Source organism: Vombatus ursinus, unplaced genomic scaffold (genome assembly GCF_900497805.2).
Source record: "Vombatus ursinus unplaced genomic scaffold, bare-nosed wombat genome assembly UNPS02014935.1, whole genome shotgun sequence".
In the NCBI taxonomy this organism is placed as follows: Eukaryota; Metazoa; Chordata; class Mammalia; order Diprotodontia; family Vombatidae; genus Vombatus; species Vombatus ursinus.
This window is the reverse complement of record NW_020954713.1, coordinates 1859683-1929806: the sequence shown is the minus strand read 5'-3', so window position 1 is coordinate 1929806 and position 70124 is coordinate 1859683. Positions and strand designations below refer to the sequence as shown.

General features: G+C 44.1%; 3 protein-coding genes and 1 pseudogene across 7 annotated transcripts; 3 read left to right on the top strand and 1 right to left on the bottom strand.

Moving 5' to 3' along the window:
- Positions 1 to 6833: 6833 nt before the first annotated feature.
- LOC114029646 (mast cell-expressed membrane protein 1-like) lies at positions 6834 to 14945 on the top strand. 2 transcript variants are annotated; one of them, XM_027844228.1, is made up of 7 exons: positions 6834 to 6966; positions 7915 to 8022; positions 12249 to 12380; positions 13028 to 13078; positions 13730 to 13843; positions 14116 to 14190; positions 14300 to 14945. In XM_027844228.1, exons 1-7 carry the CDS (start codon positions 6888 to 6890, stop codon positions 14326 to 14328), a joined length of 588 nt encoding a protein of 195 aa, XP_027700029.1. In that variant the 5' UTR covers positions 6834 to 6887; the 3' UTR covers positions 14329 to 14945. The 2 variants fall into 2 exon arrangements, with proteins under 2 accessions (XP_027700029.1, XP_027700031.1); XM_027844230.1 differs by having other exon boundaries at positions 13730 to 13824; positions 14300 to 14312.
- A 15285-nt stretch (positions 14946 to 30230) lies between these two features.
- Positions 30231 to 31028, top strand: LOC114029630 (annotated as a pseudogene).
- Positions 31029 to 32569: 1541 nt separating this feature from the next.
- Positions 32570 to 37053, top strand: TRAPPC5 (trafficking protein particle complex 5). 2 transcript variants are annotated; one of them, XM_027844114.1, is made up of 2 exons: positions 32570 to 32658; positions 35448 to 37053. In XM_027844114.1, the coding sequence occupies exon 2, from the start codon at positions 35471 to 35473 to the stop codon at positions 36035 to 36037; it is 567 nt and encodes a 188-aa protein (XP_027699915.1). In that variant the 5' UTR covers positions 32570 to 32658; positions 35448 to 35470; the 3' UTR covers positions 36038 to 37053. The 2 variants fall into 2 exon arrangements, with proteins under 2 accessions (XP_027699915.1, XP_027699914.1); XM_027844113.1 differs by lacking the exon at positions 32570 to 32658 and having other exon boundaries at positions 34116 to 37053.
- On the bottom strand, positions 36436 to 62120 carry FCER2 (Fc fragment of IgE receptor II). 3 transcript variants are annotated; one of them, XM_027844110.1, is made up of 12 exons: positions 61871 to 62120; positions 50616 to 50826; positions 47624 to 47740; positions 47350 to 47406; positions 46762 to 46824; positions 45659 to 45721; positions 44873 to 44935; positions 44605 to 44694; positions 44016 to 44120; positions 42848 to 42999; positions 42383 to 42489; positions 36436 to 36664 (listed from the first exon to the last, which is right to left on the bottom strand). In XM_027844110.1, the coding sequence occupies exons 1-12, from the start codon at positions 61889 to 61891 to the stop codon at positions 36619 to 36621; spliced, it is 1095 nt and encodes a 364-aa protein (XP_027699911.1). In that variant the 5' UTR covers positions 61892 to 62120; the 3' UTR covers positions 36436 to 36618. The 3 variants fall into 3 exon arrangements, with proteins under 3 accessions (XP_027699911.1, XP_027699910.1, XP_027699913.1); XM_027844109.1 differs by lacking the exon at positions 36436 to 36664 and adding an exon at positions 41337 to 42247 and having other exon boundaries at positions 61871 to 62114; XM_027844112.1 differs by lacking the exons at positions 36436 to 36664; positions 44016 to 44120 and adding an exon at positions 41337 to 42247 and having other exon boundaries at positions 61871 to 62108.
- Between the last annotated feature and the right edge of the window lie 8004 nt (positions 62121 to 70124).

The window sequence follows — 70124 nt, the reverse complement described above, 5'->3', positions numbered from 1 at the left end:
TTTCAGAGTCCTTGCAAGGAAGCTCAGGGAAACTCAGATTAGGGTCAGCTAAGGACAAGATGGGGGACAGAATGCCAAACTTTCCAATGATTGACCCTGTTCCTTCTCCTTTCTTTCTCCCAAGATTCTCTGTGAACATTCCCAGATAATCCATTCCTGTAATGTCAATAGCTAGTGGATTCTGGCAAAGCAGCCTCATCTCTCTGGCAATTCTGATATAAGTTTGCTTTGATATGTTGTTGCCCAATTAGAAGGTAAGCTTCTTGGGGCAGCTAGGTGGCGCAGTGCATAAAGCACGGGCCCTGGAGTCAGGAGGAACTGAGTTCAAATCCAGACACTTGACACTTACTAGCTGTGTGACCCTGGGCAAGTCACTTAACCCCATTGCCTAGCCAAAAAAAAAAAAACCCAAAAACAAAACGTAAGCTCCTTGGTAGTAGGGATTGTGGTTTTGCCCTTTTTTTTGTATCCCTAACACTTAGCACAGTGGCACAGTGCCTGGTACACAGCACAGTATCTGGCACATAGTAAGCACTTAATAAATGCTTGTTGTTTGATTGATTGAAATGCATGTCTCATTGTCCATCACTTTCTGCCAAGAGGTAGTAGGCATATTTCACCATCAGTATTCTAGAATCATGATTGGTCATTTCATTGACCAGAGTTCTTAGCTTTTCACACTTGTTTTCCTTTACATAATTGTTGTCATTGTATAAATTGTTCTCTTGTTTCTGTAAACATTTATTGTTGTTGTTGTTGTTGAGCGTATCCAACTATTTTTGACCCAATTTTGGGGTCTTCTTGACAAAGATACTGGAATGGTTTGCTATTTCCTTCTCCAGCTCATTTTATGGCTGGGGAAACTGAGGCAAACAGGGTGAAGCGGCTTGCCCAGGGTCACACAGTCAGTAATTGTCTGAGGATAGGTTTGAACTCATTAAGATAAGGCTTTCTGATTCCAGACTCAGCACTCTATCCACTGTGCCACCTAGCTGCCCAAACAGTTATTAAGCACCTACTATGTACCAGGAACTGTGCTAAGTGCTTGGGATGCAAAGAAACGCAAAAAACCCAAACCCCTCAAACAAAAAAAAAACCAGCCCCTGCTCTCAAGGAACACACAGTCTAATGCAGGAGATAACTAAGTAAGTAACTATGTACAAACAAGATATAGCAAGGATAAATTGGAAATAATCACCAGAGGGAAGGCATTAGTATTAAGGTGTATTGGGAAAGACTTTTTTTTTTTTTTTTTTTTTGGTGAGGGCAATTGGGGTTAAGTGGCTTGCCCAGAGTCACACAGCTAATGAGTGTTATGTGTCTGAGTGAACTCAGGTCCTCCTGACTTCAGGGCCAGTGCTCTATCCACTGCACCACCTAGATGCCCCAGGAAAGACTTCTTGTAGAAGGTGGGATTTTATCTGGGACTTGGAAGCCAGGAGGCAGAAATAAGGAAGGAGAGTATTTCAAGTATGGGGTGGGGGAGGGAACAGTCAGTGCAAATGCTTGGAGCTTTGAGATGGAGTGTCTTGTATGAGGAAGCAAGGAGGCCAGTGTCACTGGATTAAAGAGCAAGTGAAGGGGAGAAAGTATAAGAAGGCTGGAAAGGGAGGAAGAGGTCAGGTTGTAAAGGTTTAAAAATCAAACAGAGGATTTTATGTTTTATCCTGGAGGTGATAGGGAGACACTGGAGTTTATTGGATAATGAGATCAAATGGTCAGCCCCGTACTTTAGAGAGATCATTTTGGTAGCTGAATGGAGGATGGGCTAGAGTTGGGAGAGACCTGAGGCAAGGACGCCAGCCAGCAGCTGTTGCAAAAGTCAGGTGTTAGGTGATGAGGATCTAAGGGTGGCGGCAGTGTCAGAGGAAAGAAGAGGGGAATGTGTGAGAGATATTAGGAAAGGAATATCAACAGGCTTTGGCAACAGACATGGGAGAGGGGATGAGAATGAGGGGTCAAAGATGATACTAGGTTTACAAGCCTAGGTGCCTGGGAGCATGGTGGTACCCTCCACAGTAATAGGGAAATTAGGGATGGGACAGGGTTCGAGGCAGAACATAGAGTTAAGTTTAGGATATTGTTGCGTTTAAGACGTCTACAGGATATATCCAGTTCTAGATGTACAATTGAATGTTGAAGATGGGGGTATGGAGGTCATCAAAGAGGTCAAGGCTGGAAAAGTAGATATGAGAATTATCAGCATAGAGATGATTGAATCTATGGGAGCTGATGAGATCACCAGCAGTATGGAAGGAGAAGAGAAGATAGAACCCTGTGGGACACCGGCCATTAATGGGCATGACCTGGATGAAGATCCAGTAAAGGAGACTGAGAAGGAGTGGTCAGACAGATAGGCAGAGAACCAGGAGACAGTAATAGCACAAAAACCTGGAGAGAAGAGGATATTAAGGAGAAGAGAGTGATCTATAGTGTCAAAGGCTGCAGAGAGGTCGAGAAGGATGAAGACTGAGAAAAGGCAGCCGTGGCAAGTAAGAGACGATTAGTAATTTGAAATAGAGGAGAATGATAAGGTCAGAAGAAGACTGTAGAGAGTTAAGAAGAGAGTAAGTGTAAATGAAATGGTTGCATTGATTATAGAAGCCCTTCTCCAAGAGTTTAGCAACACAGGGGAGGAGATACGACATGATAGCTATGAGATGGATCAAGTAAGGGTTTTTTGAAGATGGAGGAGACACGTGAAAGTCTGTACCTGGTAGAGAAGCATCTGGTAGAGAGGGAGAGATAAGTGAAAGAGTGGAGATGATCTATGGGACAAGTTTAGGATTACTCGTGTATAGGGAGGGGTCGGCCTTGGCAAGGAAAAGGACTACTTTATTTGTGTGAGGTAAGGGTGAAGGAGGAGACAGTGACAAAAGGCATCTGGGTGATGTGAAATGAGGACAGGGGAGAAGAGGGAGCTCTTGGCAAATGAACTCAATTTTTTCAATAAAATATGAAACAAGGTTCTCAGCTGAGAGGGTTGGGGGAGGGAAGTCATGGGAGACCTAAGGAATGATGAAAAGGTTTGTGAAAGCCACTGTGGTGAGTACGATAATGAGTCAATTAGGGAAGTGTAAAAGGATCGCTGCATTGAGGGCCCAGTTGAGATTACATCTTAATTGAGATTATATAACATATATTTGTGAGGCAGCTAGGTGGCGCCATAGTGTATAGAGCGCTGGGCCTGGAGTCAGAAAGACTTGGTTTCCGAGTTCCAATCTGGCTTCAGGCACTTATTAGCTATGTGACCCTGGACAAGTCACTTAACCCTTTGCCTCAGTGTCCTCATCTATAAAATGAGTTGGAAAAGGAAATGGCAAACCACTCCAGTATCTTTGCCAAGAAAACCCCAAATGGGGACAGGAAGAGTTGAACAAACGCTGAACAATAACAATAAACATACATTTGTAGTGGATCCAGTTAGAATAGATCTGTGATTTTCTCCAGCTTCACTGAGCAGCATATTAGTAGAAGTGAAAGCAATGGATGATGGGAATAATCCTGGGTTGAGGTTTCACAGGGCAAGATCTTCAATAAGCTAAGAAGGCAAGGAACTTGAGAGAAGACAGAGTTGAGTTGAACGGGTTCCACAAGGGGTCAAAATAAGGAAGGGAAGAGGCAGCTAGGTGGCGCAGTGGATAGAGCACCGGCTCTGAAGTCAGGAGGACCTGAGCTGAAATCGGGCCTCAGACCAAACACTTGACACGTAGTAGCTGTGTGACCTTGGGCAAGTCACTTACCCCAATTGCCTCACTAAAAAAAAAAAAAAGGAAGGGAAGACAGTATAGTTAGTGTAGAGATAAAGGCCTTGGAAAGAACTAAGGGGTCAAGAGATTGGAGCTCAGGATGAGGGAAAAGAACAGGGTTTAGGGTTCTAAGGCAGAGGGAGGGGTGGAATGACAACAAATTGTGATCAGATAATGGGAATTTCCAAGTTCATAAACGTGGAAGTGGTGCATTTGTGGGTCATGGCAACATCAAGGCTATGACCATCTTCGTGTAGCCGAGGTGGAGTGGAGGAGTAAGTCAAAGGACTAAGCAAGTCTGTTTGAGGGAGTATTGACGGGGGTTGAAGTCCCCTAGCACAGAGCTTCTTAAACTTTCTACACTAGCAACCCCTTTAGCACTTCTTAAACCGTGGGTTGAGACTGTGTGAGGACAGGAGTTAGGAAGGAGAGAAAGCCTGCCAGGCAGACACTGAATTCACTGAGGAAAGAGGGGGACTGTCCTGAAGCGGGGTAGACAACAGCTACCAGCATTTTGATTGGGTGGTAGATGCGGATCGAGTGAACCTCAAAGAATGAAAGGTTATTCATCGATAGAGGTAGGAGGAGAGCCTGGAAGTGGCAATGGAGAGCAAGAAATATTCTAATGCTTGCAATGCAACCAGGGATGGAAAGGGTGGCTAGGGAGGGTGTGTCACCAAGAGGGAGCCTGGTCTCAGCGAGAGTCAGAAGATGAAAGGAGTGGGAAAGAAAAAGGAAAAGATTGAAGATGAAAGCAAATTTGTTACCAGCGCTCTGAGTATTCCAGAGAGCACAGTGGAAGAGGTGGTAGCTTTAGGGTGTGACATCGGAAGGGCAATCAGGTTGAGGGGGATGGGCATAAAGGAGTGGACAGTAGGGGGTGGAGAATGGGGTTTGTATTACAATGGTTAGGAGTTCATGATCACTGAGATGGGGAGGGTATGACTGGGTAAGAGTTTATTAGTGTTAAAGAGAGCAGGCATGTCAATTGATGTGAAATTTCAAAAATAATTTTACTGTAATTTCTTTAATCTGTGTAAATGCATTTTAAATATAAATAATTAAAACATAATTTTACTTTTAAATAAAATTTATCATCCTCCTATCTCTATTTTCTTTGTGCTATGGATTAAAAAAAGTGTTCTGCATCAATTGCTGCAGCTTGGTCTCTCAAAGTCTTCTTAATTTCTGGTCCTTCTATTAAACATTTCAGAAGGAGTTCAAGAGGGTTAACAACATCACCAGGTGTTTCGTCTCAAGGTTTTGTCTTCTAAGGTTCTGCTTACTTTATTGAGCATCAGTTCATACAAATCTTCTCAGGTTTCTATGAATTTATCCCTTTCCTTATGTCCTATGTCATAAAATTATTCCATTACAGTCATATATCATATACCTTTGTTCTCAAAGGGAAATGCGGAGACAGACCATAAAAAGCCCCTTTCCACAAATGAAGGTTAGAAAGCACATTTGTCCTCAAGATTGAAAGGGAAAGGGGAGTCTTCTCTACCATAATCATTGACTTTCAATGACCAACAAGATCACTGATTAGCTTCTGGCTGCCTACCAGTAGCTTCCATAGAGTCAGGATCCAAAAGATTGGCAGGTTAGGTCAAATCTAAGAAGATTAACTCTGATAGGAGAAAATGTAAAGTTCTGCACTGGGGTTCAAAAAATCAGTTGCACAAACAGAGGATGGGGAAGGTGTGGCTAGATAGATAGCAATTTCTGTGGTGAAAAAGATCTTCAGGTTTTAATGGACTGAAAACATGGTAAGAATCAAGCTCATGACGTGGTATACAAAAAGCTAGTTTGATCTTAGCCTGAGTTATCGTGTGAGAAATGTAGCATGAAGAATGAAGAAAGTGGCGGTCCCACTGTACATTCCCCTTTTGGATCAAGTCTTTGTCACTAGACTCTGGGAATTGACATAGGCCAGTTCTTTATCTGGAGCACTCTCCTTCCTCATCTCTGTCTCCTGGTTTTCTTGGCTCCCTTCAAGTGCTAGATCAAATATCACTTTCTATGGGAACCTTTCCTGATCCTCCTTAATCCCAGTTCCATCCCTCTGTGCATTAACTCCTATTTATCTTGTATGTAGCTTGCTTTGTATATATTTATTTGCACATTGTCTTCCCTATTAGACAGTGAGCTCTCAAAGGGCAGGAATTGTCTTTTCCCTTTCTTTGTATCCTCAATACTTAGCACAGTGCTTGACACTTAGTAGGTGCTTAATAAATGTTTATTGACTGATTGACTATGCTCAGTTTTGAGAGTCACATTTTAGGAAGGACTTTGATGAACTAAAGAATGTCTGGAGGAAAGTGACCAGGATAGTGATGGGCCTGGAGTCCATGCTATCTGTGGATTGCGGGTGTATAGTTAGGCGAAGAAAAGACAGGGGGATATAATAGTTGCCTTCAAGTATTTGAAGGACTTTGTGTTTGTAGGACCTTGAATTAGTTTCTTTCCTTCTGTGGGACTCAATTTTCTCATCTGTGAAATGAGAGAGTTGAGTTGAACTCTCAGACAGTTTTTTGTTTTTTGTTTTTGTTTTTTCATTTTTGGAGAGTCAGGGTTAAGTGACTTGCCCAGGGTCACACAGCTAGTGTCAAGTGTCTGGGGTCAGATTTGAACTCAGGTCCTCCTGACTCCAAGGCCAGAGCTCTATCCACTGCACCACCTAGCTGCCCTCACAGACAGTTTTTAAGGTACCTCCCAGCTCTATATTATATGATTTCTTGGGCCTGTGGGATTTATTCTGCTTGGCCCCTTGGGCAGAACCAGGAACAATGGAGGGAAGTTGTAGAGAGGCAGATTAATCACTTTCTAGCTATTAAAGCCCTCCCAAAGTGAAATGGGTGCTTTGAAAAGTAGTGAGTTCCACAACCCTGTCATTGGAGTCTGCAGATTCAGTTGTCACAGATACTGTAGGAGGTTTCTTGTTTAGGTAGAGAAGTCTCTGAGGCTTCTTTTTGGTCTGGAGAGTCTAGGCTCTTCTTTCTTCTTCTCTTCCTCCCCAGTAGACATCCTGAATGATTGCTTCATCCATCCTCTGACACCATGTCCTGCGGGGTTATGGGCAGGGAGAGGTGGGACAGTGAGTCAGACAGGCAGGGAAGATTAGCCGATGCCAGCACCATGGAAGGGACAGAGGATATTTATGTAAATGACAAGTTGGCCCCCAAGAAGAAAGTCAAGAAGAAAGAGGTCCCAGCAGGTAGCACCAATGGGTGAAAGGGGGGGTGGTGGTGTGGTGGTGGTGGTGAGGACCAGGGGAAGTCTCCTTGGAGGACGTGACCCTGACGAGATGGGGGACGGGGAAACTGGAGGCCAGAAGGCTGGATCCCCACCATGATTGAGGGTGTTTCTCTCTGTCTCTACCTTCTCCATATACCTCTACTGATTACATGCAGATACCCAGAGATCTTCCCTTTAGCCTGCTCTAATCTAAGCCTCGGGTTCATTTCTTCCAGAATCTGGGAGTAAGGTGGGCTCCAGGATGCCAGAGAGAAGGCATGTTAGGTAGAAGGAGAGATTTGAGGCTTGATGGGGAGAGAAAGAGAGGAGGGTTCTGGAAATCATGATGTCTATGTTCCTTTAAAAAAATTTGTATTCTGAATTTTAAAAAGTCCAAATAAAATGAACATTTCTCTATACAAAATAGAACAGAAAAAAGAGGATTGTTCACTCCTATTATGTACTGCTTGCTTTTCCTTTTGAGTATATAATGAAATCAACATGTGACTAAAGCTGTCCTGCTTGTCTGTGTTTTCTTCTGGCCTTCCTTCTGTTCTCTTCTGTGCATTTTAAAAAATGCTTTAATGAACCACTTTTCCTTTTCCTTTTTGATGACTCTGTTGCTAGTCACCCCCCCCATCTCCTCCAAGTCCCCATCTCTAGTTTAAAAAAAGAAAACAAAAACCAAACCCTCGTAACAAATATACACAGTCAAACCAAACTCATTTGTTGGTTGTGTCTGAAAATGTATGTTGTTCTATATAACAAGTCCATCACTTCTGTGTCAGGCAGCATGCTTCATTAGTGAGGCTTCAGAATCTTGGTTGGACGCCTGGGTTCTTCAAGAGGACGACAAGTGGGGCCTGGTGCTGAGAAATAGGATGCCTTGGTTCTTTGAACCTCAAAGGCCTTTGTCTGGTCCCTCCAGGTGCCCAGAGATTTAGAGAGAAGGATGACCCTGACTATGAGAACATCTCTATGACCGTAAGGAACCAGAATGGCGCTCTGGAGCAACAATCAATGCCTGTCCATTGGGGTAAGGACTCTTCCTTGCCCCTTGTCTCACTTCCCCGGCAACTCTGCTGGTCTCAAACACAGGCTCAGCTAAGGAGAGATGGGTCATTGTGGGATGGACAACATTGTTAGGGTTGTAGACAAAAATAAAATAGTCCCTGCCCTCAGGGAGCTTATATTCTATTGGAGAGGGGGGAAAACATAGACATAGACTTCATATATGTTTTCTATTTGTGTGTATGTGTACATGTTTCCCCAATAGAATGTAAGTAATTTGAGGTCAGGGAGTATTTTGTTTTTGTTTTATATCCCCAGGACCAAGCGCAGGTCCTAGCACATAGTAAATAGTTGCTTAATAGATACGTATCAAAAGAATGAAAATAAAACAAAAATAATTTCTGAGAGCAAGGGCACTAGCAGCTGTGGGGGTAGGGATGGGGAGGGGATCAGGAGAGGCCTGATGTAGGAGGAGGTGACATTTGAGTTAAGCTTCGAAGGGAGCTAGGAATTCTGAGAAGTAGAAGGGAGGAGGGGAATGTATTCCTGGCACGGGGGACAGCTATTGCAAAGGTGTGGAGACTGGAGAGGGAATGTCCTGGACAAAGAGCAAGTTTAGCTGGAATGTAGAATGCAGGAAGGGGAGGAATGTATGATGAACTTGGGTAGGCTGGATCCAGATTATAAAGGGATTTAAACGCTAGATAGAGGAGTTTAGATTTGGTCTTGGAGGTAATAGGGAGCCCTTGAAGCTCCTTGAGCAGGGTAGGTAACATGATCAGATCTGTACTTTAGGCAAAACCCCTTGGGTAGTTGTGTGGGGGATGGAACAGAGTAGAGAAAGACGTGAGTCAGGGAAAGCAACTAGTAAGCTAATGCTATAGCCCAGGGAGAGGTGATAAGACCCTGAACTAAAGTGTTAGATGTGTGAGCAGCGAGGAGGTATGTGGCAGATGTGAAGCTATAATGGATAAAACCTAGGAAGATTTGAGTTCAAATCCTGCCTCAGACACTTGTTAGCTCTGTGACTCTGGGCAAGTTACTTAGCTGTTCCAGCCTCCTTAACTGCAAAATGAGGAGTTGCACTCTATGATTTGATGATCGTACGAGGGAGGGAGATGGAAGGGTTGAGGCTGAGCTTTCAAACCTAGATGACTAGAAGAAGGTAGTGTCCAACAGAAATAGGGGCATTGGCAGGAGGGTTGGGTTTAGAAGGAAAGATAGGTAATGCTTTGGACACACAGTTACCCACTATGTAAGAGACCCTGCAAAGGATACCGGGGAGTCCAAAAACACCTGTCTTCCTTTCAAGGAACTCACAACCTAATAGAAGAAGGCACAAACACAAATAAATATGGTTGGTAGGGAAGTGAAATCGGTACAAAGGAAGGAAGAAGTCAAGGAAAGCTTTCTTTTTTTTTTTCATGATCATAAACAAATAAATTTATTTGCAAAACTGTGTAGTAGGTGCTGTGGAGGATACAAATATTAACAAGGGAAGACTTGTGTTTGGGTTTTAATTTAGTACATTTTAATACAAAAAAGATATTTATATAAATAGCTATTCTATAAGGCTAAATGTAATACAAACCATACATAGAACTGAATAGAGAATGGAGAGAGCAATTGGAAACAAACAGGAATCACTTTCAATGAATTCATTCTCCTTCCCCAACAAATTCAATTGGACAAACATTTTCCCAATGTTTCCATGTGACTGCAAGTCAGAGAATGCCACCATCTTGAAAGCATTAAAATTGGAGTCAATTCAAAGGGCAATCAACACAAGACACAAGGAGGGAATGTTAGGCTGTAGTATATGATTAACAATGATCTGCTTGAGAGAACAATTGTAAAACACATTGAACCTTGTATAACTGGAAAAGGAGCTAGACTGTGCAGTACGAGCAAAAGAAACTAGGGCAGCTGGAGTGCTGCAATGGTATCTAAGAAACTTAAAAGAAGCAGAGAAAAATTCCCCATAAATCAAAGACTCTTTTGTCTGGAAAATTTAAGTTACGGACAAATTTTACATAGGAAGAAAAAGCATGAATTTTATGTATTTTATGTTGACTACTTTTTCTATATTTATTTTTTTTAGATTTTTCATTCCTTATTATAAGAGATGACTTTCCGGAAGGGGAAGGTAGAGGGAAAAATAAGGAAATGTGGTTGATGTAAAAGAAACATAACAATAACTGGGTTTCAAATAAACTCATAGGACTTGATAGTGAATTGTTTGGATGCACAGTGTGAGTGAGATGGATGAAGTAAGGAAAGCTTTCTGGAGGGGCCATTGGAACTGGAGTCTAAAGGCTGGCTAGAAATATGAGAGGGCAAGGATGTGTGTGGGTAGTGTGAACAAGGCAGAGAAGTGGAAGCTCGTGGGGGGACAGGGGCTGTGTTCAAGAGAGCAGAGAGTTGTCCATTTTAGCTAAATCACAGAGTACACAGAAGGGATTGGTACAAGACTCATTTCTTCATTTGTGGATTCAGTAAACATGGACCAAATATCTGATTTTCAATTTGGAGATATATTATGTAGGCAGTGCGTGAGGTATTCAGGAGAACTAGTGCCTCTGGAACTGATGGAGAGGTCCAGGGAAAGAGCTCTGGGGAAACTGAGAAGGGAGAGACCCTTTTCAATGGAGTCGGGAGTGTCAGGGAGAGGCTTCCAGGAGGAGGTTACTCCTGAGCTGAGCTTGTTTAGAAGTTAGAGAACTGGTAAGAATCCAATGGACGAAGAGTGAGGAGAGGCCATTTTGGGTCCAGAGACTAGTGTGATGAAAAGCAAGCAGACAGTGCAGATGGTTTGGTCAGGTAAAACCAAGTTTGTTGGAGTGTAGAGTCCATGGATGGAACCATTATGAGATTCATTGATTCATTCAATAAATGTTTATTAAGTGCTCAACATAATACTCTGAGGCAACTCTCCCACCTCCTATTTCCACTGACTAGCTGGGTCTTGTTACATCCCCTCAGAGCTCTTAGGGTTTGCCCTGAGGGGATGGGGATGTATTTTTCTAGTGCTATAGTTCACCAGCCTCTACCAGTCTGTTTCCTGACATGATTATCAGTTAATATCATTTAGTCAATCAGATATGTTTGACTTTTAGAAAGGGATATTTTACTATGAATAGATAGTTTGGTACAGGTAGTTGGTACAAGTATTTCCCTCAAAGGCTGTGACAGACTTTTCCACAAATACGTACAGAGGGAGTTAAGGGAAAAGTGAGCTCAAACTTAGAGGGCACATTGACAATAGTCAATTAAATTAAGTTCCTACTATGCTGCCAGGATTCTGCTAAGCACTGGTGATACAAATATGAAAAAAGAAAGTTCCTGATCTCAAGGAGCTTACTTAGCAAGGGATAGATAACTCATAGCTTCTTAAGGTCATCTTAAGGAAGTCCCCCTCAGGTATGGTGTACTGATAAATAAAAGTATGTATAGACATATAGACATATATACATACGTCTATATACACACATATATATGCATATATGTATATACGAATATTATGTGACACCTATTTGTGTCAAATGGTAGTCATCTCTAGGCAGGGTGGGGGAGGAGAAAAAAAAAGAAAAAAATTTTTTTTTTTGCTTGGGCATTTGGGGTTAAGTAACTTGCCTAAGGTCACACAGCTAGTAAGTATCAAGCATCTGAGGTTGGATTTGAACTCAGGTCCTCCTGACTCCAAGGCCAGAGCTCTATCCACTGTGCCACCTAGCTGCCCCCCAAAAAAGAAATTCACGTGATAATTTTGTTGTATATTTGAAAGGAATAGCAAGTTGTGCGTAGTAGATTTTCAGTTTCATGTGTAATCATCTTTTTTATTATACTGTGTTACAGAAATGCTTTTTTTATTCCATAAATTAAAATAAAACTTAATGTTTTAAAATAAAGCATGGAGTACCTTTCCTGCTGGCTTCTTTGTAAAGCCTTGGGCCTGCTTTCCTTGCTTCACCCAGTGGGTTCTTGGCTCCAGCTATCGAGGTTTAGGTGATCACACACTTTTTCTCCTCAGAATTTCACAAGGTTTTCCTTCAGTTATGAATAATGAGGAGGGGGTGGGGAGGGCGCAAGGCTGGGGCTGAGAAGGAGGCATCCTTTCTTCCTCTCTTTCCCCTCCCATCTTCCCAAGCAGGTCCTACTCAGGGGTTAGGTTGGAATACTCCTGGCTTGTTCACTTGTTGGAAAAAATGGTACAGTCCCGGGGTCACTCAGCTAGGTCTCTCTCATCCTTAGCCCCTGCTGCTTCAGCTCCAAGAAGTTCCTCGGGACTCTGCTTAGTGCGCAGATCTAGCCTGTGTCTTTCCCTCCTCCTGGTCCTGAGTTTCCTGCTGAGCATTAGCCTGTTGTCTCTGGTGGTGGTGAAAAGTGAGTGTGAGGTGGGGTGGCATAGGAAAGGGGAAAGGGGAAAGGGGAAAGGGGAAAGAGGAAAGGGAAAAGGGAAAAGGGGAGAGGGGAGAGGGGAGAGGGGAGGGGCATGGTCCCTTGTCCCCATACCTGCCTGGGTAGCTGGGGCTGGGAACCTCTCACTTCCACCATTTCCTCCAGTCCAGACCCCCATCATCCTATCCAGACCGCATACTACACTTACCTGATCCTATCTCATACCTTCTCCCAGGCCCTCACCACTGCCCCCAGGGTGAGCCTCTGCCTGCCCCCTCCAACCCTTTACCCTCTCTGATTCTTGTCCAACCTTTTCTTTCTGACTTTTCTTCTTTCTGTCTTTCTCTGACTTTCTCACCCTCTTTTTAATCCTTCCTCTCCCTCTCTCTCTCTTTCTCTGTCTCTCTGTGTCTGTCTCTTTCTCTCTCCTCTCTGTCTTTCTGTCTCTCTGTGTCTGTCTCTTTCTCTCTCCTCTCTGTCTGTCTGTCTCTCTTTCTCTCTGTGCTTTGATGTTTCTATCCTCATTTCTCCATCTCTATTTCCCTCCCCCCCTCCCCTTATTCCTTCACCCCTTCCCCTGATCAGCTCCAGGCTGAACCCCAGGCTTCCCCTTTCCTTTGTCTTCTCCCCAGGCTCTGATTTCTCTGAGAAGCTGATGAGTATGAAGAGTGAGCTGTGGAATGGTGAGGTGGAGGTATTGGGGGTTGGGGGTGGTAGTTGTGAGTCTAGGAGGGGCACAGGGAAGCTGTGGGGAAAAGTCAGGCCTGAGCAGGGGGGCAGGATCCAACCTCTGGGCACGTGGGGAAGAAAGGGGAGGGGTCAGTGCAATACCTTCCCTCTTGCCTTCTTAGTCTTTTTTTCTAAAACATTTTCTCTCTTTCTGTCTCCCCTCTATATTTTCCTCTCTCTTTTTCTTTCTCTTATTTCCCATAATAATGCTAACTATATGAAACATTATGATTTATAAAATATTTTACATAGAATTTCTCATTTGATCTTTTTTTTTCTTTTTGGTGAGGCAATCAGGGTTAAGTGACTTGCCCAGAGTCACACAGCTAGTGAGGGTTATATGTCTGAGGTCAAATTTGAACTCAGGTCCTCCTGACTCCAGGGCCGGTGCTCTATCCACTGTACTACCTAGCTGCCCTCATTTGATCTTTATGTATTTCACATTTACTTGTCTGTATATATGTTGCCTTCCCCCAGCTAGAATGTAAGCCTCTCGAGGACAGGGATTGTCTGTTTTGGTCTTTATATCCTCATTGGATAGCACTTAGTAGGGACTTAAATACTTGTTGAATGAATGAATGAATGTCTCTTTCTGGATCTCTCAGTCTCTAGCATCCTCCAGAAGGAGCAGGAAAATGCAGAGCAACTGGAGACTAAGATCATTAAAATAAAGGCAATCAATGATGCCTGTGATGCAAAGGTGAAACAAATTAAAAGAGGTACTTCCTATCCCTCAGCATCCAGTGCTGGGTGAGGGTGAAGGTGGGGGATGGCAGTGGGTGGGGTGGGACTGCCCAATTCTGATGAGGGGAGAGATAAAGGGCCCCAGAGGTTAGGGGAAAAGGAGGGTCTTGGCTAGGGCAATGGGTCTCTGGGGGAGACATCTCTGGGAGAGGTGTATCTGAGGAATAGAAAGCTTTGGGAGAGTTATCTCTGAAGGGCTGTATCTGCCTCTAGGGTCTTCTCTCCATCATCTCCTTCTCTTTTGCAGACCTGTCAAGCAAGAGCGAGCTCTTGAATCTTTTGAATACTAAAGTGGAAAAACTGGAGAAGGCTCAAAAATCAGGTTAAGGGGGCAGAAATCCCTTATGCAAGGGGGGAGAGAGGTGCAGGAGATGACTCCCAAAGGCATAGAATGGGGAGCCTGTCTGATCTTGTGTCTCCCTCCCTCCCAGGACCAAATTCCACTCTTTCAACTGGCTAAAGAAGATCAGTCTTTCATCTGGAAGACTGGAAGATCTCTCTGACCTCAGTTTCCCTGCTGTGATCTGGGTGTGTTTGTGTACTAACAAACAGTATGTAACATGAGTTAAGATTCTCAAAGACAAAGAGAAAAATCAGACTCTGGACATCAGTCCCTCTCCTGCTAGTGTGTGCTCTCCCAAGTTCATGTCTATGAGTGTGCCTCGGTGTGTATAATTATATCAGGTGTGTCCATGTGTGTCTTTCTGTGTCTGAGAATTTACAAGTAGGGATGAGTGTGTAGGAGAGTAGGGCAGAGGTCACCTCCAGGTATAAGGTGATGCTGGCTGGTCCCAGAAATTTCCTTTATACCAATGCCCTTCCCTCTTCGGTAGGCACTGGAGGAAGAAAAGACAGGTGGGCGAATTCCAATGCCCAGGGGTTTCCCAGTAGCTCAGTGGGGCCCCTGCTTTCCAGTGGCTTGACTCAGATTTTTTAATTTTCTTTAAAATTTTTTTATTTCTATATTTTGTTTTTCTATCATCTTTATTTCCCAATAATATTTCCCCAGCGCCCAAGCTTGGCTTAGATGTCTATGTACTTCCTACATTTAAAATGTAAAATCATCATTATACAATCTTTTCTTTTTGGTCTGGACCTTTGATTTCTTTGGTGGAGGGAATTCCTTGGTGAAGAAGCTCCCTCTGTTATTGCAAATGGACAACACACGCAATACAGTTTACAGGCTATTTACTAAGGGAATAGATAACATAGGGAACAGTAGAGAGCCTGTAACGTCTAACCTGTGGGGAACCCTGAAGGAGACCAGGTTTAAATGGTGTCGTCAAGGAAAGATGGTCTGGTGCTTTGGCAAAGGCAGGGGAGGATAGATGGACGGCTGCGGGTGCTCAGCAGATACCTTTGTGATACCTTCCTTAAAGGCCTTCAGAATGGTGGGTGAACTGATGAAGGGAAGAAGAGGAGAGAAAAAGCATTTATTGAGCACCTACAGTACTGCAGGCACTTTACTAAGTACTTTACACTTGAGATAGGTGCTATTGTGATTTCCATTTTACCACTGGGGAAACTGAGGCAGACAGTGGTTAAGAAACATGGCCCAAGAAACATACAGCTAGTAAGCATCAGAGGATGGTTTTGAACTCAGGTCTTCCTGACTCCAGGTTCAACATGCTGTCCACTGTACCAACTAGCTAGCTGTCTTATCTAAACTATTAACTAAACTGTTATGCAGTTTATTACATGAAGTCAATTATGACTGGAATTTTGTCTGTTACTGAGGAAAGCATCAGGTAGCATAGGGCATGGACCACTGGCCTTGAAGTCAGAAAAATCTGAGTTCAAATCCTGCCTCATACACTTATCAGCTTACAGAGAGAGGTTGAAAAATGGGCAGAATTTCCTCATGACTTTGGAAATCTCTCACAAATCACTTTTTAGTTACAATTTATATCATAATAACTAGCATTCAAATTGTGCTTTAAGGTTTGCAAAGCGCTTTGCATGTATTATGTCATTAGATCCTCACAATAGCCCTGGAAGCTAGGTACTACTATTAATCTCATTTGAGGCAGGCAGAATGGGTAAGCCGCCAGCTCAGGATCACCTAGCTAGTAAGAGCCTACATACTAGGCCACCCCATGCTATCCTCAGCAATAGACAACATTACACTGTCATAATTGAGCAAGGCTTCAGAGTAACAGTTTAGTTTATCCAACAGATCAATAGTCACTTAACCTCTGTTTGCCTCAGTTTCCTCAATTTTTTTTTTTTAGGCAATCGGGGCTAAGTGACTTGCTCAGAGTCATACAGCTAATAAGTGTCTAAGGCTGGATTTGAACTCAGGTCCTCCTGACTCCATGGCGGGTGCTCTATCCACTGCCCTCAGTTTCCTCAGTTCTAAAATGGGGAAAATAAAAGTACCTATCTCACAGGGTGGTTATGAGAATCAAATGAGATGTTCGTTAAGGGCTTAGCACAGTACCTGGTATATAGTAGGTGCTATATAAATACTTATTCCCTTCCCTGTAAACGTTTGGCCCACTCCTGCTCTTAGTCAGATCAATCCTCTGGTCAAGGGCTGAGGAAAGAGGCTTTTAAGTGGGTTTAGCTAGGGCCTCTCGCCTTTCTTGGTCACATCTTAATTCTATCAAAAGTGAGGTTGACGGGCAGCTAGATGACTCAGTGGATAGAGCACCGCCCTGGAGTCAGGAGGACCTGAGTTCAAATCTGGCATCAGACACAAAATACTCACTAGTTGTGTGACCCTGGGCAAGTCACTTAACCCTGATTGCCTTGCCCCCCCCCCCCAAAAAAAAGTGAGGTTGAGAATTCCTTCCTGAACTTTTAAAGACAGTGTGGTTTGGCCTTTGGTAAGAGGGAAAAGGGATTCAGTGTGAATCCTGGTTTTGGAATTGAGAGTTAACAAAAGACTGGGGAGATTGCTCTTTCAGATCAGTCCAAAGGTTTCCTTCATTCAGGCAGTCAACAAGCATTTATTAAGCAGCTAGGGAGTGCAGTGGATAGAGTGCCTGATGTGGAGTCAGGAAGACCTGAGTTCAAATCTGGGCTTCAGACACTTACTAGCTGTGTGACCTTGGGCAAGTCACTTAACCCTGTTTGCCTCAGATTTCTCATCTATAAAAATGAGCTGGAGAAGGAAACGGCAAACCACTCCAGTGTCTGTGCCAGGAAAGCCCCAAATGGGATCATGAAGAGTCAGACATGACTGAAACAACTGAGCAACAACACCAGGCTGGTAGCAGTGTCAGAGGAGAGGAGTGGACTTGTAAGAGGGATGTCAGGAAGGCCAAATCAACAGGCCTTTGTAACAGATTGAATATGGGGGGCAAGAGAGAGTGAGGAGTTGAGGAAGATACTTGGGTTAAGAGCCTGGGTGACTGGGAGGATGGTGGTACCCTCTACAGTAATTGGAAATTTAGGAAGGGGGAGAGTTTAGGGGGAAAGATGAGTTCAGTTTTGAACCTGTTAAATCTAAGATGTTTATGAATCTAGAATTGGAGATGTCCAATAAACAGTGGGAGATTAAAGAGTTCAGGAGAGAGTTTTGGGGCTGGACAAATACATCTAAGAATCATCTGCATAGAGATGATAGTTGAGCCTGGGAGCTAAAGAAATGACCACTAAGAAAAAAATACTTCCCTGATATTTCTAAGGGATTCAGGGACCTTTGTCAGTTTCCACAATGGGTTGGCATGGAATGAATGGTTTGAGATCTGCATTATTTGTAATTCCCAAATAGATGAGATCACAGTCCCAATGTAGTATTAAATGGAATAAAAAGTCACAGCTGAAACCCATCACTTGTCTGGATTCCTAACTCAACTTGAAACCTCACTTTCACCGAAGGAATAACTGTTCCTCACAACACTGCACAGAAGAAGGTTGAGGGTCATTCGCCCGCAATATAACAGTCATAAAAAAATGGGGGAAAGGGATGGTTTCACCTTTTTAGTGAATATTGACCCCATTCTGACTCCTTAGGGGTCCCTTCCTTCCTACCAAACCCTGGAGCCTGGAGATTGTCTTGGGGGGATGGTTTCCCTCAATGTTTTCCATGTTGTCAACTCTCCCTCTATCCCCATACTTCCCCCAAAGTCCATAGCACCAAGAATTCACATTGAAAACTTCCGACTCAGTTCTTATTCTGACTTACAACATCACTAATGTGAAAATATGTTTAATAGGAATGTAAATGTATAGCCTATATCAGATTGTGTGCCATATTGGGGAGGGTGGTGGGGAGAGAGGGGGAGAAAAATTTTAAACTCAAAAGCATATGGAAGTGATTGTTGATAAATCAAAATAAATTAATTTAAAAAATTAAAAAGAAAAAGAAAACTTCCCACTCAGGCTACATTTCGAGAGGAATTTGAGTTTTCTATGTGTCTTGGCATCCTTGGCTTCCCTGGAAACTTGGATGCCAAAAAAAAAAAAAAAAAAAAGAAACTTGGATGCCTCAAATTACAGACACCACTGAGACAAGGAGAATATTTCCTGCTTCCGTGTCACAGGCAGTGACTCCCATCCAGTATCTCCTTGTGGCAAGCTGACTTTCCCTAAGGTCTAAATCAAATGTGCTTCTCAGACACAGTGCCGTTCAGGCCTCTTGTAAAACCAGTGCCTGATCTGTGGGTATTGGTCTGACCGGTCACAGTTGGACACATTGTAACTCGATTCTAGCATAGTCCTTTTTTTTTAAATGTTTCTTTTTTTTTTTTTTTGCAAGGCAATCAGGGTTAAGTGACTCGCCCAGGGTCACACAGCTTGTGAGTATTTTGTGTCTGATGCCAGATTTGAACTCAGGTCCTCCTGACTCCAGGGCTGGTGCTCTATCCTCTGAGCCATCTAGCTGCCCGTCAACCTCACTTTTGATAGAATTAAGATGTGACCAAGAAAGGCGAGAGGCCCTAGCTTAACCTACTTGAAAGCTTCTTTCCCCAGCCCTTGACCAGAAGATTGATCTGACTAAGAGCAGCTGCCCCTATTTTAGTCCTTTTTGAGAAGGAAGGACAATAACCAACCAGGCAAAAGCAGTGTACTCCTTAGTTGTCCATTTGGCAATTCCCTTTGTAGACAATTCCTCCCGAACCCCTGCATGTTGGGTCCTTGCCTAGTGCCACCCAGGAAGAAACGACAGTGACATTTGAAAGACTCAATCAATTAATATTTATTAGGCACCTATTATGTGTCAGGGCACTCTAGTAGGTGCTAGGGATACAAGTACAAAGAAATGAAACAAGGTCAGCCTTTAAGGGTCTTACATTATGAAGGGTGTGTGTGTGTGTGGGTGTGGGTGTGTGTGCGCGCGCGCGCGCACACGTATAGGTGGGGTGTGGAGATAGAACTACCAAAGCAGCAGTAATAAATGTGAGCATGTTGGGAGTATATCTGTAACCATCCCTGAATGTGAGGAGGCTGCAACTTCATGCCTTCTCTAGACCAAAAGCTAGGGCTGCCCTTTGGTGATGGTTCTGACCCTACATGAGCAGTCCAGCTGTCTGTCTCAGGGCACGTGGGAAGGATAATGTGATCCCTCCCCACCTCATGTATAATCCCCCACCTCTTGCCTCTAACTCCTGACCTCCCATTCTCCAACATCCTCGAGAACCCCATCAAACTTCCTAGGCAGGGAAGGAAAAAAAAAGTTTATTAAGCACCTGTGATGTGCCAGGCACTGTGCTAAATGCTTTACAAATATTATCTCATTTTAACCACAAACAATAGGGAGATAGGTGTTATCATCATCCCCATTTTACAGGTGAGGAAATTGAGTCAGACAGCATTTAAGTGACTTGCCCAACATTACACGAGTACTAAGAGTCTGAGGCTGGATTTGAACTCAGGTCTTTCTGACTCTAGGCCCAGCTCTTTATTTACTATACCACCTATCTATCCTGTAGGGATGTTTAGGTCCCTCTTTCTGTCTAGTTGTGTGACTATGGTCAAGTTGTTCCTTCATTCATTGAAAGATAGCTTATATACAATATATACATAATACTATATGCAGATATATACAATAGTGTACAAAGTACTGGACTTAGAGTTAGAAAGACCTGAGCTTGAATTCTGCTTCTGATCTTTTCTAGTAATCACAAGCAAGTTATTTAACCCCTCTTAGCCTCAGTTTCCTTGTCTGTAAAATGGGGAGAAGAATAACACCTACCTCCCAGGGTGGTTGTGAAGATAACATATGCAAAGGATGTTGCAAATTTTAGAGCATGTAAATGTTCTCTATATTACTCATTTGTATTGAAGGAGTAGTGTGTGTGTGTGTGTGTGTGTGTGTGTGTGTGTGTGTGCACACGTGTCTGGGTTTGGGAGAGATTCAGGGAGGGGTGGAGAAAAAAAAAACAACAACCTGGGATTGTGCCCTTACAGCTTATAAGGAGAGATTGGTGTGGACACCCTGGCTCATTTCCGCATTTTCTACTATTTCAGAAAACAGTCGATTATCCAGTATTACATACAATTTACTCAAGTTGCCTAGAATGGTGTGTAGTAAACAGTTTGGCCATCAGATGGCGCTGTGGCTACCCATCTGGACGCTACTCCCCCACTCCTAATTGCTTGCGTTTTCTTCAGAACCTGTTGTCTGATTGGTCCCCAGGTCCAACAGAAATCTAGCTCTCATGTTCTGGAATATGCCCCATAGTTATCATAAATACAAAATCCTTCTCATCAAGTATTCATTTCCATGCCCCACTCCATTAACAAAACCCAGCACTTCACTGTTTTTTTTTCCTTAAAAAAAAAAAGGAATTTTATTGACATCATCTGTTTTTACATTTTCCTTTCTGAATACAACCCTCTCTCCTCCCCTCCCCAGCAAACTATCCTTTGTAACAAAGAATAAAAAAGAAAGAGGGAGAAAATGCAGCTCAGCAAAACTAACCAATATATGCATAATAATAACAGTCGGTATTTACACAGTACTTTGAGATTTCCAAAACACTTTATAAAAATTATCTATTTGATCCTCGAGACAACTCTGGGGGGTATGTGCTATTATTATTCCTATTTTACAGATGGGGAAACTGAGTCAGACAGAGATTAAATAACTTGTCTGGAGTGTCACAGTTAGTATCTTAGGCAGGATGTGAACTCACCTAGACTTTTGGACCGTAGGTTGGGTGCTCTATACATGGCACTACATAGCTGCCCCTTATCTAGACATCACCTGAGTCTGACAGTGCATCCAACTTGACAGTTCATTGCTAACAGCCATGTGATTTATTAACATAATCAGGCATCATGAAAACCCAAATCAACAGTAAAACCAAGACTTGTAAATTGCAATATGTGGTATTGTGAAGTTTGGGTTGGTTCCCCTTTCTGCCACCCTTCCACCCAGCAGGGGTGGAAGAGAGGGCAGCAAAAATGAAAAGGATTGGGCAAGTTTCTTTTTTATGATTTATATTTTATTTTTGCCCCCAATTACATGTAAAAACAATTTTTAACATTCTTTTAAAAAATTTTTGAGTTCCAAATTTCTCCCTCCCTTCCTTCCTATCCCCTCTCATTGAGAAGGCAAACAACTTGCTATACCTGTGCAGTCATGTAGAACATATTCCTACGTTAGTCATGTTGTCAAAGAAAACACAGATAAAAAAAAAACCAAATAAACCAAGAAAAATAAAGTAAAGAAAAAATATGCTTCAATCTGCATTCAGATTCCATCAGTTCTTTCACTACAGCTGGATAGCATTTTTCATCATAAATGTGTTGGGTAAGTTCCAAACTAAGAAGAGATTTCCTCAGCAAATGCTCTGAAGAAATAGGAGGGGGAGAAGATGACAAACTCGAGTTTTCCTCGACCTCACAGGGTCACCGGATCTTAGTTTTGTTCCGATCAGGTCCATGCTCCACTCCTGGGCTTGCCAGCTCTCAGTTTCTGCTGCCCTCCCCCGCCCTCCAATGGTCTTCCATTATGGCGTAGGGCCATGGAAGGCCTCATAGAGTGAGTGACTTCAGTCTTCCTTCCACTTTCCCCTTTTGGCAGTTCTGGCAAGGCTTGGACTGGCAGAGAAAGCTGGGCTGCTGGCTTCACCACCAGAGCCACTGCGGCATAGCTGGGGGAAGCTCTACCACCCCCTCTTCTTGGCACACTCTCCTCTTCCTCTCCCTCTCTGGCTGTCTTTCTCAATCCATCTCCCATTTCCCCCTATTCTCTCTCCACCCCTCCCCCAACTTCAACCTCTTCCTATGTACTGCCCAAATCTCCTCCATCTTTAAAAACAAAATAAGTTTCACCACATTCTGCCATCCCCTCAAGCTCTCATTCTATATCCCTCCTCCCTCTCTTGGCCAAAGTCCTTGAAAGAATTGACTACATACTCATTGCTTCCATCTCATCTCCTCTTACTCACTCCCCAAACCTTTGCAGTTTGGCTTCTGAGCTCATCCATCACTCATCTGAAACTGCTGTCTCCAAATGTTACCAGTGATCTTGTAATAATGGAATCTGATGATCTTTTCTCAGACGTCGTGTTTTCCACTCCTCTGTTGTATTTAACACTGTTGACCACTCTCTCCTCTTTTCGGGCCTCAGTTTCCTTCTCTGTAAAATCTTGATAATAAAATTTATATCATCTACTTCCCCGGACCGTTGTGAAAGAAGTGCTTTATAAATTTCATTTCATTCTTGAAATGTGAACTCCGGCTGATGTTGTTGTTGTTGTTTTTAGTAGTAGTAATAGTAGTAGTAGCAGTAGTAGTAGTAGTAGTAGTAGTAGTAACAGTAGTAGTAGAGAACCTCAGAGACCATCTGGTCCAGCACCCCTATTCCCCAATAGATAAGTGGTCAAGAATGAAGAGTTCTCAAAAGGATTTCAAACATTTAACAACCATACAAAAGAAAAGTCCAAATAGTGAATAATAAGAGAAATTAAAATTAAAGACAACTCTGAAGTTTCACCTCTCACCCACCATGTGGACAAAGACATAAAAGTTGAGAATAGTCAATATTGGAGGGATAGAAATTTGGATACACCGATACAATTTGGGTGGAGCTCAGAAGAAGGAAAGGTTATGGGGAAGTGGGGGTGGAGAAGGTGAAATGATCTAACATTTTGGAAAGCAATGTGGAATTATGCTAGGAAGGTGACTAAAGTGTTCATACCCATTGACTCAGAGATACCATTGCCAGGCATATACCCCAAGGTAGTAAAAATGAGTGTAATTAGGGAATTTCCCTCAACCTCTCTCCCCATCTGTTGGACTAAGACGTACCCTAGAACTGACCATATACCTTGACCCCATATTGTAGACAGGATCCTTGCTAAAAGGCATTGCTAAAGATCAGAGATGTCTGGTTGGTTCCAATGTATTGTCCTTCCTTCTTGTAAAGGAGCATTGTCCACTAAGCAGCAAAACATTAAAGGGAAAGACAACTTCTCTCATTCTCTTCTTTCTTTCTTCTGAAATGTGAATTAGGGTATTGATTATCTCTCCTTTGGACTTCCCATGGGAGGTTGAGGTTTTTTTATTCCCCTCCCTGTTCTCTCTGGTAGCAATGACACCTGCCCTGTACATGGGCTAGTTTGGACAAACCTGAGACTGTACTTTGAGTCTCTGTCTATCTCTTCTGCTTTCCCTGAGGGTAACAAACCTGAAAAAGATTTTCCTAGCCTTAGTAGCAAATTTGTGTTTGAGAGTTTGGGATCTCCTGGGGCTAGGTGCTACTAGCCCAGCAGGAAGTCACCTAGGAAACAATTTCTGAGAGGAGATGATGACCTCCATAACAATTTGGTTGCTGGGGTGAAGCTAAATACCTGCTCAATAGTCCCCCAGACTTCAATGTTTCAAGATTTTAGAGATGAATGGAACTTCAACCTTGTTTAAGGTTATAATACAAGTTATGGGTTACTGGATCAAACTATTTGTCAATACATGCTAATAGCTGTACTGATTCCAGTCAATTTTGTACATTAAGTACTTTTCTAGAAAGAACTCAATTAGTTCTTTTTGGGGAGAGCCCATACATGAGCAAAACTTAAGTTTTGCTTGAGGTTCCTTCTAGAATTCTACTCTGAGATAGGTGTAAAATGAGCTAGACTGGAAAAAAAGTCAGACTCTTCCCTGTAGAGCCGGAATCCCCTAGGACTATACCTGGTCCATAATAAACCCAGAGCTGGGGTGCTATTAGTAGGAGAGAATGAACCTGCCCCCCTGGACTAGTGAGTTGTTAGACTAGTAAGAAACATTTACAGTAGCACTTGTGGTTGTAACAAAGAAGTGGAAACAAAGTAAATCAGTTGAGGACTGGTTGAACAAATTATGGTACAAGAACGTAGTGGGATATCACTGCATTGTTAGAAATTAAAAGTATGATGAAATCAAAGAAGAATGTGAAGACTTATATGAACTGATGCAGAGTGGAGAAGGCAGAAACAGGAAAACAGTATAGACAATTACAACAACAACGATGCAAAAGGAAAGTACAAAATCTTCCAAGTTGAATGCTATGTAATTGTAGAAATCCAAGCTTGGCCCCAGAGAAGAGTTAAGAGAATTTAACTCTTTCCCTTCTTTGCAGAAATGGGGTGGGAGGTGTGGTAGGGTAGGGAGACTATGGACGTGGAGAATTGCATATTACCATGAGACTTGGGTAATATATTGGTTAGTTTTGCTGACCTTTTTCTTTTTCTCTTCTGGTTTTTTTTTTTATTACAAGAGATGGCTTACTGGGAGGTAGGGAAAGACATATTAAGAAATGAAGGTGTTGGAAAAACAAGCGATATCAATAAAAACAACAAAAGAAAAGGACCATGCAAATGGAAACAACCCCTCCCCACTCCCCAAGAGATTCAACTTGATTATTGTGCCTGTAACTATTTATCTGATTATTAACCTTATCACAAAGAGTAGGACCTCTATTGGTGGGGGGAGGCGTATTGGCTGACCAACTTTCATTCCTCTCCTACCTCTGCTTCCGACTTTCCAAACTATGCCACCGTGTCTCAGTTGCAATCTCACCTTGGAACATCCCTCAGTGTCTGGGGCATCCTTACCTTGGAATATTCATCTACCTTTGTGGCCTTCTCACCCAGGAACATCCCTCCACCATGAAGGCTCCTTTCTCCTATTGGTCCATTCATCTTGGGCCTCCATTTTGTGGAGGGGTCCAGGCTGGTCAACCTTCATTTCTAGCTTTGCTTCTGAATTTCTGGACTTCAACACTATGCCCCCATGTGGACATTTCTTTCCCTTTTCAGCTTCTTCTTGTGTTATTCCCCCCCCATTAGAATGTAAGCCCCTCGAGGGAAGGGAAAAGTCTATTGATCAGTGATAGAGATTTCCAGAGATCAGCATACAGAAGAGACGCTGATCCTGAAACAGGGACAGAGGACGAACTATAATAAGGAATCTGAAGGCCCCAGACTGCCAGCAGTTGTGAATCCTTTTGAATTGATGAGCTGGAGGAGAAGGCACATTTCTCTCATTGTTTCTTCCCTGCTTTCTCCTGTCATAGTCTATAATTCAGAGATTGGGTCCAACATACACATCCCTTCCCTTGTTTCTTTCCATGAGCTATGGTTGCAAGATGTCCCAGAATTTCCCATGCTAACCCCCAAAAGCTGAGAGGGCAAGAAGGAAGAAGTTTAGATGATAACCAGAGATAGATGGCTCCATGTAGGACTGTGTGTCTAAATTTCCTTTAATTTTTATTATGTTCAATAAACCTTGTGATCATATTACGGTAAATATTTGAAGCAGGATCTCTGTAGTGAATAGGGGAGAAATTTAGGTATCTGTAGGATGAGTCCTCCTGGTGGCCAGTGGAGATAGTGCAGTATTTTAGGAATGCAATCCCATACACATCCCCGACATGATTCTGACAAACTATTGCGGTGATGCCTCAAGTAGAGCGCCATCTGGTGGGCAATTTAGACGTCACATTTCCTCCCTCGATAAAGGAGTGTCAGGATACCTTTCTGTAGGCTTCACACGGGCTGTCTGTTAGCCACATGATACGAAGAAGGAACCACAAGTCTAACAGGTGTCACATAAAGTAATGGCACAGGGCAGTTTTGTAAGGGGCACATGCATTAGAAAAATCTTCATACATTTCTTTGTTGATATTATGAAAGTTACACTTGGTTTTTTTCATTTTCCTCTCTAAACTCTTTCCTTTAGCACCTCATTCACTCCCACGGCATCAAATGTCACCTTTATGTATATAACTACATAACTAGAACATAGTGGCAGATAATTAGAGGGAGCTACCATCCTCTATCAGGAGTGGGGAACCTTTTATTATTTTAAATCCTTTTATTATTTTATTTTTATTATTAAGGGGATTTGGTCTGTGAAGTTTGGATTCAGTCAAAGGGCCTCACTTGAGGACCTAGAGGGCCACGTGTGGCCTCGGGGCCTCAGGGCCTCAGGTACCCCAGCCCTGCACTAGCCCAACACTATCTAGATAAGAAGAATAAGAGGCAGTCTTGTAGTCATCCTTGGCTCTTTTTTCTCCTTCACTCCTACATTCAATTAGCTGCGAAGTCCTGAAGACTTATTTCTCAAATCCATCCCCTTCTCACCACTCACGTTGTCACTGTCTTAGTGTAGGCCTTTATCACTTCTCAATTGGACTGTCTCCCTATGTCTAGTCTTTCTTCCTCAATAGTCCATCCTTCATATAGCATTTATAGTCTTCCTTTGGCACAGGGCTGGTCACGTTGCTCCCTGGCTCAAAAAACCTTCCGTGGCTCCCTATTAGCTCTAGGATAAGAAACAAAGTCTTTGACTTTGTCTGCCCCAAGTAACTTTTGCTGGGACAGAACTGGCCCTAGTTGGATGCTGGACTCTTTCTTTCATACTTAGTAGAATACTGTATAGACCCCCACAGGCCCTTCCCCTCCCACTATTTCTCTGTTCTCCAGCTTGCCAGTTCAGAGCACTATCATGCTGGTGCTATTGAGGGTTAGGGTGATTTCTTTCCTTTGGAGTTTGGAGCTTCAAGGCTCTGGTAGTGGTGGTGGTGGAGTGCTTGGGCTACGGGGTTGACATCTATTTCAAGCCCTGATACGTGTCCTACTCCTTTCCCTCTGTTCCTCTGCTCTTCTGCAGAGGTCTTTTCCAGCATAGAATGCAGCCAAGGCCTCAGCAAATTTCTGCAGTTTGGCGCTTGGACCTCCATGGCACTGGAAATAGGGAGGAGGGACTGAGGTATGAGGTAGTGTGTTGTTGCAAGCCTGTGGGTTAGGTTGGCTCGTGCAGCTTTGCTGACAATAGGATGGCAAGCAGCTGGGGAGCTGAGTGACCTCAAGTTTGGGGTTAGCTCATGGGGTTTTTAATTTTGGGGGGGTTCCTGGTGTCCTAGACCATTGGAGACAGCTAAAGTTGCTTTATCTTTGGCATGTAATTTCTGTTTTGAAGAAGTTTGAGAGGTCATGACTACTAAAAAAATGCCTAGTTTTCCATCTTATTGGTCACATGACCCAGAAGTTGTAGGATTGTCTTATCAAAGAAGAAAATGACTGTTATTTAAATTTAGATTGTGTGATGTTCAATATCATTACGTATGGTTTAATCTTAAGGCAAATACTTAACAAATATTAATACTTTACCAAACCAAAGGATCCAAGGATCCAAGATTGTTGTTACTGAAGTCTCTCCAGAGGACATGTGACTCTTATTTTAATCTTTAAGCTGTGCCTTTTTGACATAATTGCTGGAGGCAATATTAGCATTCCCATACTACAGAGATGCCAAAAGTATTGCTTTTGCTCATTTCCTGCTTTGAGATAGCTTACTTCAGGGGCCATAGTGATGAGACAGTTTGCAAGTCCTCAGACCCCACTGAACTCATCCAAAAGAGCTCATTCAGTATCATAGTTGTTCAGGAAAACATAAAATCATGAACAGGAATGTGAGTATTTCTTTTTCTATGTTTAAAGTTGTATGTTACATACATGCATTATAAATAAGCACACAAATATTTGTATATATTTTAATCATTCACTTAAGTCTTAGTCTGCAGTGTTGGCATAGAGGTGACCTTTGGTTTTTGAAGGCTGGCTTTTTATCAAGTTAGAAAGACTTAAAAGTATGGATACCTGTAAGCCTGTTATCCAAAAACTAGTGTAGATAGGTTTAGAGTGTTTTATCACTAGCCACCAAGTGATAAATTTGGGGGGCACAGAAACTCATGAAGATTGTCTATTATGTCATAGATGGGTTGTAATCTGTGTCAAGTCAACAAGTCAATAAGTATTTATTAAGCACCTATTATGTGCCAGGCACTGTACTAAGCACTTTTCTTGTTGGGTCATTTCAGTCATGTCTGACTTTTTGTTACTCCATTTGGGGTTTTCTTAGCAAAGATACAAGAATGATTTGCCATTTCCTTCCCCAGGTCATTTTACAGATGAGGCAACTGAGGCAAACAGGGTTAATTGACTTGCCTAGGGTCACACAACTAGTAAGTATTTGAAGTCACATTGAACTCAGTTACTATACATTAAATATACCCCCCCCCCAAAAAAAAACTGCAAAAAGATAGTCTTTGCTTTCAAGGAATCCAGAGTCTATTGGAGAAGACAACATGAAAGCAACTATTTATAAACAAGACGTAGATAGGATAATTTGGAGATAATCAATGGAGGGAAGGCACTAACATTAAGGGGATCAATAAAGTATTCTGGTAAAGGAAGGATTTTTGTCACTGAAGTGAGTATTCATTCAATGAAATCAGAGATCCCAGAAACATTGAATTACGTTTTTAGCCAATACATAGGCTGACATAGCCAGGAACCTAGAAATCACCTAAATTCATTATCAATACCTGGTTCTGATAAATGTGATGGGGTTCTGTTATATAAAAAACTTTCTTTTTAAAAAAATTAGAAAAAAAAGAGGAGATAAAATTTATCATAGATTTTGCACTTTTAAAGTCACATTATGGTCACAGACAGTTTAAGAATCCTATTAACTTTTGCCAAGATAATAAATTCAGGTTGCATCATTTTTATAATTTTAAAACTTAAATATTGATTTTCAGATAATATTAATAAATTATATATCACATGATTTGTTTGTTATCCCTTTAAGTATATAGATAATGATAATAATAAATGATAAGCCCAAACTCTTTATAATGTCTCAAGACAAGATAAAACTTAATTCAGATGTTTTTGAAATAATGAAAATTTAGCAAACTTATTTCTGGGGATTTTTTATATAGGAGGAATAAATACAACAAATTCGTTTTTAAAAAGTTAGAGGAAATGATTTTTTTTTCTTGAGACTGGGATTAGAAATGCAGCAAACAATCACTACTGTTTGGTGTGGAATCTCTAATTTTGATCCATTTCTGATCTGGGCTGGTTTACCCCTCCTTAAGTAGTTATGTAGATAAATTCCCAAGACTTCTTTCTGCTTTTGATTCTGGTTGCTTCAAAGCTTGCAAAAAAGCTTGGGACTGTTCCATTTATTATTATTATTATTAATAGCATTTATGTGGCACTTTAAAGATTTGCAGTCTCATTTGCATTTGAGTCTCACAACAAACCTGTGTAGGTTCTATCGTTATCTCCATTTTGCAGATGAGGAAACTGAGGCAGATGATGATTAAGTGACTTACCCAAAGTAACACACCTAGTAAAGTCTTCCTGACTCCAGATTCAGTTCTCTATCTACTATATCACCTAGCTACTTTTGTATAATAATAATAATTTTTTTTGACTAGGCAATGGGGTTAAGTTGACTGCCTAGGGTCACACAGCTAGTATGTGTTATGTGTCTTGAGGTCGAATTTGAACTCAGGTCCTCTTGGATCCTGGGCCACTGCTCTATCCACTGCGCCACCTAGCTGTCCCAATAATAATAATTTTGATGAGGGTAAGAATCCTCACTTATTGAAATAGACCTGTGATTTCAGCAGTACCAAAGTTCCCTCTTATGATGCAGATTGGAATCCATCCAAGGTCTGACCATTCTGTACACTTCTTGCCCATCTTGTCTCATGAATTTTCCACTGGGGGTCCATCAGACTTGCTCTTCTTGATACCCATGGGTAATGTGGAACAGTCAAGTTGTCCACTTTTCATCTTTCCCCTTGGCATGTGACCAGTCCATCCCCTGATGACATCTTTTATTCTCACTCTTCTTCAAAGTCCCTCATTGGTTATATGTTGAAGCCTGCTCATACACATTGTACATCTTTCCATTGTCTTCCATATCACAATTTTTAATACTTCCGAGACTGTTAAATTCCATGCCTCACTGCCATACAGTAACATTGGTAGGATATTGGTACTAAAAAGATGGACCTTTGTTTCCACGGGAAGCTTGGGGTCATTAAAAGGAATTTTTACAATTTCCCAAAGGCAACTCCTTCCAAACAGTAAATGGAGTGATTTATAAAAACTTACGGCTCTCGTTCAGCCGGCCAAGATGCCAAAGGGGAAGAAGGTGGCTCTAGCCCCTGCTGTAGTAAAGAAACAGGAGGCCAAGAAAGTGGTCAATCCTTTGTTTGAGAAGCGGCCAAAAAACTTTGGCATTGGTCAGGACATCCAGCCCAAAAGGGACCTTACTCGATTTGTTAAATGGCCTTGGTACATCAGACTGCAGCATCAAAGGTCTATCCTTTATAAGTGTTTGAAAGTGCCACCAGCAATTAACCAGTTCACCCAGGCTTTGGATCGTCAGACAGCTACTTAACTGCTTAAACTGGCTCACAAGTACAGACCTGAGACAAAGCAAGATAAGAAGCAAAGGCTGCTGGCTGGGGCTGAACAAAACGCTTCTGGCAAAGGAGATGTCCCCACTAAGAGACCACCTGTCCTCAGAGCAGGTGTTAACACTGTTACTACCCTGGTAGAAAACAAGAAAGCACAGTTGGTAGTGATTGCACATGACACGGACCCCACTGAGCTAGTGGCTTTCCTACCTGCCTTGTGCCGAAAAATGGGGGTTCCTTACTGTATTATCAAGGGTAAGGCCAGGCTGGGTCTCTTAGTTCACAGAAAGACGTGCACAAGCATTGCCTTCACACAGGTTAACCCTGAAGATAAGGGAGCCTTGGCTAAGCTAGTAGAAGCCATCAAAACCAATTACAACGACAGATAGGATGAGATCCGTCGTCACTGGGGTGGCAATGTTCTGGGTCCAAAATCAGTGGCTCGTATTGCCAAGCTGGAAAAGGTAAAAGCTAAATAACTTGCAACCAAATTGGGTTAAATGTATATTTGATTTTTCCCTATGTAAAAATAAAGATTTAAACAAAAAAAAATAAAAACTTATGAGCAACATTCTTAATAGGTGTCACCACACCAAATATTCATCATCTCCAAACTACTTGGAATGAAAACCTTTCAAGATGTAGAGACCTTGCAGAGGAGATCAGAATCCTGTGGGAACAAGATAATTTCTCTGGGTCTCAGTTTCCTCACTTGTAAAATGAAGGGGAGGGCTGGATTAGATGGGCTCTGAGATTTCATGTCATCCTGTCTGCAAGTGGAGTTGAGCTGAGGATGTTTTTGGAGAGCTTACAGATGATGAACTTATATCCTAATACTTTTATTAAGCTACAAAAAGTAATGATCTTATCCTTCTATGATTACAATTTATAGAATATTAATTAGAAAAGAATAATAGTACATTGGTAGCTTATCTGAAGACTATTTCTCTCTGAACCCAATAAAAAAAGATGAAAAGAGTAAGATGACGATAGTAATTGGAATGGGATGTAAAGAGCTGGACTCAAGACAGTGAATGCTCTGCCTCTGACACATTCTTCCTGTCACATAGTAGAGACTTAATAAATACTAACCAGCTGCAGAACAGGTGCTGATTTGCATCAGCAGAGGGAGTTTTCTCAAGGGGAGTTCCCTACACCAACGAAATCACAAATCTGTCCAAAAAAGTTATCCTGTCAGTTGGACCAACGTTTATTAAGCTTCTGCTATTTACCAGGTGTGATAGTTCCTACCCTCAAGGAGTTTACATACTACTAACTAGGGGATACACACACAGGTTATTATTAATAATAGTAGTTTACATATAAACATATGCATACATACACACATAAATATATGTGTGTGTGTTTTTAAGATTTGCAAAGCCCTAAACATGAAGTCCTGACTTGTGCAAGTCCTACTACTACTGGGCACTGAAGATGCACTGAGGGAGGTGCTGTGGTGGGGGAGAAAGCGTATGATTCGGGAATGAGAGAACTGGGTTCAAATCCTGTCTCTGCTACTTGTTTTACGTTCCATATCATGAAACTTCCCTGGGTCTGTTTCCTCATCTGCAAAATGTGTGTGTGTGTGTAGGCTGGACTAGATGACTTCTGAGAACTTTAAATATGATCATAATAATCAGAGTTCACACTGCAAAAATGACATGCATTTTTATAAAGCGCTTTCTTCGCAACAATCCCGGAAGCAAGTAACGTAAATTTTATTATCAAGATTTTGCAGAGTAGGAAACTGAGGCCCAAAAGGAAGCATGTCTCTCGATAGTTTTACATCTATGGTCCTTTTATATTTATGTGCCTCAGTTTTCTAAACGACCTCAGAGGTCGCTCCTAGCTGTAGAAGTAGAACCTCATGAAGAAAACGTCAATGGCTGTTCGCCCCGCCTCCCTACGCGTACGCTCTCCGGTCAGGGCAGCGCCCTCTGGGACCCGCCCCTCATTTCTGCGCCTGCGCTCTCCGGTCGGGGTACTTCCTGCTGAGACCCGCCCCCTCGCTCGGGGCTGGGCGGGTCTCGGCACGAGCGGACAGCTCGGTCTGCGCCTGCGCCCTCCCTGGTCTTTTACGGCCGCCGTAAAGAGGCTCTGCTTTCGGTTGCGGCTTCGAAGGGCTTGGTGAGTGACCTCGGTCTCCGGCCCTTCTGTGTCCCCTGGCCTCGTCCCCATGCGAAGCCATGCGGGGTTTTCACAGGCCGGGAGCCGGAGTCTCGGAAGGCCGAGGCCTCCGGCCTCCCGACCGGTCAGTGCTGTGCTGCTCGGACCAGCCGATGCCCGTCTCTGGGCCTCCGCCGGACGAAGGGCTCGCCCTCGGTGATCTCTAAGCACCTCTTGAGATTTCGCTCTCGGCAGCCCCCTCAGACGGAGCCAGGAGCTTGGGGGGAGGGGCCGGGGTGTGGGTGGGGTCATGTCCGGTGTCTAGAGGCCGTTGCTAGGCCCAGCGGTGGGGGGGAGGCCTGCAGAGCTCAGCATTGCTAGAGTCTTCGATTCAGAGCTGGAAGGGACCCCCCCCCAGAGGTCATTGAGCCCACCTCCTATTTTACAGATGAAGAAACTGAGGCCGAGAAAGGGACTTATCCAAAGTCACACAGGAAGGAAGTGGCAGGGTTAGATTTGAATCTGGGACCTCCGTGGGGTGGGGGTGGGTTGGAAGGGTCATTCCAAGGACTGAGGCTAAGGATGGATGGGAGATCTAGGCCAGGACTGCGGAACCCTGGACGTGTGGGTCTGCAAAGTCTCCGATCCCAGATCCTGAGAATCAAGGGATGAAATGACTTTCAGTCAAAGTCACCATTCAGTGACTGGTCCTTCCCTCTCCTCCACCCTCTTCTCTGAGTCCCCATGAAACTCCTGTTTGGGAGTCTGGAAGATGAGAGTTCAAATCCTGCCTCTGACATTTGCTTGTTGTGTTGTGTTCCAAGCAAGTCACTCTTTGTGTCTCAGTTTCCTCATCTGTAAAATGGGGATAGGAATAGCACCTACCTCCCAGGTTGTGAGGATCGAATGAGATAATATTTTGTAAAGCACTGTGCAAACCTTAAATGCTACTACTACTACTATCATTGTTGTTGTTATTTATCAGGCCTTCAGGAATTTGTGATTGTTGCTGAGATCAGGTCTTTCTAGAGAGCATCTTGAGTAGCCCTGGGGCTGGAAGAAGTCATTCCCATTGTCTCTGAGCCTTTTTATATTTAGCTAGATGAGTCTTTTAACTGCAGCCATACAGTCCATCCACCTCTAGCCCAGTAGTGCAAGCCTGCTCAGCCAGGGAGGGAGTGGCCAGAGCTTGCACATTTTATTGGCCTAGCTTTTGGGAGCTCAGATGAATCGCCACAGGATGATGGTCATAATAATGATAAATGATAACCATGGTTCGCATTTCAAAAATGAATCGTAATTTATAAAATGCTTTCTTTACAATAATCCTGGGAAGTAGATAATGATTTAATAACTAGCATTAATGGAATTTTACAAAGCCCTTTACTTATAGTATCTCATTTGATTCTTACAACAACCCTGGGGAGTAGGTGCTGTTATTTTCCCTATTTTACAGATGAAGAAATTAAGACAAAGAGAGTTAAGATGTTAGCTCTTGGTTTATTTGCCCAGGGTCACATGGATAGTAAGTGTCTGAGGTAGGATTTGATATCAAGTCTTCCTGACTTCACGTCCTGTACTCTTTGCACTGTATCACCTACAGGTAGTGTACATATTATTATTTTCATTTTGCAGAGAATGAAACTGAGGCCCATGAAGATGTATGTGGTTAGATGGTGGTTTGTATGGGAGTTTAAGTGAACTGAAAACTCAGTGTGAGGTTACAGTCTGATTTGACAGCCAGAAGTGAGTTCATTGAGAGGCATAATATCCAGAATTCAGTTTAATTGAGATCCATGCAATAAACATTTATTAAATATCTACTGTATGCTGGAGGCTGGAGATACAAAGACATAAAAGGATATAGTTCTGCTCTAGTCAGTCCATATTTGTAGTATTGTATCCCTAATATTCTGGGGATACTTTTTAGGAAAGACATTGGCATGTTGACCAAAGCTAGTCCTGGTGGCTTTTCCCTAAAGGTCATATTCCTAGCTCATATTCCTAGCACTCTAAGTACCTTACACTGAGAAAATTACAAATACTTGTAACAAGTGGGAGCACGTCCAAAGAAAGTGACTGTGGCCGTGAAGGCATTAGAGGAAGGAACTGGGCATGTTTGGCCTGGAAAAGAGAAGACTTGGGGTTGGTGGAAGGCCTGGCTTTGAGCATACAAAGAGACAGCATGAGATGGTGGGTGGAAAGCTGGGATTAAATCCAAGAACACCAGCATCATTCAGATCTAACCTCCAGTACTAGCTGTGTGATCCTGGGTCAGTCATCTCTCCTCTGTATGCCCCGTGTAATTCTCTGGTAATTACTAAGTCCGAGGCTGCTGGGGCAGCAGTCTGAATTGGCAGAGGCTCTTTGGTAATGTTGCTCAGATGAACCGGTCCTTTGTGTATTTGTTTCACATGAGAAAGGGATTAGACTTGTTCTTTTTGGCCCTAGATGACAGAATGAGGCAGAGGGAGTAGAAGTCTCAGAGAGGCAGATATAGATTCAATGTAAGGAAAAAGTTCCTAATAATGAGAGCTGTTCAAAAGTAGCCTGGGCTGCCTTTATTTGGAAGGTAATATATTCCCCACATGTAGATCTTCAGTAGAGGCCAGGGGATCATTTACTAGATGTGTGCTGGGGAGCCTTGTTCAGGAATGGGTTGGACTAGATGACCATTTGGTCTGTGATTCCCTATGAAAGGGACTTGTCCCAGGTCACATAGGGGTTCATGATAGAGCTGGAGCTGGCATGCAGGCATCTGACTCCCGGCTCAGGGCTCTTTCTCTTACACTCTTGCTTCTCCCCCCAAGGTCGTTCCCACCGCCTCGAGGCCATGGATGCACGATTCACAAGGGGGAAGTCGGCCATCCTGGAGCGGTCACTAGTGAGGCCCAAGACAGAGGTGAGCCTCAGTGCCTTCTCCCTGCTGTTCTCGGAGCTGGTTCAGTATTGCCAGAATCGTGTGTACTCCGTGGCGGAGCTGCAGGCACGGCTGGCAGAACTGGGTCAGCAGGTAGGCGCCCGAGTGCTGGATGGCCTGGCCACTCGGGAGAAGGGTGGCCGACGGGAGACCCGGGTACTGGGTGCACTGCTCTTTGTCAAGGGTGCAGTGTGGCGAGCGCTCTTTGGCAAGGAGGCAGACAAGCTGGAACAAGCCAATGATGATGACAAGACATATTACATCATCGAGCGTGAACCACTCATCAACACCTACATCTCTGTGCCCAAGGAGAACAGCACGCTTAATTGTGCCAGCTTCACAGCAGGCGTAGTTGAAGCTGTGCTCACCCACAGTGGCTTCCCTGCCAAGGTCACTGCCCACTGGCACAAGGGTACCACCCTCATGATCAAGTTCGACGAGGCTGTCATTGCCCGGGACCGGGCCCTGGATGGCCGCTGAGCTGAGGACAGACTAGGGAATGAGAGGGCCAGGCTCTTCTTTGTACCTTTGAGCCATGGTCCTTTGTCCTCCTGGATTGTTCCCATTGCCAGATGAGCAACCTTCCCCTGCCCGAAGCCTTTCTACCATGATGTGAACCCTCAGCACTTCTCCTGGCTCTTGACTCTCTCTGCGTTCAGTCACCAGACCTTGTCTGTCTGTAGTTTCTGGTGTCGGGGAGTCTATTTCCTGGCGTGCTCAGGGACGAGGGGCTCAGGCTCTAGGCTTGATCAGGCTAACCTCCATGGTCTGGGTTTGGCCTGTTTTTTTATTTTTTTATTTTGTTTCTGTGTCATCTCCTGGATGGTTTGGGGATGAGTGGGGGTGGGAAGCGGGGAGGGTCCAGTTCCTTTCACCTGGATTTTCTTACCCCTTGACTCTTCTTTGCCTGTTTTCTTGGGGAACTCGTTTAGGGGCTTCTGTACATTATCAGTTGAGGAGGAATCAGTTGGTGAGACTAGCCAGGGAAGACAGGAAATTTCCCTTGAAGAAATTCTGCAGTCTTCTCGCCTGGACCCTCATGTCTTCTCTAGAAGTAACGTCTAGGGGATATCTGTTTGGAGGTCCCCATGGCTCCATATCTGCTTCCTAGAGAAGGGGAAGTCCCAGATGATTCTATCCCATGACACACTGGCTGGGCACTAGAAACTGAGCAGTTCCAGTGGTTCCTACTCCTGCTTGAGTAGGGATAATACCCTTGATCAGACCCCAGCCTGGCCTTTTAGGAACTATTATACAGTCAGAGGCAGAAGGTTTGGGTTTCCATCCTAGTTCTAGGGAAAGAGTATGGTCAAACGTTTAATCCCTGTCTCGCCTCAGGATTCTTCTGTCCTTTTCAGTTCCTGCCCCTTTCCCCCTCACCCATCTGAGTCTTGGGTGATAGTTCAGTGCTCATAATTTCTTTTGGAGCTCTGAGGACAGTGAATTGCTGCTAGAACAATGTGATATACATTAAAGCTAAGTGTTCCTGGAGATAATCTGTTGTCCTTTTCTTTCTTTGGTCACCTCACACAAAGCGGAGCTTACCGTGCCTCCCTGTCTTCTCTTCTTTTCCTGCCCTTCTCTGTGTTCTTAGTACTTTGTTTCCTGAGATTTGAGTCTGAAAGCACAGGGATGGAGTTCCAGCCCAGATTTCAGTGGTCATGGGCCATGTGGATGGGAAGAGGGGCTCAACCATCTCTTGTACTCATCATCAGCACAGCTCTGGGTGCTATAGTTGAGTTTGCCTTGGGGAGTAGATGGCTAAGGGTGTGAACTTTGCCAAGAAGTTGAGGGCTGGCCTTGCCATCTTCATTTCACAAAACCTTGTTTGGATGCCCTCTTTGTGATGCCCAGCTTAGCACCATTTGAGGAGAGCCATTTAGGTTGAACCTTGGTCTTCTCAAAGTTCGTAGGCTGAGTAAGTAGGCAGAGGACAGAGAGCCTTCTGCTGTCTGTATTGTAGTCATTGGAAGCAATGACCAGGAAGCAATCTGGTGAGCTCATGAGCTGGAGGAGCTAGGTTTCTGTCCTCACTCTGCTCTTCTCTATCTTTGTGACTTTGGATAAATCCCTTTCCCTCCCTGGACCTCCCTTTATGCAGTGAAATGAAGGGATTGAATTAGATGATTTCAGAGGTCCTGTCAAACTTTAAATCCTGTGACTCATTATCATTCTGTCTATGCTTAATTTCCCAGACTAATTGGGTGTTTAGTGAAAAGCACAGGCCTGGATTAAAGACTCCAGTTGTCACTTAAGAAACTCTCAGAATTGGAAGGGGCTTAAAATACCATCTAGACTTTAAAAAACTCCAAAACTATAATTTCCCAAGGAACCCTCCCCACCCCACAATAGAAGTCATCCATGTAACAAAGAAATTTAATTAATCAAAACAAATCAACACATGGGCAGTGCCTAACAAATTATTTCTCATTCTGTACCTATAGTCTACCACCTCTCTGCCAGAGGAGGGGGGGATGTCTCATTATGAGTCCTTTGGAGACTAAATTTCCTGGTTTGTCAAGGTGATTCAATTCAGTTCAGTTCAATAAGCATTTATTAAACATTTACAAAAAAATCTTCTTTGTGCCGGGCACGGTGATAAGCTGGGCACAAAGACAAACAAAGAAGAATGTTTGCCTCAAGAGCTCACAGTCAGCTTGGGGGGGTGGTAGAATGGAGGAGCCAACATATGTACTGGTAATTAAATACAAAATATATACAAAAATACAAAGCAATTTTTTTTTTTTGGTGGAAGGGACCCAAACAATTGGGTGAACCTGGAAAAACCTCTTACAGGAGGGGCCGCTGGAGCACAGCCTTAAAGTAATCTAGCCATTTTAAGAGGTGGATGTGTGGAGAAAGTGTTCTAGGCCACCTGTGAAAAGGTAAGGAAATGGCGGTGGGATGCCAGAAGGCCGGTTTTACAGGAATGTAGTACGTGAGGGGGTGTAATGACAACTCAGAATGAAAAGAGTGGTTGGAGGTAGATTTCGAAGGGCTTTTGATGCTGAGTGGAGGGCTCTGTATTTGATTTTTGAAGCAATAGGGAGCCACTGAGGCTTTTTGAGCAGGCAGTGACATGGTCAGATCTGTGCTTTAGGGTTTATTCTGTTTGCTGCTGTTTGGAAGATGGACTGGAGCAACGAGAAACTTGAGGCAGGGAGACCAATTTGGAGGCTGTTGCAGTAGTTGAGGAGAGAGGTGATGAGGGCCTGAATTAGGGGGGTAGCTTCCAGTGGGGAAAAGGGATCAGATGTGAAGGATGGTACTGGAGTAGGATCAGCAAGACTTGGTCATTGAATGTATGGGGTGAGGGAGCATGAAGAATTGAGAATGACCTCCATTTATGAGCTTGTGTGCCTAGAAGTTTGGTGGTGCCCTGGACAGGAGGGGAATTAGAAGAAGGGGTAGATGGGCTTAGAGAGAAAGATGAGTTCTGTTTAGGACTTAGTGAGTTTGAGATTGTGGTGGGATAGGTCATTAAGGTTGGGGGACACTCTGAGGGTCATTGGTTAGGATTGGAGCTCAGGAGATAGATGAGAACTTGACAGGTAGATTTGGGAACCGCATGCATGTAGATAATAGTAGAACTTATTGGAACTCATGCGATAATCAAGAATTTAGATAGTGGGTAGGGAGAAAGGAGGAAAGGGTGATGGGGTGAGGACAGATCCCTGGGATACAGAGTTCTGATGCCTTTGGTTGCTTTTCCTTTACCTACATATTTAGAGTTTTATTCTCGTGGTTATCCTCCCTTCTTACTGCATTATCTCATATAAGCCTTCTCAGATTTCTCCAAATCCTTCATTTTCATCTCTTATAGCACAAAAATATTCAGTTGCATTCACATACCATAGTTTGTTCAGCCATATCTTAGTTGATGGGCACCTGCTTTTTCCAGAGTTTTGCTACTGTAAAAATTACCTCTATAATTAAATACTTTTATATATGTAGGACCTTTCCCTCCGAGACCATCCGAGACCAGCTCCCACATGGGAAACTGATCCCCGGAGAGGGAAAGCATCCTCGTACAGCAAGTCATTGGCAACATGGCAGTTAGGCCTGGGATGTCAAACCTTGGCTCTGTCACTCACCCACTTTGTGACCCTTTGTAGGCCTTTTTTCTCTCTTTTCAAAATGAGGGGTTTTATTTGCTGATCTTTAAGCCCCTTCTAGTGTTAGTTAATGGCTTTATTTCCATGGACATGTTCAAATGGCCTAAGTCTTTTGTTGTACTCATGGTCAGCCCCACCCCCGAGCTCCTTGCTGATAGAGTCCAAGGGCTCCTGCACTTACTCTTGGCCTTATGCCAGTGAGCCCCCCTGAAGACTGAATGGGGAACAGAAGAGTGGATAGAACTTCCAAGCTGAGGATTAGGCCCTTATGTGCCTGTGGGGAAGGTCCCCCTGCGTCAGCGTGAACATAGGCAGCTTGGAAGGATCCCCAGTCAGTAGTTCAGTCAGATTGTGGTCCTTTCTGACAGCTCTTTTTCTCTGAATGTGTCTGGGCAGCTGGGGGCCTGAGGAGTGAGGGAGCCAAACCCAGCACCAAGGTAATGAAATCCCAGCCCCAAGTTTCTCATTAGAGAGGCTGCTGTGCCCTGCACACAGGATGTCCCTGATGAAAGTTTGTTGAATCAATGAGCTGAGGAGAATTCAGAATAAAACAACAGGAGGCTTTTGTTGTCAATAGATGCAGAAATGAGACTAGTTTGTACTGGGAATGTGCTACATTCTGGGGCTGGGAGGAGAGAGTGTCAGGCTCATTCCTTCATTTGGGCAAAAACAAGCCTGGGAAAGTAGTTGTGGGAGTTCATGGGCTGGACACGGGCCAGGGCGTTGGCAAAGCAGCTCTTCTGTGAGCAGCCCTGGAAGAGCTCCCAGAGAAGCTGTGGGAAGCTGTGACTAATTCTTTTTTGGGGGGGGGGCAATGGGGTTAAGTGACTTGCCTAGGGTCACACAGCTAGTAAGTGTTATGTGTCTGAGGCCGGATTTGAACTCAAGTCCTCCTGAATCCAGGGCCGGTGCTCTATCCACTTCACTGCCTAGCTGCCCCTACTAATTCTTTAAGTGATAAAGGAGCTGGTTTGTTAAGGAGTTAGTCTAGACTCCGCTGCGAAGATCCCATAGAGAGTGCTGCATTACAGGATTTAGAGCCAGAAGGGGCCTTTAAAAGCTTTCTGGCCAATGAGACAAAACTGAGGGTCAGAGAAAGAGAGAGACTTGTCCAGCAAGGCTGTAGTGGGCCCTGGCAGGCTGCCCTGGCTAGCAAGCTTAAAGGGCTTGTGAGCTTCTGAACCTCATGCATTGGTGGGGGAGGGTGGACACGGACGGACAGGACCTGGGCCAGACTAGTGAAAAGGGCATCTGCACAGGCTATGGGGAGAAAGCCTGGGATCTGGAGTCAAAAGAACTCGGCTCCAATCTCAGCTCTGCCACGTATTTCTACCTACAGACCCTGAGTGAATCACTTATCTCTGGGCCACGTTTTCCCTAAATGTAAGATGAAGAGATTAAAGGGCCCACCCATCTCCAGATCCTGTGAGTGGCAGATAACTGATTATTCTATAAATAGATTTTGCTCTTTCAAGCTTCCTGGAGACACCAAGGACCAGGATTTGATGATAACCCCAGAGAACCTTGTGTGCCTAAGAGTGGAGCTGAGGGACAGAGAGCAAAAGTGACTTGGGGAATGAGTTCTGCTGGGGTGGGGGTAGGGAACAGGTGGGGAATTTGGAACTTGGCCTGTCAGAACTAGATTTGGCTGTGGCTCAGGTGGGTGTGCGGTCCTAGACCTTTATTGTGCCATAGGCTGGGCTCGAAGCCCTAGTGCTCCCATCTATGAATGGGGTGGCTGCTTTGGAACAGAGGTCAGGACCAGAGATGGTGAGAGTAACCCAGGAGGCTTCTGTTTGCAGAAAACATGAGAAAAAACCCAAGCTTCCCAGGTCACTGGTAGGCTGCTGTTGACCTGGCCTATGGACACAATTCCTCTCTTGAGAGAAAAACAGTATGAAGTTGACCCCATTCTTTGACCCACTGGGGCAGAGTGGGAGGAAGGGAAGAGCCAGAACAAAATCAGCTTTCCCCGGCATACCTTGGAAACTCTATCCAAGAATCTTTGGTGGGTGAGGAAGCAGGTAAGATTGTGAGCATCTGGGCATCCTGGGATGGAAGGCTTAGAGTTCAGGGAAGGTTGGGACTGGAGGTCTGGCCTTTCCTTCAGCCTCAGGGAAAGTGCTGGGACGAGGGTTGTTGTTCCTTCCCAGCTCAGGGAAGGGCCTGGGGACTGAGGGTTTGGGGTTTGGGGTTTAAGCCCTAGTCCAGGAGTAGGAAGGCCTGGAGTAGGGCAGAGAGCCAAGGGAATGGGAGGGCCAGAAGCTGGCCCAGGATGCAGGATCAGGGACATAAAGTTTCAGGTCCGGAATTAGGAGGGGAATTCCTTCCTGTTCCTTCTTGATGAGAAATAAGAAACCTTTTGACCCTGCCATGTCAGGGCTAAAGCTGGTTGCTAGCCTCAGGTTGTAGGCCGTTGGCCATGGTCAATGGTCAGCATGTGGCTGGCTTCTCACAGATCCAGCTATCCTGTTGCCCCCGACAGTAGGCATCATTCCAACGGCCATTGTAGGCACGCATTGCCACACAGTCCTCCCCCTCACCCTCGTTGTTGGGCTCCCCTGGGCTCCAGTTGCTGAAAAGCAGATAATTTCCAGAAAGAGAAAGGGGGCGGGGGAGAGACGGAGACAGAGAGACACTGTAATTGCCTGACGGCCCTGGCTTTGAGTTTCCACTCCATCACACCTCCTTGGACCTTCCCCCAACTCACCTGTAGGTCAGGGGACTCCCATCCACCCATGTGAACTCGCCCTCTGTGTCCAGATCTCGGAGGCCAATCCAGGAACCCTTCTGGCTGGCCTTCTGGGTTAGGAAGGCCTGAAGGAAGGTCAAGCAATTGGTTAAAGCCCCTGAGGGTAGGGGACAGGATATCTGGGTCCCCAGGCTTGCCTCCTGTAGGACCCATCACCTCCTGGGGCATCAGACATCCTTTTTACAATCTTTTCCTGCAAGTAGAGCCATTTCGTTCCAAACCCATCAGTCCAGCCCCCTGAAAAGGGAGGGAAGCATCCCTGGAGCTTCTTCCCAGGTCTGGGCCCTTAGTCCCTACTAAACCTTCTGTACTCTAGGAGGGATCCACCTAGGGCCCTAGCCTGGAACCTGCTCTGGTCACTCAGCTTCCCTTTTTCAGCTCAGCTCAGCCCCTCCTTGAATCTCAGGCCTTGAGATGTCCTACCTGCTCCTCTTTGCTTTTGATGCTAACCAACCGGCCCTGAAGGTTGATGCAGGCAAACTTGGCCTGGGACCATGTCTTGGACTCCTTCCCAAAAAAGTAGCATTTTTTCTGGAACAGTTGCCAGTCTTCTGGGCAATTTGTACAGACAGAGCCTATAGCAAGAGAAAGAGGCAAGCAAAGGAGTCAGGGCATAGGGAGCTTCCAGCCACCACTCATGGCCACCTTCAGTATTTTTTCTTGTGAGCAAATGGAGCCTAAGATAAGGAGCGAAGCATAGATCTTATCATTGGAAAGAAGCTTGGAAGCTATCACCATCATCACTCCCATCACATCACTCCATCACCATGGTTGATTGCCATTAACATCCTCACCTCCACTGTCATTACCACTCTCACCATCACCATTATTATCATCTCCACCATTACCATAGTCATTATGAATATCACTACCACAATCAGTGTCATCACCAACCTCAATCACTGCCACCATCATCATTGTCTTTATTACCTTCACCACTACCACTTCCACCAGGTAGCAAAGTGGATAGAGAGCTGGACCTGGAGTCAGGAAGACGAGTTCAGATCCAGCCTCGTACGCTTACTAGCTGTGTGACCCTGGGTAAGTCACTCTGTTTGCCTTCACTGTAAAATGGGGATAATAGGACCTCCCATGATTGTTATGAGGATGAAGTGAGATAGTATTTGTAAAGGGCTTAGGACAGTGCCTGGCACATAGTATGTGCTATATAAATGTTGGTTCCCTTTTCCCCTTCCACTGTCACCAACAATCACTACCACTACTACCTGCCATTGTCTAATACCTCTATTAACATCACTGATACCATCATCATTATAACTTCCATTATCACCACCACTCTCATTGTCGACATCACCAAAGGTGTCACCATCATCATCACCATTACCAGTTCCATCAGTAGCAACATCACAACCATTAACTTCATCAGCTTTGCCATTGTCTCCGATAATAGCACCACCATCATTGTTTCAATCTCTTTACCGTCATCAATGTCACCATCACCAGCATCACTAGCACTCCTCCACCATATCATGATCCATTGTCTCCATTAACATCACCACCATCAACATCATCATCAACACCGTCGTGACTATGAATACCACCAACATTATCAATGTTCTTAGTTTCTCACCCTGAGTTGGCATGGTTGTGTGGTCTTCTTCAAGCCTGTCCAGTCCCTGGGAGAGCTGAGAAGCAGTGGAGGTTGGGGAGGGGGAAGAGGGGAGAACTCTCCATCCTAGGCAGAGGAGCCATCACCATCATTACCATTATCGCCAGCGCTACCACCAACTACTACCAGCATCGCTACCATCATCACTAAAATATTAAGTGTGGATGAGTTTGTTTGGACAGTGGCTAGACAACCCGTTGTTGGCGAGGCTGTAGAAGTGATTCCTATCCTGAGAGAGAGTTTGGATTAGAAACCTTGGAAGGTTCTACCTTTGGAGTCTGAGACTGGGATCTTTGAGTGGAGAGGACAGCAGGGTGAGGTGTGGTAGAAAATGAGAAAGGAAGATAGAGATGGTAACACAGAAACTCTACTGATAAATCCAGAAAGGCTGAAGGGTGGAGTTGAAGCTTTGGCCCCACTCCCCAGGGTCTAAGGAGTCTAAGGCTCTGATTATTCAGCTTTGAGAAAAGGACTATGTGGAGGAGTAAAAGGGAACTGAGTGGGTGAAGCTTGGAGGGAAAGATCCCACCCTCACCAATTGCCTTCTCACCATTTGCCCTTTGGAATTCAGTCCAAAGCTTCTCGATCTCTTCCTGCAGTTTTTCCCGAGCCTGAGTAGCAGTGTTCTTCTCATTCAGCACTGCGGGTATCAGAGACATTGGGAATGGGAGAGCAGCCTTTAAGATTGACGTCTTTCTGGGATCAACTTCATCTTTCCACTCCTCCCCCTTTTTCTGTCCCTTTCCTTCAGGACTTGGTTCTGTGTTCCCACAAGCTTCTCTTCCCACAACCCTCCTCCTCTATTCCCATCTTCTCACCCTGGGACTTGAAGGCTGTTTTGTCAGCTTCAAGTCTGTCCAGTTGTTGATCGATCTGAGAGGCTAGGGTGAGGAAATGGAAGAAGGGAGAACTGTTCATCTTAGGCAAAGGGATAATCCACAAAACCGCCATCTCCCTAGGACCTCCATCCCTCACATCTCTCAGGACAACCTCCCTTCGTATTTCCCATCTCCAAGGGCTCCCTCCCTTATATCTTATGTTCCTTAGGGTCCTCATTTCCCACATCCATTGTTTCTCATCTTCTGTATTCCTCCAGCCACTATATTACCCCTTCCCCTATTTGACATCCCCTATGTCTCTAAGCCCTGAGATTTTAAGGCTATCTATTCAGCTGGTAGTTCCTTCAGGGTCTTGGAAAACTGACATTTGAAGAACAGGGTCAGTTTGTGGAGGCAAATTTTCCCTTCTGGGCAAAGGGTCTTTGAGTTTCCCTGTCCTCAGTTCCTTGTCCTGTGATCCTCTGTGGAGCCTGGAGGCCACCACAGGTGAACTCCTAAACACATTTCTCTGAATTGACTCATGGTTCCTCTCTTCTCCAGGGCTGATGCCTCTGGGCCTCTGCTTTTCTACACTTTTGCCTCATCCCATTGAGAGACCGAACCAGCTCAGGGGCTGGTGCCAAGCTTTGGGGCCCAAAGGTATAAAGTCATGATCAAGGAGTCTTGGGAAAGCTCAGGTGTTTGCCCTTGCTACCAAGGAAGGCAAAGATTCCTCATACCTTGTCCTCAGCAAAAGGCCACCTTCCCATCATGGGACTTTCTCACCTTTAGATTTCATGGTTGTTTGGTCTTCCTGGAGTTTGTTCAGGGCCTTGGAGAGCTGAGGGACTTCAAGGGAAAGTGAGAACAAGGTTGGTCTTGGGGATGGATGCTGCCTCCAGGATAGAAGGTCTGTAGTCCTAGTTCCCACCCAGGGCCAGGTATTTGAAAGGGACCTCATAGTCCATTTCTTTACTTGAACAGAAATCACTTTGCCTGCTCTGTCTCCAATAAGTGGGCTTTTCATCTCTGGTAGAAGACCTCTAGAGGGCTTCTAAGGGTAGTCCATTTCAGTTTGGGACAACCATATTTGCCTCTTTGTAATTTCTAGCTTCCACTACTGGTTCTGCCTTCAGGGTCAAGCAGAGTAAGTCTCTTCTCTCTCTATTTGACAACTCTGCAGGTGCTTGAAGACAGCTTTTAATTTCCCTTTTCTCTTCACCACGTTAGGTATTCCCACTTGCTTCAACTAATCCTCCTGGGCATGAACCGAGGTCCTACACTGTTCTTGCTGCTCTCTGAGACAGTTGCCAGAAAGACAGTCAGTGTCTTTCCCAAATGGTGGCACCCATTTGGAACATAATACTGATGAGGTCTGATCCGGATAGCACAGTGGGACGCAGAATAGCACCACCAGCCACCCTGGATGCTAGAGCTCTCTCAATGCAGCTTAAGAACATGTTCATTGTTTTGGATGTCATATCACACTGTTAATCCATGGTCCACTAAATCTCCAGGTCTTTTTTTGAGGAGAGATGGAGAGAGAGTCCGGCCTCTCCTCACAGGTCTTGGTGGTATGGGAAAGAGATTGGTGAAGTTATATCCTCTGTGTCAATTCATTATACCATGGGATGTCTCAGGGACTGGTAGGGCAGAATGACTTGTCTCTGTCATGTGGGCTCAGAGAGGGGAAGGGAATTCCTCAGTTTCTCCACACTGCCCCCTCCCCCAGCTCTCATGTGCCATCTCCTCAGCCTGGTGTTAATATTGACTTCCTGGCCTTCATGTTGGCATGGAGCAGTTTCCCTTGTTCTTCCATAAACCCTCAGGGCTCTGGCTGAGACCCATTCATCCAGCATGACGCCAGATACACCCAGCCTGAGACTCACCATTGTTTTTGAGGTTCCACTGATCCCTCTGTAGCTGACTAATGATCGTCACAATCCCAGAGTCTGAGAGAAGAGAGGAGAAAGTCAGGGGCTGGGCCAGAGGGTTCATTCCACAAGATAAAGGGTGGGGTGACATTCCAGGAGATCATCTACCCAAGAATTCATTCTGTAGTCCCGGGGAGGGGGTGTGATTTTTATGGATCAGGGGTTATTTCAGGATTAATAGGTCATTCCTTACAAGGGTACAGAGTCATTCTGGGTTTTACAAGCCTGGGTAAGAGGAACGTGAAAAGCACCCAGAGCTGAAGAGTCCCAAGACTTGAGTTCTAGTCTGAGCTTTGCCACTCTTAGTTGTGTGGCCTTGGATGAGTCATATCCCCCCATTCACTCCTCTCTAGGGGCCCAAGTTCCTCATCTGCAAAATGTATTGGTTGTGTGCTCTGTGATTCTGGGAGGTAATGGGGTGGGGTTGGTATTGGAAAATAAAAGAGAATCATAGGGTAAGGCTGAGAGTCAGTTGAGATCTTTGGGTCCAGGACTGAGAAGGGGGATACAACATCTTAGGGTCCCACTGGGTGATATACATACCATTGTGGTACGCACAGAACTCCTGCAGCTTCTCCAAGTCCTGGGCTATCTCTTTGACTAGAGGAATCAGGGCAATATGAGTGCTCACCTTTTTTTACATCCCCCTTCCTCTGGCCCAACTTTCCCACCCCCACTGCCACCTTCACCCCATTCCCATCGCTTTTGAGCCCTTTTCATTGGGTTTTCAGGTTAATGGTTTGAAGAATGAGTCCTGGAGTAAGAAGTAGGGGACCAGAGGGCCTGGAGTGGGGGGAGTGGGGGGAGATATTCTTACACCGAGTTAGGAACAAGAATAGAAGTGTTCCCCATAGAGCCACGGAGATCAGCAGCACAAAGATAAAGAGAAGTACAGTCTTCCTACAGGTCTTCTGGCCAGGCAGCTTAGTGAATCCTGGGAACCAAGGGAAGAAGACAGGAGGACGATGGGAAGGACGGGTTTGGGGAAACATGGTCTAGACACAGTGGGTTTTGGGAAGTGAGGCTCTGGCTCTCTGTCCTGTGACTTAGTCTGGCACTGGACTTACGTCTTGGGCCGTGGCAGCCCTGACCTCAGCCTCTTTCCTCTTGAGTCCAAGACTCAGGGTTCCTTAGGCAGGTGAAGCGACCCTGAGTGAGGCCGGCCAGTAGGGAGGGCCCATTAGAAGGGTTCCTTCAGGACAGAATTGAATTCAGCCAGCATTTGTTAAGCTCCTACCGCTATGCTAGACCACTAAGCTCCTGCACTATGCTAGACCTTGAGGATATAGAAACAAAAATGCAGATTTGGTTTACAGATGAAGAAAGTGACTTGTTCGTGGTCAGGTAAGTATTCAGTGTCTGTCAGGGTAAGATTTGAACCCAAATCCTCTGACTCCATTTGAAAAGATGCTGATGTTGGGAAAGATTGAAGGCAAAAGGGAAAGGGGATGGCAGAGAATGAGATGGATAGATAGTGTCATGGAAACAATGAACATGAACTTGGAGAGACTTTTGGAAAGAGTGGAGAATGGAAGGGCCTGGCATGCTGCGGTCCATGGGGTTACAAAGAGTCGGATGTGACCGGACAACTGAACAGCAACACCAACCACCTCTGACATCAAATACCGTACTCTACTGTGTGACCCTGTCAGCTTGGTGTTATGGGCCCACGCCCTTGAGTCCCAGAGATGCTCGTTGTGTGACTGTTCCCTTAGTTATTGGCTCCGAGGTGAAGAGCTGGGGCGGCCACATGCCTTCCTGCCCTTTTCTGTCTCCATCGCTGGAGCCCCAGTCTCTGCTACTTCCAACCTCCCTGAGGCTGGTTCAGCCCTAGTGCCCCAAATCCCGTGATGATTCTCCCCTCCCTACTCCTTTCCTATTGCCTGCCGATTCTGATCCTACCTTCATTGACTGGTTCCCTACTTGAACCCCCTACCACCTTTCATCACACAATTAGAATCATGGAATCACAGAATGTTACAATTTGAAGGGACCACGGAGGCCATCTAGGGCAACCCACACTCAAGGATTTATGCTATCATGTACCAGACAAATGGTTCTCCAACAGCTCTGCTTGGAGACCTCCAGCGAAGGGGTAGCCCATTCCATTTAGGAAGGTCTAGCCCTCTGTTCTCCAACTCCTGGATCTGTCCTTCCCTCTATCTTCCATACTTGAATCTCCCCATTCTCATCTATTTATGTCTATATCAGCTATATCTATACCATTTATATGTCCATCTACTCTATATCTATTTCCCCATTCATATAGATAGGAATATGTATGTGTGTGCATGCGTATATATACACACATATACACATGTATACACATCGACACAGGAGCTTTGACCTGCTCTTTTTTTGATTTGAGCCTGTTCAACCTTCCTTAAGCAGCCTGGTGGCCCTTTGCTACTGGGGGCTCACCATACTGGTGCAGGACTTAGTCTAGATACCTGATGGCTTGGCTCATTGTAACTCAGAACTCCTAAGCTCAAGCTATTAACCATCCTCAGACCTCCTTAGCAGCAAGGATTACAAGCATGCACCATTCTCATGCTCTGCTCATATATGTGCTCAGCTCCATTCTCATATTCTGCATCTTTCCATACTCTGGTCTCTAAAGTCCTTTAAAACCTCTCCTTATCTCTCCATTATCCCATGTGCCTAACTCTGGTGTCTGTGCTACTGCTTATTTATTACCTGTGTGAACTTATACTAGCTAGATGACTTAGTGGATAGAGAGACAGAGTAGGAGTTAGAAAATTCTGAGTTCAGATCTTGCCCTTGCATCTTTCTTAGGTGTGATCCTGGGCTAGTCACTTTGCCTCTGTCTGCCTCAGCTTTTTAATCTGTAAAATGAGGATAATAATAGTACCTACCTCACAAGGTTGTTGTGAGGATCAAATGAAATAATATTTACAAAATGCTTTGCAAATCTCAATAGACTATATAAATGTTTACTATCAAAACAGCCTCTATGGGTTTCAGTTTATTCATCTGTAAAATGAATTGGTTGGACTAGATGATCTCTGAGGATCTTTTCAGCCCTAAATCTGTGACCCTGTGACCTCATTTCCCTGTGTTTCCATATCCCAAACCCTATTCTCTAAGAGCATACTGCCCTGTCTCTCCATTTCTGTATCCTAAATTCTCCTCTCCCCTCTTAACTCTTCATGTCTGGAATGCCTTTGTTTTTGTCATAGGATCCTAGGGGCGAGAGCCTTAGAGATTATTCTAGTAAAAACCTCTCATTTTATGTATGAGTAAACTGAAGTCCAGAGAAGAGATAGGATTCTTCTCTCCTTTCTTTCCCTGCTCCCTTCCTAATCACTAGTGTTATAACAGAGAGATGAACTTGGAGTCAGAAAGACCTCATTTGGAATTCTGCCTTAGATACTAGCTGTGACCTTGGGCAAATCACTTAACTTCCTTGAGCTTTGGTTTCCTCATCTGTAAAGTGAAGGAGGTTGGAATTGGTGACCTCTAAGGACTCTTCCACTCAAAATCTATGATCTTTGATCTACCCAAGAATCAGAAGATGGGGTACCTGGGGAACGTCTGACCAGGCTCAGATAGCCTGATCGGGGAAATTGAGTCTTAGAAGGATGCCATCCCATGGGGCTCAGTCACCTCATACTCTGGCAGCCATCAGGCCCTAGAAAGCCCACTGAATGCCAAGAGCCTGGGGTTCACTGGGAGGAGAGAAGAAGGCAGGAGGTACAGCACAGCTAGCTTTTAGTCATCTCCAGTATTCCCAGTCCCTCCTGTTCCCTACCCTACCCCCCCCCCCCCCTTCAAACATATGCCCTCACCCTGGCTTCTTGGGGACATCCTGCTGAATTCCACTTGCTCTGAGCTGCCGTTCCACTTGGCCTCCAGCTCCATCAGAATTCTGGAGGCTATAGCCTGGTTTTGTAGTGGGGGAGAATGACTAAAGGGAGGGAGGGCGGGGCCTTTGCCCGGAAAGCCACCATAAGGCTTTCTTCTTCCTTCTCCTCCTCTTCTTCCTGCACTCACGCTTTCCTAGAAATCCCCAGAATTAGAAAAGAGGAGAAAACTCAGGGCTGTCTGAGTGATCTCCCTGTCCCTCTTCCCTCTATTATGCTCAGGCATGGGAGAGTGAGCCCTAAAAGAATATGGACTGAGCATAAAAAAAATGCACGAGTTCTCTCCTCCTCCCAATCTTACTCTTCTTCCCAGTTCTTCTCTTGTGTCTGTTGTGGTTAGGGCCAAGGCTACTAGAAACACCAAGCAGTGTTAGGGTCTTGCAGGGCTGGTAGTGACCTTGCTTAGTTTCCTTCTACAACTTCCCTGACAGGAGTCCTCTAGTGTCTGTCAAAGAGCCTGTGGTGGCAATCCATTCCATTGTCAGGGTCAGGTCCTTGATTAAGGGTAGAAGGGTTAGGTTAGGGTTAGAGGAAGGGTTTGAGTAAAGGTCAGGATTCAACAATTTAGTTCACTCCAGCAAAACACCTGTGATAAGGATCGTCTTTGTTTTTTTAATTTTTAAATTAATTTTCTTGATTATCAACAATCACTTCCATATGCCTTTGAGTTTAAAATTTTTCTCCTCCTCTCTTCCTACCACCCTCCCCAAGATGGTGCACAATCTGCTATAGGCTATACATATACATTCCTATTAAACATATTTTCACATTAGTGATGTTGTAAGTAAGAATTAGAACGAATAGGAGGAACCACTAGAAAGAGGAAACAAAACACAACAGAAGAAAAAATAGTAGCAAACAGTATGCTTCGATCTGCATTCAAATTCCATAGTTCTTTCTTTGGATGTGGATAGCATTTTCCATCATGAGGCCTTTGGAAATGTCTTCAATCCTTGTATTGCTAGGAAGGGTTAAGTTTATCAATATTAGTCATTGCATAATGTGGCTGTTATTGTGTACAGTGTTCTCCTGGTTCTGCTCACTTCACTCAGCATCAGACCATACAAGTCTTTCCCGGTTTTTCTGAAGTCAGCCTGTTCATCATTTCTTATAGAACAATAGTATTCCATCACATTCATATACCACAACTTATTCAGCCATTCCCCAATTAATGGGCATCCTTTCAATTTCTAATTCTTTGCCACCGCAAAAAGAGCTGCTGTAAATATCTTTGTACATGTGGGTCCTTTTCCCATTTGTGTGATCCCTTTGGGATGTAGCCCTAGAAGTGCTATTGTTGGGTCAAAGGGTATGCACATTTTTATAGCCCTTTGGGCGTAGTTCCAAATTGCTGTCCAAAATGGTTGGATCATTTCACAACTCCACCAACAGTGCATTAATGTTCCAATTTTCGCACATCTTCTCCAACATTTATCATTTTCCTGTTTTGTCACCTTGGCCAATTTGATAGGTGTGATGTGGGACCTTAGAGTTGTTTTGATTTGCATTTCTCTAATCAATAGTGATTTAGAGCATTTTTTCGTATAACTATAGATGGCTTTATCTGAGAACTGTCTGTTCATATCCTTTGACCGTTTATCAATTGGAGAATGACTTGCATTCTTATGAATTTTTAGAAGATAAGGATCTTCTTAAAGTGCAAGTCTGACTATGAGACACCCCCTTCCCCTCTCCCCAACTTCAATCAATTCTACTGGCTACGTGTTACCTCCAGGATCAAACATAAAGTCTTCTGTTTGACTTTTAAAGCTTTTCATAAACCACCCCTTTCTTACCTTTACAATATTCTTATTCTTTCACCCTTCCATCTACTCTGTGATGCAGTGACAAAGGTCTTGCTGTTCTTAGCGTTAGACCCTCCATCTCCTGATTCCAGGTAATTTTCCTTGCTGTGTCCCATGCCTGGATCTCTCTCCCTCTTCATCTCTGCTTCCCGACTTCCTTCAAATCTCAGCTAAAATCCCACTTTCTACAAGAAGCCTTTCCTGATCCCCTTTAATTCTAGTCCCTTCCCTCAGTTGATTATCTTCAATTCGCCCTGTTTATGTCTTGTTTGTACATAATCATTTGCATGTTATCCCCCATTAGACTGTGAGCCCTTCAGAAGCAAGGACTGTTTGTTGCCTTTTTCCCATATTCCCAGCATTTAGCACAGTACTTGGCACAAAGTAGGGGCTTATTAAATGCTTATTGACTATTAACTGACATTTCTTAAGCACCTGCTATGTGTCAGGCAATATACTAAGCAATGAGGAGGCAAAGAACAGAGGGAAATGACCCTGCCCTCAAAAAGCTCCTATTTTTCTAAGGCAATACAATATGTACACAGATTCAGTAAACACAACAATCATTCAAAGTCATTTCACAAGAGAGAGAGCACCATCAATTGGGGGAGGAGGGAAAGTCGGGAAAAGCTGCATGTCGGAGGAGGTGGCACCTGAGCTGGGCTTTGGAAGAAGCTGGGGATTTGAAGATGAGACAGAGGTCCAGAGCGAGTGCATTCCAGGCATGAGGGACCACCTGTGCCCAGGCACAAAATTAGGGATGGAATGTTGTGCAAAGGGGATAGACAGCTATCAAGAGAGCCTGACCAGAACAGAGGGCATAGGAGAGGCGTAAAATGAAATGAGATGGGAAATGCAGACTGGAGTGAGATTGTAGAGAGGCTGATGACTTTGTATTTTATTCTAAATAATAATAATTGAGAATATTTATTTAGAGCTCAAAGTACTTGCCCTGTGTTATCCCATTTGTTCTTCATAGAAACCCTGGGAGGTAGATGCCATTTTTATCCCCGTTTTAGAGATGAGGAAACTTGAGGCAGATAGAGTTGAAGCGGCTTACCAAAGGTTACACAGCTAATAAGTGTCTGAGGCAGAATTTGAACTCGTTTTCCTGACTCCAGGCATTTTACAATTCCACCTAGCTGTAATTCTAAAGACTAAAGGGAGCCCCTAAAGATTCTTGAATAACATGGTCAGATCTGTATTTTAAGAAGACCAATCTGGCTGCTGTGTGGAGTATCTGTGGGAGAGGGAATGATGAGAAACAATAGGGTGGTTATTGCGGTTGTCTAAGTAAAAGCTAATGAGGGCCGTCCAGGGTGGTGGCTGTGTGGCTAGAGAGGAAACGGACGTGTGGTAAGATATATTGTGCAGGCAGAATTGGAAGGATTTGGCAACTGATCAAACATGGTGAGAGACGAGGAAAAGTGAAGGCTGACTCCCAAGACTTTGAACCTAGGCGACCGCATGGGTTAAGGATGTTAAGGACGCCCTTAACAAAAATAGTTCACCATTTATAAAGCACTTACTATGTGCAAGACTAGATCAGAGTTTAGAGTTTAGGTTGACATTTAAGATAAGCTTTAAGTTTAGAGGGAGGGTTAATGTTTGCAGTCAGTGCTTAGGGTTAGATTGAAGGTTAGTATTGCGCTTCCTGGGATCTTATCTTTCTCCCAGCCAACAGTATTTGGAGTAGATCCCTCCATCCTGGGTCTCCTATGGTGTCTCCTAGATCTCTCCAATTTTCCCCAGTAGGCCAGGCAAGAGCATGAGGATTTGAGTGGAAGAAGGGGTCCACAGATAGAATTGGGCACAGGTGGTCCCTCATGCCTGGAATGCCTGATGGGGTTTGGTATCCATCCCACCTTCTCCTTGACCCCCAAATTCCCCTACAGGATGTTGTTTATCTGGGCACAGTCCAAGTTTCCTGGTTTTTGTTGGAGAAGGGAAATTGATAGGGGTTTTGGGGGTAATTTAAAGGAAGGGGGAGCCTGACACCCCTTCTCTATTGTTTTTCTGAGTTGCACTGATGGTTTGAGGAGGGGAGGAGGGAAGAAGGAAGTGATGGGAAAGCTGAGTCAAAGGCACATGTTGTAACCACTATGTAACCACCACGTAACCGCATGTAACCACCATGTGGATGGCAAAGAATTTATATGAACAAAAATAGAATCAGCCTCTTTTCTTGGTAGGGGAAAATTGAGGAATGACTGAATAAAATGTGGCATGTGAATATGATGGAATGCTATTTTGCCATAAGAAATGGTGAAATGGATAGTTTCAGAGAAACCTGGGAAGACCTCTGAACTGATACAGAGCAAAGTGAAAAGAGCTGGGAGAACAATTTTTACAGTAATAACATTTTAGAGGAAAAACAGCTTTGAAAGATTTTAGAACTCTGATCTGATCAATGATAAATCATGAGTCCAAAAGACCAAATATGATACATATGCCACTCACCTCTTGACAGAGAGGTGATGAACTTAAAATGCAGAGAGAGACATACCCTTTTGGACACAGCCAACGTGGGAATTTGTTATGCTGGACTATGCAGCTATGAATTGAGGGCTTTATTTGTTTTTTGTTTGTTTTTAATTGCTCAAAGCAGAGGGTAATGTGTGGGATAGATTAATTAAAAAACAGCAACAAAGGTGGAAAAAGGGAACACCTATATGCTCTAATCAAGGCTAGACGTGGAAAGTATACTGTTCGTCAGACATTGCTTTTAATATTCTGTGTGATGATGGGCTTCATGATGTAGAATTAAGAAATTACAGGTACCAGAATTTGTGAAATCAATGCCAAATCTTGTAAAACAAGTGATTGCAGCAAAAGGAGGAAGTATCACATATTAGAAGATTTTTAAAGGTGAAAATTATTGTAAGATTTAGTGTATAAGTCAATTTATCTTGATTTTTTTCCTTTGTCCGAGTTGTAAAAAAAAACCAAAAACAACAACCCAAAAAACTGGCTGTGGGCATAGGTAAAATTGGGTAGCTTGAGCCCTGGAAAGGAAACTGGACTTTCTTTTGGCTCCTTATTCTTGATGGGATCAACCTCATAACAGGCCATGATGTTAGAGTGGAACCCAGGCCTTTCTGGTACAGATGGTCCACACTCAGATTAAGTCCTTGACACCCCCAGAGTTTTGTATTGGAGTCTGGGGCACAGTATTTCCTTCTCTCCCTCTGAGAGAAGGTTGTTCCTAGGGAGGACCCAGGACTAAATTTTGACCCCAGGAGACATCAAGTTTCAGTTCTAGAACTGGGAGTACTGTTTTCACAGGGTCACCTTGACTTCTCCAAGAGGTTCCTATTCTTTCAGCAGAAAAACAGGAAACCGTGGCCAGATGTAGAGATCTGGTTCTGCTTTCTGATGTATGGTTGGCCATCCTGATGTCCTTTGGTTTTCCAAAAAAAAAATCACAGACTGAGAATTGGAAAGGGCCTCAGCAACCATCTACTCCAACTAGCGTCCAAAGGACCTCACAGAGGTCCTCCAGCCTCTGCTTGTCCTTGAAGACCTGTTTTTGATGGGCCAGGCTGGTTCTTTGTAATCTCTGCTTTTTAGATGTTCTCCAGTCTTCTTTTTAATGATATCTTCTCAGATTTTCCAAAGAATCAAAGTCAGGCTCAATGACCCGTAGTTTTAAGACTCTGTTCTTTTCCCCTTTTTGAAAATCAGGGCATTTTCATGGTCCCTAGCTCTGTCTCTAACATTGTATATACTCAGAAGATATATTTATGTGATGCAATTCAGGAAACAGAGGAGTAAAGTGTGGTGAGGAACACTTGATTAAAGATCAAGAGAAGCAGATGAAGTATACCACAGAACACCTGGACAGAAAGGAGCTAACTAAGGATTCAGGGAACAGATCACAAACCTAGCACAGAAGCCTGAGACTATCATATTGCGGGACATGAATTATCTGAATATAGCTCTCTCTCTCTCTCTCTCTCTCTCTCTCTGTGTCTCTGTCTCTGTCTCTCCCCCAAAAGGAGAGGATTGATAATTTTTGAACTTGCCTTAATGAAAATTCAATCATTCAAAAATAGAGGGTAACATCTATTCTGGCCCTGCTTCTCACCAAGAAGCAAATAATTGACTGCTGGGGTGGAAATGATGGGAACTTTGAAAGGACATGACCACTCCATCTGCATTCAGACTCCATAGTTCTTTCTCTGGATGTGGATAGCATTTTCCATCATGAGACCTTTGGAGATGGCTTAGATCCTTGCACTGCTGAGAAGAGCTAAGTCTATCAAAGTTAGTCATTGCACAACGTGGCTGTTACTGTGTACAATGTTCTCCTGGGAAAAACAATTCTAATGAGGAGGAAAAAAGATAGTTCACTCAAGAGAATAATGCAGATGTATGAGAAACTTGGATTTTTAAAAAGACATATGTAAGATGGAAGCAATTAACATGTTAATTTTATAAGGCAATATAAAAATGTCATAAATAATATCAGAAATGACATAGCTCAGGATGAATTCAATCAGTTAAAACCACTTAGTAAACACTTATTGTGTGGCAAGTGCTGGAGATACAGAGAAAGAAAAAAATAGGCCTGTCCTCAAGGGGCTCACATTCTAAGGAGAGGAAAGGTGAGGGGGAAGGGAGACACTATGTAAATGCCTATGAACATACAAGATACATACAGAGTAGACAGAAGATAGTTTTAGAGTGAGAGCAGGAAAGTTAGGGACAGTAAAGGAGTGGTGGGGGGTTTTGGTAAGTTATATTGGGGAAAAGAGGGAGATCAAAAACAAATATAGGGGGGCAGCTAGGTGGTGCAGTGGATAGAGCACTGGCCTTGAAGTCAGGAGGACCTGAGTTCAAATCTGGCCTCAGACCAAACACTTGACACTTACTAACTGTGTGACCCTGGGCAAGTCACTTAACCCCAGTTGCCTAAAAAAAAAAAAAATGAATATAGGAAGACTGCTTGAGGTGAATGATGATGATGATAATAATAGTAATAATAACCAACATTTATATAGCACTTACTGTGTGCCAGGCACTGTGATGAAGTGCTTTACAATTATGATCTCATTTGACCCTCATAACAACCCAGGGAAGTGGGTACTATTGTTTATCCTCATTTTACAGATGGAGAAAGTGAGGCAAAGGTTAAATGACTTGCTTAGGGCCACACGGCCAGTGTCTGAGGCTAGATTAGAACTCACATTTTCCTGACTGCAGACACAGTCCACAGTCCATATCCATTGCAGCACCTTGCTGAGAAACTGATAATTATAGCTATCATTTATATAATTTATATAGCATTTTAAAGCTATCATTTATGTAGTACTTTAAAATTTGCAAAGCCCTTTACATATGTTAGCTCATTTTGATCTTCACAAAACTGTGAGAGGGGTGTTATTTTGATGTTCAGCTGAGTCTGAGTCTTCATGACCTCATTTGGGGTTTTCTTGGCAGAGATACTAGACTGTTTTTTTTTTTTTTTTGCTTTTTGGTGAGGTGATTGGGGTTAAGTGACTTGCCCACGGTCACACAGCTAGTGTCAAGTGTCTGAGGCCGTATTTGAATGCAGGTCCTCCTGACTCCAAGGCCAGAGCTCTATCCGCTGTACCACCTGGCTGCCCAGATACTAGACTAGTTTGCCATTTCCTTCTCCAGCTCATTTCAAAGATGAGGAAACTGAGACAAACAGGGTTAAGTGACTTGCCCAGAGTAACACAGCTAGTAAGTGTCTGAGGCCAAATTTGAACTCGGGAAGATGAGTCTTCCTGACTCTAGACCTGGCACTCTATCCACTGTGCTACTTGGCTGCCTGGTACTATTTTATAAATGGGGAAATTGAGACAGAGAGGTTGTGAGTTGCCCAGAGTCACACAGCTGCAACCCCATCCTTCAGTTTTCCTTGCCTTGTCTGAGGGGACTCAAACTCAAGTCTTCTAGACCCCAAGTCCCATTTCTCCTGATAGTGCCGGTATGGGTTTAGGAGGGTGAGCTCCACCCAGAGTAATGTCCAAATTTCAAAGAAGTCCATCCGGCTGCTTTGGAAACAATGAATGAACAACTCGCTCCCTTCTCAATAGTATTTCCCCGAATCCAGGCATATCCCTGGGACTGTTCTTAGGTTGCCTCATCTCTAAATCCTTTCCTTTGACCTCCTTGCATTCTCCCATGCTTCTTTGCTCTCTGAGTTCAAGGGTTAACTGAAGCTTAAGTAACATTGGGGTCTGAGCCAGCAGCCCAAGGGGAGGGGACCTTGGCAAGGCTCAGAAACGGGACTTCTCTTCTCTCTTCTCCCAGTCCCAGTCTGTGTTGAGGCCCTGATTGGCTCCGAGTGAATATAAATAGCAATCCTTTCTGTTTTGGGCAGAAACCCTGTGGGGTCTTCCCCTCCCAGATTGATTTTTTTTTTCTTTTTTTGACCAGGTATAAGTGGCCATTTTCTGCCTCATTTTTTACCTAGCCTTAAACTACTGAATGGGCTGAGACTAGTTAAAGACCTTAGCTTAAAAAGGTCAAGGTCTTCCACTGCATCTAGGGCCATCTCCAGTTGTCCTGATCTATGATCTATGACCACTGAACCCTGATGACTCCAGAGGAGAAAGTGAGGCTGGCGACTTTGCACAGCCCTCCCTCACTTAGATCCAGTTCATTTGTATGTCAGTCATCATCTCCCTGACATCATGGTCCTCTTCGAGAACAAAGGACAATTGCCTCTGGGGAAGGAAGAAGAGGAATTCCTTGGAACTCCAGGGTGGCTACCCTAAGGCTCATCTAAAGTCTGTCTCAAAACCTTTCCCCTTCTTTCCGCTACCTCTTGCTAATAATCCTCTTGTGAAATACTTTGCCCCTCAGAGTGAACTGAAGAAAGAAATCACTCCCAGTCCATCCCTTTCCTGGAACACTATAATCTATTCCTGGGCTCCTTTTTTTGCCTGGTTCCCCTCATGGGGTATCATGCCCTTCCCTGAGGGTACTCTGCCCAAAGGACAGTAAATTTTGATGGCCAAAACCTACCTAGTTAACTTGGGATTTACTGGCTAGATTTCTTTCTCAAAGACCAAGCCTTAAACCTAATTCACTGTGGATCTCCTTGATCAGACAACAACAGGTCCCTGCTCTGCACAAGCACCACTTAATGATTATTTTTTGGGCCTTCAGAGCGAATGTAAATAGTAACTGTTTCTCTTTTGGCCAACAACCCAGAGGGTCTTCCCCTACCAGACTGATTTATTTATTTATTTATTTATTTATTTTTTTAATTAAAGGGGCCATCCCTAGACTCACTTCTTACAGAGGCCCATTCACTGAATGGGCTTTACCTCACTCAAAGTGGGAACTTGAAAAGACCTTAGCTTAAAAAGGCCAAGGTCTCCCACTGCCTCCTGGGCCATCTCCAGTCATCATTATTGATATCTGGCCATTGGACCCAGATGGCTCTTGAGGAGTAAGTGAGACTGGTGACTTTGCACAGCCCTTCCTCCCTCAAATCAAATTCAATTGCAAGTCATGTCATCATCTCCCTGATGTCATGGTCCTCTTTGAGAGCGATGGTCAAACCATAACCTGTAAGTAGACCCGAGCTGCCCTGTTGGGGACCCAGGTGGCCAGTCCCAGTTGGGCAACTCAGCTCCTCCTTCTCTCCCTTCCTCTCCCCTCCCCTCTCTGAAACCTACCTAGTTAACTTGGGGCTTACTGGCTAATTTCTTTGTCTTCCTTTCCCTGATGTCCTGGTCCTCTTCTAGAACAAAGGACAGACAGCAATCCTAATTGCCTCTGGGGAAGGAGGAAGAGGAATTCCTTGGAACTCCAGAGTGGCAACCCTAAGTCTAAAGTCTGACTCAAAACCTTTCCCTCTTGTGAAATACTTTGCCCCTCAGAGTGATCTGAAGAAAGGAGAAGTCACTGCCAGTCTATCCCTTTCCTGGAACACTAGAATCTATTCCTGGGCTTCTTTTTGCCTGGTTCCTCTCTTTTATGTAGGGCCCAGATGTCCCTGAAACTTGAGGCTCAGGGGCAGCTAGGTGGCACAGTGTATAGAGCACCAGCCCTGGAGTCAGGAGGACCTGAGTTCAAATCCAGCCTCAGACACATAATACTAGCTGCGTGACTCTGTGCAATTCACTTAACCCCAATTGCCTCACCAAAAAAAACCCAAAAACCACAAAAAACTTTTGGGGGCAGCTAGGTGGCGCGGTGGATAGAGAGCTGGCCCTGAAGTCAGGAGGACCTGAGTTCAAATACGGCCTCGGACCAAACACTTGACACATACTAGCTGGTGACCTTGGGCAAGTCACTTAACCCCAATTGCCTTACCAAAAAAAAAAAAAAGAAAGAAAGAAACAAAGAAAGAAAAGAAAAGAAACTTGAGGCTCAGATAGAGTCCAGGAGGGTGGCCTTCTGGTTTCTCCACAGTCCTCTCTTCAGGTCTCAGTCTAGGACATAGGGACATCACTTCTTATACAAGGATTTAAGGCTTGTGGACATGAAAATCTGCATGAAAATAAATGAGTTCTGTGTCCATGTGGGGCCTAGGAGAGCAACTGTGAAGGTGGGCCTTTTACAGATATTTTTATCCCCATTTTACATGTAGTACCTGGAGGAATCCTCCTTACTCACTGGCTGGTCCTAAAGTGGGTAGCTACTCCACTTTTTAGGTACTGAATGAGATATAACCTCTGTGAAGACTTCTCAGGGTGGTGATGAAAAGACTCTCGAAACTAGAGATAGGCTCTGAGAAAACGAACAGGCCATAAGTTTAATTCGGCCCTAAACCCTCTCCTGATTGCCACTGCCACGTAAGCATTAGGTATACTAAATAAGGACATGTATGTTTGAATTGGCTATACCCTGTTTCCTTGTTCTTTGGGAATGGGAAAGATTTTCGCGCCTAGAATGGAAGCCTGCCTCCCAGCCAATGGGAGTAAGGGATAGTGGCGGGGTGGGAGTTTCTTGTTTGCGTTAAGATATATAACCTTGCTTTGTCCTTTGTGCCTCGCCTCTCTCCTGCTGGTAGTGTGCTGGAGGAGTAGACGCCCCTTCTCATGAGATTGGAAAAAAGAGTAACTTTTTGCTTCCACCTTGAGAAGTCTCTGAATTTAATTGTGTTAGAGTCTCTGTACCACACAGTGCTTTGTCTACAACTCCCAAAACCATCGCTCACAACACCCCCCGCCCCAGCATCAAAAGCCAGGTTACACAGCTGGTTTAAAAACAAAGGCATTTAATGAGTCAGCATAGTAAGAAAAGTAGCAACAAATCACTTTCCCCATGAACCTGGCTCACCCTACCACAAATCAATTGTATCAATTGGAAGAGAAGATACATTGTAGGGAATGGGCGATGAAGAGACACACAGGTAAGCATATGCATGGAGGAATAAATAACTCCTACCTCGACAACTGCAGTTGTCATTACTGTTGTCTTCTAGGTGGCCTTGCCCTGCTTCTGCTGGACCTGCTCCAGTCTCTGTTTCTGGGTGCTTTTCCCCCAGAGATGACTTTGCTAGAAGATTCTCCACTACAATCTCCGAGACCTCCAGCTTCTGGCTCAATTGAAATCTTGGATTGTGTCTTCCTCAGGGAAGGCTGGGCGCTGTGATACTTTTATAGCCTAAATTCTATGGACATTTTCTAGCTCTTTTAGAAAAGGCAGAAATTCTTGCTGAGGGCCTAGCAAAAGCCTTGACTCAGCATGAGTCCTCCTCAGCCTTGGTTCCTGAAACGTCATCTTTCCAGCAAGAAGTTCTCAAGCTTGGGTACAATGCTCTTTAGAGTGAAAAGCTAGCAAAGATCCACAGATTCCTAATCCAAGGGCTTGAGTGCTTAGTTTATGATAAGCATTCAAGAAACCTCCCTAATTTTAATCTCTGAAAGCTAAACTGTAATCCAGATAGTGGTTATTTGCTCAGTAGCTACTAAAAAGCTTTGGGGTTCAGAGTTCCCAAATTTTCAGATTCTGTCTTTATTTTTATCTAATGTAAATGAATGGGTGAGAAAACACATAGAGATAATCTAAGCCTAGAGGTCAAGGTTACTGTCTTAGCTATTCACTTAACCTCATAGGGGCAGCTAGGTGGCTAAGTGGATAGAGTGCTGGCCCTGGATTTCAAACCTGAGTTCAAATTTGGCCTCAGACACTTACTAGTTGATTGGGCAAGTCACTTAACCCTGCTTGCCTCAGTTTCCTCTTTGGATGAAATGAACTGGAGAAGGAAGTGGCAAAACACTGCAGTATCTTTGCCAAGAAAACCTCAAATGGGGTCACAAAGAGTTGGATGTGACTGAAATGACTGAACACCACCACCACCACCACCACCACCACCACCACCACCACCACCACCACCACCACCACCACCACCACTACCACCACCACCAACATAGCATTCATCCTGTTTACTTCACAGGGTTGTTTTGAGAAGGTGCTCTGTAAGTCTTAAAGCACCAGAAGAGTGATGGCTGTCTCATGTCTTGTTGAGGTAGGACAGTGTGGGATAGTAGGAGAGTCTAAAGTCAAAGGACCTTGGCCTCAAATCCTGATACTTAGGACCTTTACAACTCCATCTTTCAGTTTCCTTGCCATGAAACAAAGATGTTGGATTTTACTTGGAGTCTATGAACTTGTAAGTGTGTGTGTTTTAGAATTTTGATAACCATATTTCCATATAATTGGGTTCCTTTATAATCCTATCCATTTTGTTTTAGGCAGTTAACAACCTTATTCTGAGAAGGCGGTCCATAAGCTTCATGAGACTGACTGCTAAAGGGGTCCTGGGATCCCCCCCCAGAGGTTAAGAACCCCTGGGCCAGGCTACCCTTAAGGTCTCAAGATTCCATGTCTTCATGATTCCATTCCTGTCAGCTGGGTAGTGTCTCAGAGAGACTCTCAGTGGGGAGGGAAGGAAGCCCCACAACAGATAACCCATGTTGCCCTTTGGGTCTGGGAACTAGTGGTGGCCTCCTCATTTGTGCCTGAAAGCTACAGAAATGAAGCGTAGCTTTCCGAGTCCTTACTGAACCTCCTGGACAGGCCACAGAATGGGAATGTTACTCCATAAAAGCTGTTCTTTCTCAGTGTTGATCAGTCTGTATCTCTCCCTCCCCCTCCATCCCTCCCCATTTCCTCTTGTGTGTCTGTCTCTTCCCCACTTGTCTGCTTTTCCCCTTTCTCTTCATCTCTTTTACCCTCTGTCTCCCCCCATTTCATTAATTTTTCTTGTCTGCAGTCTGGTGTTGTGGAGATCAATCAATAAGCATTTATTGATCACCTACTATGCACTAGGCACTGGGGATAGAAGGACAAAGAATGAACCCATCACTACTCTCAATGAGCTTACATTCTAATGGGGAAGACAAGTACATGTTAAAAAAATATGTGTATGTAGACATACAAATATATTCATAGCATAAATATAAAATTAATTTCTACAAAGGAGATAAATCCAAGATAGTATGGGAGGGTAGCTTCATGCAGAAGTTGTGGCTTGAGTTATATCTTAAAGGAAAAGAGGGACTCTGTGACTTCAGAGATAAGGAGTCAGCCCACTCTGAACAGGGGGAATGGTCAATATAACATTGTGGAGTCAGGAGATGGAACGTCTGGTGTGTGAGCAAGAGAGAGATGAGTAGTTTGGCTAGATTGCCGAAGGTGGACAGGGGAGTAATATCCTTTGAGGTTTCCAAGATAGGTTGGGGATAGGTTGCTTAGGATTTTAAAATCTAAACAGAAGATTTTCTTTTTTATCCTAGAGGCAACAGGAAACCATGGAAACCACTGAAACTGAATAGGGAACTCGTATGACTAGGTTTGTCTTTAAGGAAAGTCACTTTGGCAGCTGCGTGTGATGAGGTCTAGAGGTTAGGGGTCCTGGGATCCCAAAATCATGACCCCGAAAGAATTCGACCCAAGCCTTCTTTCAGCCAAAAACAAGGTTTATTGAAGATTCACTATATTAACTAGACTGTTAAGGAATCTGAGCATCTGTGGGTTATTGGCTAGATTGTGAAAATCGGCACACTGGCTAGATTATAAGAATCCCAGCATCTTAATGGAGACAAGATGGACCTTATATACAGAAAGTCTGTGGGAAGGATCTAGGAGTGGCCAAGTAGTTTGGGGTGACTCGAGGAGGGGCCTAAGGAGATCTGGATGGAAGTGGCCAGTAAACTGGGGTGAACAGAATTCCTGGGACCTGGACAATGGAGCCTAGCTAGGATTAAGTGTGGGAAATGGCCAGGGGCCATAGGGAGGTAAGACAGTGGAGGGGAGATTGGGTGTAGCCACAATGAAAGGCCAGTTGATGGGAGGTGAATGCCACAGATTTGGCCATGTGGGAAGGTCCAGAGTTTTTCCTTTCTGGGGCCCAGATCCCAACCCCATCACATGTAGGGTAGACTGTAGTGTGGATAGATCCAAGTCAGGGAGACCAATCAGGAGGCTTTTGCAATAAAAGATCAATAAGAGTTTATGAAGAACCTACTTTGTGCCAGGTACTGGAATACAAACACAAAAATGAAGCAGTTCCTTTTCTTGGGAAGCTTCTATTCTATCAGAATGTGCACTGGATTGGGGCACAGAAGACCTGGGTTCCATTTCTGGCTCTGCCCCTGATTTCTTGTGTAACTTTGGTCAAGTCAATGAACCTCTCTGGATTTCATTTTCCTCATCTATAAAATGAGGGAATTAGACTCAATTTATGAGGTCTCTGATAGCTCCATCCTTTTCCATTCCTCACTTACAACATGGTAGACCTCAGGAGGCTGGGCTAGACTAGAAAAAAATCCTACACTAAGAGTCAGGAGACCTAGGTTTGGGTCCCACCTGTGCCATTGACTGTGTCCCTTACCCAAGTTTCCTCATCTGTGAAATGGGGAGAATAAGAAAATAGCTGCTGCACAAAAGCCATCACTGAGGTGAGGTAACCAGGGCTTTGTCTGGGTGGGTGTGGGGCACACTAAGTTTTAGAGGTTAGTGACAGCACTTATAGGACTACAGGAGATAAAAACAACTTTCTTTACTACTTAGCAAAAATAGTGGGCAGCTAGGTGGCGCAATGAATAGAGTGCTGGTCTTGGAGTCAGAAAGATGAGTCTATCTGAGTTCAAATCTGACCTCAGACACTTACTAGCTGTGTGACCCTGGGCACGTCACTTAACCCTGTTTGCCTCAGTTTCCTCATCCTTAAAATGAGCTGGAGAAGGAAATGGCAAACCACTCCAATATCTTTACCAAGAAAATCCCAAATGGGGTCATGAAGAGTTGGACGTGACTGAAAATGACTGAACAATAATAAAAAGCAAGAGTAAGGATTTGAAGATGTCTATTTCATAGACACTCTGGGGAAGGGAGAGCTGTATTTTGTGGATCTTGTCCTGGGTTGCCAGAGCTTGTAGTTAGTAAGGCCTCTTGTAGTGCTTTCTTATAGGGGTGACTACTAGAAGTGGCTGCTGTTTTTCAATTGAATTCAGCCACATTCCCTAAAAGCATGTGGCACCGAGTATGTAAAGGTGAAAAACAGCACAATCTTTGTCATCAAGGGGCTTCCAGTCTAAAAGGGAGAATATGACATGTGTGCAAAGAAATAGAATAGAAGACAAAGAGCGTAAGTGATGCTGAGCATATGGCAAAGGATTACTGGTGGTTTTTTTTTTAATAGAACATAAAATGATAGAGCTTTAGGAAAGGAAGAGTCTTTAGATTGTTATGTTCAAACCTGTCATTTTTACAGATGGAGAAACTGAGTCCAGACAGGGGAAAAGTTCTGCTGAAGGTCATAAGTCAAGGAGAGATCCAGGACTAGATCTCAAGTTCCCTGACTAATTTAGGATGGAATTAGGGAAACATAGCAGGCAGGGAAGGGATGAGAATTGAGGGCTAGGGGGAAGGCAGAGTCCACCCTCCTCTATTTTAGCAGATAAACAGGAAACAGGGATGGTCAGAAGCTGGAAGGGAGCTAGTTCTGCAATATGAGTTTCCTGGAGCCTTTGGGTCTAGACACATAATGCAAAGTAGGGCCTGGGGGTGGCAGTGACTTGAGGCTGAGGGGCCATGGGGGAAGGTTCAGTAGGGCCTGGGGCAGGGAGGCAAGTGGTGAGTCTAGGAGCGACTATGGCAGTCTTGCTCTGAAACTAGAACTGGAGATGAAACTGGAGGTATGGTTGGATCATACCTGGGAGGTCACATTATACAGCTTCCTGCCTCATCTCCATAGGTCCAGTTCCTTCCTACTACCCTGTGGCTATGGCTCAGACTTCCATGGAATTCTCCCAGAGGGCAATGGATCACCAGCTGGACTAATCTAGGGAGTCCTGAGGTCTGGCCTGGGAGATCTTGGTAATTCCCTTCTGTGATTCCCCAGAATTTCCAGAATGGGCAGGATCCAGGGAAAGTAGGCACATGTCTGCCCTCTCATCATCCCCACTTTCCTCATCTAGAGACCCCAAATCTGGGAGGAGTCCCAGGTTGTGGACTCCAAGTTAAGCATTCGTTTCTCCCTTTTCTGGGACCCTCACAACATCCTCCTCTTGGGAAGGAATCATTCCCAGCTTAATCCTGAACCCCCAGCAGCCTTTCCCCTCTTCCTGTCTCGGGGGCAGTTCTATGGCCATCTCAGACCTTTCCCATGCAGTGCCTCCAAGGTCCAGATGAGGACCACCAAAAATGACCGATCAAAGCCACAAAGTCCCAGCTCCCAGATTCGCTGGCCATAGATCTTGAAGCACAGTGGGTTTGAAGAGGGTTCAGCCTGCCTGGATGCCCAGCCCTTCTGGCCTTTTCAGGAGAAAGCCTCTGCTTTGTGTGCCATGACTGCCCCGGATACCTCTTCCTGTTTGACTTTTCCTGTGTTCGCCTTGGGGAGGTAGGGCAGTGCCTGGCTCGCTGTCTTCCTGTTCTTCCCAACTCTTGCCCTAATACTAGGAGCTGTAACATAACATATTGAGTCTCTCTTGAACACCCTAACTTCCCAACCTTCTCCATTTCCTGAAATGTCATGACTTAATCTGTTCTCTCCACCTCAGTCACGCAGAGTAATGACCCCATGGTGTCATGCTCGATCCCACAGATGTTTCACTTCCTTGATTGAGAATTTGATGTTCCTCTCTCTGACCATAAAACCTCTTATCACTGTCTCTATCTCAGTGCCTCACCCTTCCTAAACTTGTTCTTTTCTTTCTTGGAGACTTTTAATCTATTTCTCCATCAAGTCAAGACTATTTCAGGCCATTATCTCTGCTCTGACTTCACTCCCCTCCTAATCTTGACTCTGTAGTTAACCAATTCAACTCCACATTGGCCTTTCATCCCAAATCCCTTACCCCCAAGTGCTATCATCACTTGACAAGCCCCAGCCCTGGGGTTACTTCCACGATCTACCTCCTCATTTCCTACTCAAGTGCTACTGAATAGAGTTGGAGGAAATCACACAACTGTGCAGAATGAGTATATTAACGATTTTTTTTTAAAGCCAATCTGATATGTGCCCTCCCAGCAGCAAAACAATCCTTTTATTCCTTCCTAATTGGGTTCCTATTTCAGGCCCCACAGAAGCAATTCCTAACTTTCTCTGACCTTCACACCTTTTCTTCTCTGTACTCTCTTAGCTAAGGACCTTGACTCTTACTTTTTTGAGAAAATTGAGCTTATTTGCCATGAGTTTCCTTTTCTCCCCCTTTTGTGTAAAAATCCCTTGACATTCTCTGCTACTGTATCCTCATTTTCCCCAATCACTGATAATGGGGTGTCCATTGTCCTTGTCAAGGTCAGCCTCTCTATATGTGTGATTGATCCCAGCCCCTTCTGTCTTCTCCATCAGATTGCCCTCTCAGTCATACTCTCTATCTCTAACCTTCAATTCTCCCTATCGACTGGTTCCTTTTCTACTGTCTTTAAAAACATGCTCCACCTTCTCTCATTTTAGAAACCAAAATCCAAAACCCTTCACTAGACCCTACCATCCCCTCAAGCTAGCATCCTCCTCATCTCTCCTCCTTTTTTTCAACCAAAACCCTAGAAAAAAGCTGGCTACATTCGCTGCTTCCAATCAATACACATTTATTGAGCACCTACTAGGTACCAGGTGCTGTGCTAGATGCTGATACAAATAACTTTATCTCTCACTCACTCCTGAGATCTCTGAAGTCTGTCTTCCAGCCTCATCCTTCAACTGAAATACTGCTTTCTTGAAGTTACCAATGACCTCCTAATTGCTAAATCTGATGTTCTATATTAGGTCTTCATCCTTTTCCATCTCTCTGATGCACTTAACACCTGCTGGTTACCTTCTCCTCTTGGATAATCTCTCCTTCCTGAGTTTTTGTGCCATCACTTCTTCTTTTTTTTTTTTTTTGTGAACTCATCAGTGCCTTTGGGTTTAATTATCTTTGTTTTTTTTTTTGGTGAGGTAATTGGGGTTAAGTGACTTGCTCAGAGCCACACAGCTAGTGAGTATTATGTGTCTGAGGTCAGATCTGAACTCAGATCCTCCTGACTTCAGGGCCACCTATCCACTCTATCCACTGCACCACCTAGCTGCCCCTAATTATCATCTCTATACAGATAACTCACAGATCTATATATCCTTCCCCAGTTTCTCCACTGAGCTTCTGTTCCACATTACCAGTGGCTTATTAGACATTTCAAACTGGGATGTTCTAGAGATATCTCAAATTCTATGTGTCCAAAACAGAAATTTATCTTTTCCTCAAACCCTCTTCTTTGAACTTTCTATTTCTGCCAAAGGGACCACCATTCTTTCAGTCCCCTAGGTATATGTCCTTGGCATTATCTTTGATTCATCAACTTCACTCACCTCACATAACCAATTAGTTACTGTTTCTATCACCAAGATATCCATTGTATTTGATCCCTTCTCTAATCACACAGCCACCCACCTAAGTTTAGGCTCTCATCACTATTGCAATGGTTTTCTAATTGGTTTTCCTGCTTCAAGTCGCTCCCCTCTCCAATCCATCCCTCACACAATAATCTTCCTTAAGCACTTAATTGATAGCCACTTCAATAAACTCTAATAACTCCCTATCAAATATAGACTTTTCTGTTGAGCTTTTTAAAGTCCTATACAACCTGGCCCAACCTATCTTTCCAACCTCACTGGATATCATTTGATGTCCCCTTCTTGAACTCTGTGATCTGGTCAAATTGGCCTCATTTCCTCACACTTGGCACTCCATCTTCTATACTATCTCCCAAGCCTAGAATGCACCCCCTCCTCTCTTCCACCTCAGAGAATCCCTGTCTTCCTTTGTGACACAGATGAAATACTTTCTTCCACAGGAAGCCCTTCCTTATCCCTGCAATTACTAGTGTCCTCTCTCCCTAATGATGCTATGTTTAACTATCTTATACTTATTCTCTTTATAGGTGGTCCAGGAGATAGAGAGCTAGACCCAGAGTCAGGAAGACCTGAGTTCAAATCTAGCTTTAGACACTTAGTAGCTGTGTGACTCTGGGCAAGTTACTTAATTTCTGTCTGCCTCAGTTTCTTCATCTGTAAAATGGGGATAAACAATAGTACCTACTTCCCTGGGTTGTTGTGAGAATCAAATGAGATAATATTTGTAAATTGATTTGTAAATGTTAAAATAAAATGCAAATATTAGTTATTATAATATTTGTTCTGCACATTCCT

Excerpts from the sequence above, each read along its gene's own strand:
- TRAPPC5 (XM_027844113.1), top strand. The coding sequence starts at position 35,366 with ATGATAGAGCTGGAGCTGGCATGCAGGCATCTGACTCCCGGCTCAGGG.
- FCER2 (XM_027844109.1), bottom strand. The coding sequence starts at position 61,891 with ATGACAACTGCAGTTGTCGAG. Across the intron at positions 47,407-47,623 it reads ATTCTTGTTCCTAACTCGGT|TCAAAGAGATAGCCCAGGAC; the intron begins GTAAGAATATCT and ends TGATTCCTCTAG. Across the intron at positions 42,490-42,847 it reads TCAAAAGCAAAGAGGAGCAG|GCCTTCCTAACCCAGAAGGC; the intron begins GTAGGACATCTC and ends ACCTTCCTTCAG.
- LOC114029646 (XM_027844228.1), top strand. The coding sequence starts at position 6,888 with ATGGAAGGGACAGAGGATATTTATGTAAATGACAAGTTGGCCCCCAAG. Across the intron at positions 6,967-7,914 it reads GAAGAAAGAGGTCCCAGCAG|GTGCCCAGAGATTTAGAGAG; the intron begins GTAGCACCAATG and ends TGGTCCCTCCAG. Across the intron at positions 13,844-14,115 it reads GGTGAAACAAATTAAAAGAG|ACCTGTCAAGCAAGAGCGAG; the intron begins GTACTTCCTATC and ends TCTCTTTTGCAG.